General features: G+C 40.9%; 2 protein-coding genes across 2 annotated transcripts; one reads left to right on the top strand and one right to left on the bottom strand.

Moving 5' to 3' along the window:
• The first annotated feature begins 30,363 nt into the window (after positions 1 to 30,363).
• LOC110866570 lies at positions 30,364 to 31,499 on the top strand. The gene is made up of 2 exons (XM_022115714.1): positions 30,364 to 31,127; positions 31,181 to 31,499. The coding sequence occupies exons 1-2, from the start codon at positions 30,364 to 30,366 to the stop codon at positions 31,497 to 31,499; spliced, it is 1,083 nt and encodes a 360-aa protein (XP_021971406.1).
• Positions 31,500 to 37,342: 5,843 nt separating this feature from the next.
• Positions 37,343 to 38,450, bottom strand: LOC110866251 (ethylene-responsive transcription factor ERF086). Its single transcript, XM_022115498.2, has one exon. It carries the CDS (start codon positions 38,390 to 38,392, stop codon positions 37,466 to 37,468), a length of 927 nt encoding a protein of 308 aa, XP_021971190.1. The 5' UTR covers positions 38,393 to 38,450; the 3' UTR covers positions 37,343 to 37,465.
• Positions 38,451 to 72,089: the final 33,639 nt, after the last annotated feature.

Here is a 72,089-nt window from a genome sequence, read left to right as displayed (position 1 = left end):
CCGAGACGACTCACACACTCTACGATGGACAATGGATAATGGTGGTGGATGATGGTGTTATGGTAGTGGTGGGTGGTGGATGAAGTGTGAGAGAGGTGGTGTGCCAAGGGATGAGTTGGAATGAAACCAAGCACTCCTATTTATAGGCTGAACAGAAGGCTGGGCACGGCCCCGTGTCCGCTGTACACGCCCCCGTGCCCGTCTGACACTCTCTCTCTTCATTAATTGTAATTCGCAATTACAATTAATGCGCCTGTTGTACTTTCGCCACGCCCCCGTGCTCACTGGACACGGCCCCGTGGTGGGCAATAGAAGCTTCTACAGGTTTGTCTTTTCTGCTGCTTCTTGGGCACGACCCCGTGCTGGCTGAGCACGGGGCGTGTTCAGGCTTCTGTTTTCTCTTCTTTGCTTGGGAGGATGCCGTTGAGGGTTCGGGTAGTCTACTTTTATTCCTTTTCTTGTATTTATGTTAGAATTAGCTGTCTTTTTGTTTCTTTTGTGAATTTGAGCTCATTTCATCCTGAAAATACAAAAGGAAGACAAAAACACTCTTTTTCCGACATTAGTAAAAAGGGTTAGTTTTATACCTTATTTGATGTAATTTATATGTTGCATTTTACACACATCAAATACCCCCACACTTGAACTTTTGCTTGTCCTCAAGCAAAACTCTTTAAATGTGGCTTACACTCCCAAATGGAATGGGTAGAAGAGAAGGTTTTTGGCTTGTCATAGAGTGTCGGGAATCCAAGATCTTTTTGGGTTTTATTTTTATTTATTTACAATCCTATTCGTTATGATTTATTTAGAACGTTTCATAGGATAAATTACTTATTTGGGCATAACATGCCTTTTTAAAATTTCATTTATATACAAGTTCACATACCTCACGGGAGAAATCACTCAACACTCGGCCGAAAGTGTATTTTTAGTGAATCACTCGAGAGCGGCATGGAACTTGTAGGATCGTATTCTGACCCGAACGATTCGTTCAGAGGCTTTCTCCTTGGTTTCAGGTGCGGAATTACAAGAAACTAAGGTAGAAATAGCACGCAGATCACTTTAACTACTTGTTTTATTGATATGACGCTGATTACACTTCAAATCTCGCACCGGCAAAGCTTCGGCACGATTTCTCTAACTGTTACAACCGTTCTAACTGGAATCGCTAATGAGGTATTTATAATGATTGGGAACCGCTTATTGGACAGGCCCAATAAGCGGTCCAAGTAGTCACTTCGAGCGGTCCTACATGATGTTCGTTCGAGCGACCCACTTGTTTGTTCACTCGAGCGGTTCATACATTACCGTATGAGCGGTCCAACCAATAATACCCTAATGAGCGATCCAACATCTAAACCTATACAATCACCATTTCTCATATTTACAATCAATTACAATCATTCCTATTCTAAGACTCTAAGACTCGAACGAAGATGTAGTCGACAGACAACTGCACCAACAGACTCCCCCTTGAATGTTGACGGAATCTTCAGTGAGAGTCTTCAACAAGACATTCTCGGATATAGTTCGGTCTTCTTCAAGAATTCTGCCTGGATCTAACTTTCTTTGGCTATAACCTTCATCAGACTTCCCCTATCACTCTGCTAGGATAGTCGTCTGGGATTTTGTTACCACCATCGAAATTATCTCCTGGCTTCTCTCTGTTCAGTTCATCATCTCTGGTTCTGATATATCTCCTGGCTATCTGTAGCAACAGGATCAGAAACCTGCAAAACTCAACCACTCTATCACAAAACAGAATAATTGTGATTCAACTTAATGAATCAACTTAATTATGTGATACTGTTTTCAATAAACCACTGCTTCACAAATTTGAAACATTTCAATTACTGATTCAACCTACTGAATCATTTTAAACATTTCAAACGTCTTAACCAACCTGTATGTTCATCAAGTTTAGCCTTTGAGATTTTGAAAATCAGCTCTTCACCATCAGTTGTCGAAAATCTTTTTGGATTTTTGAAAATATGAAACATAAATGCAAAGACAGAAATTTAAATGCAAAACAAACATATTTTTGTGAGTTTGTGCAAGAGGATCATATCAGTTTTTGAGACATAATACAAGCACCGTTAAGCTTTTAATCGTTTTAAGTTCTAAACGATTCACGTTGATTGACGATATTGTTGTCCACTTAAGCTCAATCTAACAACTTTCGAAATGCTTACCGATACGTTTAAGATATATTAATTATGCACTAAATTCTTATGGACCCCACGATCTCAGCATATCCCCTCATCATGCAATACACTAACTCAAGTAATGCCTTTAAACTTTCATCAACTGTGATATGTGCGAAAACAAAGCAGAATGTTTAAACATTAACAATCAGGTCGATACTTCTGTATACGCAGAGAAAGTCCAATGTTTAAACAAAATAAGAAAATAAAACAAGTTGAAGTTGTTTAGGCTTTAACCACCAGGTCGATACTTCCGTATACGCAGAGGAGGTCCAAAGCTTAAACGAAACACCAAAGAAAATAAAGCAGAACGTTTAGGCAACAACATCCAGGTCGATACTCCCGTATACGCAGAGGATGTCCGATGCTTAAACAAAATAAAGAAATCAAACAAGTTTAACTCTTTGCAAAATGAAATGCACAATCACAGCGATTTTTCAGCAAAGTAGTGAAAGTTCACAAACTTAACCAGTTTTATGTCTTTCGACAATCAGCGATTACTGAGCAGGCACACAGTCAAGAAGGACAAAACTAAGTACTATGCTTTCAACCATGTTTCCCACTAGAACTAGGCTTTTACTTTTAAGTTTGTATTGTTATCGCAAATCTACTAGTCTAGCTGAGCCTATCGTCACATCTTTAGTGAGACCGTTTATCATATTTTACATTACATTTCTTTAGCATGCTGTGATAGTCCACTGATTTACAATCATTTCCTCTTTTTCACAACAAAACTCATTTTTAAATTTTTCAATGTTTTTTGACATTTTCAAATTTTCTATTTTTTTTTAATTTTTCTCCCCCTAAAATCAAAATATGTTTCAATTTTGATTTTCTGGGAAAATTTGAAACAAACTGTACAAACTTGACAACCTGATGAGAATCACTTCAATTCTCTATCCACCTGGCATAAACAATCAGAACTCCCCCTCACAACAAACTATTTTCCCATTGTGATTTCAAAACACTTAAGTTTGTTTTAATCAAAATGGCTTTTCCGGAAAACTTAGTTTGTTTACCAAACAGTTTAGGTACGGGGTTACTTCATCATCTTGTTTTCTACACAAAAGTAGGAAAATCCAAGTACAAGTTAATGTCCTTGATTTACCATATGCAGTCCAGAATCCTCTGTACCACTTGTAAAACATTCACAAACACAACCAAACCTCTTTACCGTTTGCATGATTGACGTTACCGAATAAAATTCAAGAAAGATGCCGATTCATGATCCACGATACCATCTTGGGATCTCCGGCAATTCCTGCAAAAACTTCAAACACAGATTTAAAAAGATGCCGATTCATGCTCCACTCTTACAAACCTGGGAGCTCCGGCAAGTCAGGTTTTTTTTTCTATTTGAAAAGTTTCACCCAAGCCTGACCAGCCTTAGGTGATTTTGAATTCTTGTTCAACAATAGTGGAAAATTTTTCTCATCTATTGTTAAACTAGAATTCTCGACCTTTACCTCAACACATGGCTCCTCTGGCTTTACCATTCCAGAATCATTGCCTGAATGTGGCTTGTCTGACTTTGATGAGCCAGATTCATCGCCGACATGTGGCTCCTTTGTTTCCGAAGAAACAGATTCATCGCCAGGAAGTGAAAACTTCACTTTCTTCTTTTTCTCCTCTTTTGTCCCCAGATTTGTATCTGATGAATTCTTTTTGCTTGTCTTTGCAACCGAGGGAGTAGATTCATCAGAACTCTTCTTCGATCTGTCGGGTGAACCCGAGGACAAAATCTTCTCCAGATATTCTCTGGCTTTCTTCCTCTTCTTTCTCAGTCGGTCTTTCTGCCCTTGAGACAGCTTCACTTTTGTTTCTTGAACTTTAGATTCTTTGACCTTCTGTTCTTTGACATTTTGGCCCGAAGCTTTCAATTCTCTGGGCTTGACAACGACTGGTTTCTTTGCCGATTTCTGAGAATTAGCCCTCAATCTTTCATTCGATCTCCTTGGGCAATCTCTGGCAATGTGACCTTTGATATTGCAATTATAGCACCTCCTGGTCTCATAACTCCAGTATTGGCAGTTAACAGCAATATGCCCCTGATATCCGCAGTTGTAGCACATCCTGTTATCATACCAGTTACCATTTTCACACCAAACGCTCAGATCATAACATTGTCTGGCTTGGTGATATTCCTTCCTCAAATGTGCTGGTTTTGACACTTTTGCACTGTGGTTCGTCCTGCACACAACAAATTTTGAATTTTCATTTTCTATTTTTTGTAATTTTTTCTTTTGATTGGATGATCGCACTGATGAGTTTTTTCCTTCATTTTTAAAGTTTTGATTCTGTTTTACAATCTTCTTCACAGGTTTTTGCTTAGAGCATTCACCTTTTTCAGTTGATTGCAGAACAGTTTTCTGAAATTTTTCTTTCAACTTTAAAAACAATTTTTGTTTTTCTTTTTTAACATTTTCATCATCAGACTCTGTCTCAGACTCATCTGCTGAATAAAAATTCTCATTTTCCTCATCAGTTTTATCATCTCAATCTTTGACTTTGACTTTATCAAAGTTTGTAGCCTTTTCACTCATCGGAACAGAATTGATTGGTTTTGGACAAGGAATATTCAACTTGTCAGATTTAGTCGCAAAACTGATCAATTTCTTCTCAAGTTTATCTATCTTGGTCCTGGAATTCTGAGCTTCTTCCTCAAGCTGAGATATTCTCTCAAGATGAGACTTGATGGAATTTTCATTCTCAACCTTCAAATTTTCAAGAACAGACTTTTCATTTATCAAAATTTTGATCTGTTCCTGAAATTTTGATTCATTCGCTTTCAGGTTTTTGTTTTCAAGCTTTATCCAGAAATCCTCATCTTCTGACGATTTCTTTTTGCTTTCAAGCTCTTTTACCAACTCTTTGATTCTCTTTTGAGCGCGTTCACCTTCTTTTTCAAGTTCGACAATCTTCTGAAGATGAGAAGTTATCATCTTTTGTTTTTCAATGTTGTTTTTACTAAACACATTTTTCCCATCTTCAAGAATTTTCACTTGCCCCTCAAATTCTTGATATTTCAAAGTCAAACTGTTAAAATCAATCAACAGTTTGTCATTTTCTGCTTTCAACTTCTCACAATCTTTTCCCAGAGAAAGAATCTGGTTTTCAGCAACGTGCTTCGCGTCTTTCAACTTTTTGACTTCAAATGCCAAACTTTCTATGTCTCTCACAAGTTTGTCATTGTCAGTCTTAAAGTTATCGCATGTTGAGCACATTGTTTCATTCTTCACCGATTCTTCAGCTTTTGAAGTTTCTTCTTCCTTTGCTATCAATGTACCTGCACAAAACAATTTAACGAAATCAAAAGGATTTCCATTATTATCAATATAACAACCTCGTTTGAAATCGTATTTCAGCACATGTTTTGTCCTGATACATTTAGTAACCCTTTTGTGCATCTCTTCAATCACATCTAAACTTAGATCTAGCACATTATACTCCAAAACCTTGATCATTTCTTTCTTTTTCTTTCTGGTTTCAAGTTCATGAGCTTGAAGTTTGCTGATGAATTGATTTAGAGGTAGTTTTGAAAAATTTGAGTTCTCCCTTAAATTCTTCAAACATTCACCCCACTCAATCGGTAATGCATCTGCAAATTTTTCCAATTTTTCAACATTTGACGGGTATATCTCATGATCTTTCATATAATTCAGTAAAACACTATATCGGTCTTTGAGATCCTCCAACATTTCGTCTTTCAGACACACGAAATATTTGAACCTTTTTGCCCAACCATCTTTGCTCACTTTTCTATACCCCTCATCTAGAAATCCGTTATTCCAGTTATTAAATCTTTCGAAATAATAATTCTCCTGTTCATCAAACATCATTGCCATGTTTCGCAAAACAGAACGACAAGTGTTTGTTGACGAATAAGCGATCTAAATGTGACAGAAAAGCGAATCAAACAGCAATTGAGCCAAATAAGCGGTCCAGATAAGCAATCCAGATGACAAATAAGCGGTTCAAAAGTTGTCTGAAAAAGCGATCCAGAAATGATTCAAATAAGCGATCCACAATCAGTCTTATAAGCGGTCCAAAAATTGTTCGAATAAGCGATCCAGAAATGATCCGACCGAATGAGCGATTCACAATGGTCCGGATAAGCGGTTCCTGATCGTTCGGATAAGCGGTTCCAGATCTGTTCGAACGAGCGGTTCAACTTCAATTCCAATTTTGATCCACTAAAACTTTGAGTTTTGAACTGAAACTTTCTAGGGTTTATCTCGATACTATTTAGTACAATCTGTGAAAAATTGAGCAAATTCCGACCATGAAATCTTCTTGAATCAGAAAAAGAAGGTGTAGAAGTAAGAAAAAGTGACGAGATCCGGCTAATTTCTGCAGAGAACCTCTTCCTGAGCTCTGATACCACTTGTAGGATCGTATTCTGACCCGAACGAGTCGTTCAGAGGCTTTCTCCTTGGTTTCAGGTGCGGAATTACAAGAAACTAAGGTAGAAATAGCACGCAGATCACTTTAACTACTTGTTTTATTGATATGACGCTGATTACACTTCAAATCTCGCACCGGCAAAGCTTCGGCACGATTTCTCTAACTGTTACCACCGTTCTAACTGGAATCGCTAATGAGGTATTTTTAATGATTGGGAACCACTTATTGGACAGGCCCAATAAGCGGTCCAAGTAGTCACTTCGAGCGGTCCTACATGATGTTCGTTCGAGCGACCCACTTGTTTGTTCACTCGAGCGGTTCATACATTACCGTATGAGCGGTCCAACCAATAATACCCTAATGAGCGATCCAACATCTAAACCTATACAATCACCATTTCTCATATTTACAATCAATTACAATCATTCCTATTCTAAGACTCTAAGACTCGAACGAAGATGTAGTCGACAGACAACTGCACCAACAGAACTTACGCCTTCCATAGGCTTGCCAAGCGATCAATCCTCCTCCTTTTTAACTTTATACCTTTGTAAATATCAAGAGGACTTTTTGGGTGAAGGGTTAGGCTTGGGCTAAAGGTGGGTGGTTGGGTTAGTGGTTAGTAAAAGGGCGAAAAGCGTAAAAAGCGTCGGTTTTCGTAACACATTTTGTTTTTAGTGACTTTTTATTTTGAAGTATTTCTCTAAACAAGCTTTTGTTTGTATAGCTTTGTTTGTTTTTAACTTCATCATCATTTTTTTTAGTCACATAAAAGAACGAGCTTGCGAAAAACCGAGCTTGTTACTAAAATAAAGGGTGAGAAAAAAAAATAAAAAGGGTTTTTGGTGGGTAAAAAGGGTTTAGGGTAAAGAAACGAAAGGTTTAGGCTCAAAGGGGTTAACTAGGGGGATTTTGGGTAGGTGGTAAAAAAATTGAAAAATAATGGTGTAGAAAGAAAAATGGTTAGTCCTAATGCCTCTATCATTTACTTACTTGGGTTTAAGTTGGTAAGGACCGGGAATGAATCGTCGTGGCAAGTTCTAGAGTTGTAAGAACCAAGCGGCTATTCACACAAGAAACGAAAAATGAGCATTTAGTCTAAAGATGTAAATTTGTATGCTCTATAAAGGCTCAAAACTCACTTTTGTGGGAATGGGTTTTTAATGTGATCAAGTATATATAATCAAATTTTAACTAGAATTGTTATGCCGTTTCATAATTTTCTTATGTTAGTTCTTGTTATCACGACGCTCTCGGTTGTAAATTTTATAAAAATATAACCTTATTAATCTTGGGATTCCTAACTTAAACTTCAGACAAGTAACAAAAAATGAAAAATTTTTTCAAAAAAATTTGGGGTGTTTAGCGGTTCCAATAGAGTTTTGTGTAAGGCTTGTTGTTAGGACTTGCAAAATTTCAAAGTGTTAGCTTCCCCCCCCCCCCACACTTAAATTACACATTGTCCTCAATGTGTCCCAAAAATAAATTTTTAGGTTGATTGGATGTGTAATGTGGTGTTAAAAAGCAAAGATTTATGTTACTGGCAGTCTGGACACGGCCCCGTGGGGACCAGACACGGCCCCGTGTTCAGGTGCCAGTAACAGAAATTAAAGAAATGAAACAGAAGCCTGGACACGGGGGCGTGTCTGGTGAACACGGCCCGTGTCCAGTTACCTGAACTAGGCGTTTTTTCTGCAGGTGGTTCAGCACGGGGCCGTGTTGGTTGAGCACGGCCCGTGTTGAGCCTTCTGTAATGGAGATTTGTGTCGGGTTGCTTCGTTCTTTGTGCATGGGGTCATTTTTCTTGTTCCCTTTTTCATCCATTATCACCACGAGTGTGTTTTATTTATTATAAACCTTAGAAACCATCATTTCATTGCAAACATAGAGAGATATTTCATAAAAACTAAAGATAAAAATACATAGATATTAAACCATGGAGCTCTAGCCCTATGTCTTATTTTAATTAGCAAAATTTCCAAGAAGCTACTAATCTTGGTTACATAAGGCTTTTTGAAACTCCTTCTTCCGGGTGTGTCCCTCCTCACATGTCGGCGAGCCACTCCTCCACCTCCCTTGGAAGGAGAAAGGAGGGCTCATTTGCATTAGTTTGAGGGGTTTCGATTTCCGCTGGAATCTCTTGTGGGTGTTCCATGGGAGGTTCTGCTGGAAAGTCTTCCCACCCGGTAGGGTTGTTAACCCCGAGTGTCAAGTTCCAATCCTGTTGTGGAAGGACTGGTTCCATCGGGGGTGCTACAAGAATATTTAACCTCTGGTGCAAGAGGTTAATTTCTTGGAAACTGCTTTCGAGCCCCACCGTAAGATCGTTAATACGGTCAATTAGGACCTCCTCTACTGACGTCATTTCGTCGAGGGCCTCCTTTAATGCTATCACATAGTGCACAAGTGTAGCTTCAACGGAGGGCCTCATTCCTCTTCGGCTGTTTGATGAATGAACGGATGATGTTTCGCTGTTTTCACTCGACATTCTACGAAAAATAAACCGAAAAATAGTTTATTTGATGAAACAGTATCTGGACATGGCCCCGTGCTCATTGAGCACGGCCCCGTGTTCATCTTTCTGCAGAATTTTGAAGCAAGGAATCTTGAAGTTTTAAGTTATTTTCTGAACTTATGTAGGCTTTTTGGATATTAATAACTTTAAACAATGTTACATAACATGTTTTTACCAAGATTCCTTGAACAAAACTCATTGCTTCCTACCACAAAGGTTGAAGAATTCAAACTTTTAATGGTAGTTCTTGGAGAAAGATGAAAAAGAAGGAAATGGCTAGAAGAGGAAAGGACAAGATGGGTTGTTGGAACCTTCTTTTAGACTTACCTAGGATAGTTTGAGAGAAGATTCCTTCAAATCTCTGTCCCAAGTTGGTCCAAATGTGCAGAATTCTTGGCTGCATTTATAGAAAATGACAACATCCTGGACACGGCCCCGTGCCCGTTGGACACGGCCCCGTGTGCAGGTGAAATTCTGACACAGTTTGTCCGTATTCTGACGTACTGATCAGAAGGGAATCTTTTAGTGAACACGGGGGCGTGTTGGATGGACACGGCCCCGTGTCGGAAGCTCGTTTTATGAAGTTGTCTAGTTTTTTCAAGGAGCTCACCTGTATCGGGTGGCTCTTGATTGGTTGGAACAACCCCAAAGTGCCTAAGATACCTTAATTGTCCTATACTAAGGCGAGAACGCAAGAGGTTGTCGGTGAGGGTAATTCCTATTTTCATTCTAGGTGGACAAGTCCAACCCTTTCCCGGGCTCTCGTTAAAGAAGGTGTATGCCGAATCGCTCAGGTCTATGTATGCACCAAACGAGGTCGATGGAGAGTCCTTTACGGCACAACTGGCACAGGGATGACTATCGTCCAAGTCTTTTCTAGGTATGAAGGTATTTTCGGGAGCAACGAGGTTGTCGGAATGCGGTTCCAACATTTCCTCATGGTCATCGTCTTGGGGCGGATCAATAAAATCCTTCCTAAGTTCTTTTGACCAATTTAGAATTAGTTCTTCTAGTTGAAATAACTCGTCAAGGAGCATTTCCCCTAGAATATCTGGTTGGGCGCATTCGAGGGAGAGATAGTGCTTATTTTTACTTTCGCCCCTCTTAAAGTTATAAGGAATTGGTGGGTCTATATAGTGGGGCCTATAATTTGGAAAATAACATTTTAATTCTTCATGTTCGCCTCCACATAATTGACACCACATACCATAAGAGTGCCGAAAGTAAAAAGAATTACTATCACTCATGTTTGTGTCATAAATTACCAACCGCCGGGATCTAACGGTTCTGTTTTCAGTAAGAGAATCTTGGGCACGGGGGCGTGTTGAGTGAGCACGGCCCCGTGTTCAGCTTACTGTCTGACTTAAAACAGGATTGCCAGTTCCAATGATTGAGCACGGGGGCGTGTTTAGCGGGCACGGCCCGTGCTGAGCTCTGCAGAAGCTGAAAAACTAAGAAAATCCTAAAAAATTAAAAAGAAAAATAAAAGTATGATTAGGCCGTTGATTCCTAACTTTCTTAAAATCCTTGTGTCCCCGGCAACGGCGCCAAAAACTTGATGTGTGTCGGTGTGTATATAATTTAGATATATAATTAAGCACTTTTTACACCTTTAGCCAAGTTTTAAATTTATAAAACACGATATTCACTAACACTAAACACACATATGGGCAAGTGCACCCATCGTGGACGTAGTATAGTGTTGGTAAGATACCGAGGTCGTCCAAGGACACAAGAGCTTTTAGTACCGGTTTATCCTCAACGTCTAATCAAATCAAAAAGTTAGAAAAATGTTTTTAAACTAAGAAAATAAAAACTAACTAAATACTAAAAAATAAAAATAAAATAAAAACAGATAGACAAGATGAATCACTTGGATCCGACTCGTGTATTAGTATAACCTTTGATTATTTTCGCACTTTTGCACTTGTCTAAGAGATTATCTTAGTTATTGTAGTAGGCCCCTCTTTTGAAGGCGACGTTACCCTCAACCCAGTAGTTTGAGTCAGCAAGGATACAATCCTAAAGGGTTGGATTATTGGAAGATAATGAATTAAGTTATTAATGCAAATTATGGTAGGCCCCGCTTTTGGCGGTGACGTTACCCTCGGCTAAGTAGTCTGAGTCAGCAGGGATACAGTCCTAAATAGCCGGATTATAGTATTAATAGTAGTTAACTTATGAGGGGGTCAAAGAGTTTGGATCCCCGCCATCCAATACATATGGGCATTGAAGGAGATCCTACTAAATTTGACCCAGGTCCCTTGCAGGACCTCTAAACGCTGAACAAGGGCAAGACCCTTACCAAACCGTTCCCTTAACCCCCGACCAGGTAGCCAACATACCTCCATATAGACCGTGGAGATATGAATGGTGAAAATCTTTTATTTTATATAGAAAGTAAAATAATGCCAAGACACCACGGACAAACGATAAGGAAAGATCACCTTCAACATAAGCAACTAGTTATTAAAGTCATTAATACAAAACCAAATAAAAAGTGCAAAAGATTAAAAATAAAAAGTATTATACTAAACACTTGTCTTCACCAAGTGATGTAAGAGACTTAGGCAAACATGGCCTTGATTGTCAAGAACTCTTACTATCAATCTTGGATCCCGAGACGACTCACACACTCTACGATGGACAATGGATGATGGTGGTGGATGATGGTGTTATGGTGGTGGTGGGTGGTGGATGAAGTGTGAGAGAGGTGGTGTGCCAAGGGATGAGTTGGAATGAAACCAAGCACTCCTATTTATAGGCTGAACAGAAGGCTGGGCACGGCCCCGTGTCCGCTGGACACGCCCCCGTGCCCGTCTGACACTCTCTCTCTTCATTAATTGTAATTCGCAATTACAATTAATGCGCCTGCTGTACTTTCGCCACGCCCCCGTGCTCACTGGACACGGCCCCGTGGTGGGCAATAGAAGCTTCTACAGGTTTGTCTTTTCTGCTGCTTCTTGGGCACGGCCCCGCGCTGGCTGAGCACGGGGCGTGTTCAGGCTTTTGTTTTCTCTTCTTTGCTTGGGAGGATGCCGTTGAGGGTTCGGGTAGTCTACTTTTATTCCTTTTCTTGTATTTATGTTAGAATTAGCTGTCTTTTTGCTTCTTTTGTGAATTTGAGCTCATTTCATCCTGAAAATACAAAAGGAAGACAAAAACACTCTTTTTCCAACATTAGTACTTAAAAAGGGTTAGTTTTATACCTTATTTGATGTAATTTATATGTTGCATTTTACACACATCAGCGCGCTTTGACTTCTGCTGGGAAAGAGATTATCTATCTTTCCAGTGAGGAGTCTGTGGGATCTTCCAACGGAGAGTTAAGCTCCTGGTCTAACGTCTTTGCAAGTGTGCTGCGTGACTTGGGGATTGACCCGGAAGAGAAGAAGAAGAAGACAACAAAAAAGAAGAAAGTCATCACCATTGATGCTGATGTGACTAGCAAGAAGGGTGGGAGCAGCCGTACAGCGCCTGGTGTTGCTGATAAAGGTACTCTCCGCTTTCACCAGAGTAACTTGGAAGACTATGTGCTTATCAGTGACTCATTTGAAGGTTTGTCGCGCGTAGGCGAGAAGAAGATAGGAGCTGCTGGTTCAAGGAGCTCTGAGAGCGCGGGTTCTCGCAACTCGGATGCTGGAGCTACTCCATCTTCTATCACGCATGATGGGGTTCCCTTGATCGGGAAGCAGAGCAACTTGCGCTCTCTGTATAGATTTTCTCCTGGTTAGTTTCTTTGTTACTCTGCTTTCTTTGCCGTTTTGTCTATTTAACACTCCGTTCTTGTAGAGGCCAAAAAGAAGACCCCTGAAAAGAAGGGTGTTGTTATTACAGACCCTAAGGAACCGGCGCAGAAGAGGCCCAAGGTTACTATTAAACCCTTCAAGACTGCTGGGTTAGAGTCTGAGAAGGAAAAGAAAGCCGCTGAAGAACCTGTTGACAAGGCTGTTGAGAAGGAGAAGGAGAAAAAGAAAACCAAGGAAAAAACCGTTGAAAAGCCTGTCGGAGCTGATCCAAAGGATACCGGGACCACTGCTGCAACTACTAGTGATAAGGCGCAGGGTCCGGAGGTTATTTAATCACGGGGCTTGACCAACCCCATCATGAGAAAAGGAAAGAACCAAAGGTTAAGAAGCTGGCGCAATCTGCGCAGCCTGATGCCCCCCTCCAGATTGTTAAAATAACTTCTACCGCTGAGGGATCGGGCTCTAGTGCTCAAAAAGACAAATCTGCTGTTGCAGGGGGCGCGAGTGTTGGTTTCGCTACTGGCCAGGTTGGCGCGGGAGGACAAAGTGCAATGCCACACTCTCCTATAGGTCCCAGGGATACCTTGGGAGATATTTATTACAAGTCCTATACAGAGGAGGCTCATGGTGATGCTCCGCACCAACCGCCATGGGGTTTGAAACCAAAAGACACTTTCCTGGAGTTCGCTCCTTGCCGTGATTGGTTCATGAACTCCCTTCCTCCCGGTGAGGTTAACCGACAAAGGGCGCGAACCCACAATGGGTTGTATCACGCCTATGTTGTTGGTGAGGCCAACACCCGTGCTGCTAACCATCAAATTGTTCGCGAGTGGCGTACCATGGTTAGGGAGCGGGAGGATTGGGAGAAGTATCGTGAGCAGTTGTTAAAGCATGTCAAAGACTTTGAAAAGTCGAAAGCTGCCTTTGATGAGGAGAAGGCTAAGTTTGAATCCGATAGCAAATCGGAGGAGTGGGGCCGTGAAGACCTTAGGGGCAAACTTCGCGCTGCTGAAGACCTCTTAGCGAAGGAGCGTGCTGAGTGGAAGAAGATTTGCGCTAAGGACAGCGATCGCATGTATGCGGTTCGTGCCAAGATTACTGAGCTTGAGGGTAATGTTGCTGAGCTGGCCGGGAAAGTCGAAGATGCGCAAGCTGCTAAGGAGCAAGCTGAGGTGTGTAAAGCGTTATCCTTTCTTGTTCACATGTTTTTTGCTTGTAGAATTATCTAAGTCTTTTATCCTTTGCAGGCTGAGCTTAAGGCGCAAGTATCTAGTAAGGATAAAGATCTGGCTGCCAAGGACTTTGAAATTGCAGAGTTGAAGCGTCGCCTGCGAGAACAGGTTGACAAAAGTGAGTCCTTGGAGATCGATCTTGAAGCCGAGAAGGGAAAAGCTGCCTCTGCTGAGGAAGCTAGGCAAAAGGCCGAGGAGGCGCGCGCCATAAGTTCATTAATGTGGCGCAAAATAACTATGCTGAGGTCGCTGGTCTTCAAAGCTGAATGGATGCGTGGCAGGGGATTAGTGCTGGTATTGTTCTCTTTTTAACTTAGGTTTTATTTGCTAAACCCGACTTCTCATTTATTTCTTTTTGGTGTAGATGGCCAACTCCATTCTAAATGCTGGAGAACTAGATGGAGCTGTTGCTGCTCTTATAGATGCTTCTCGCGTGGTTGGTCACCGCGGAGGTTATCTGGAATGTGCGCAACATGTTGAAGAGGTATTTGGGCAGGATTTTGACACTAGTCATTGTTCAGTGACTAATGAAGCTGATGCCGAGTTGGCTCGCGCTGAAAATGCATATGACCATCTATCGCTACCCGTGATGGACTTGGTTTCAAAGGCTTTAGAGCATGACGATTGGTGTCAACGTTTAAAAGCCATTCTTGATCCGCCGGTAACTGTTGAATTACCTGATGAGGAGGAACCGGCGGGCAATGACGGTGATGGGGATGGTGATAGTGATGGTGGCAAGCATGATGATGGTGACGACAATGGTGATGGCAATGAGTAGATAGCATTGGTAGGCTTTGTGCCTTGTAATTTTATTTTTGGATGTTAAATGTAACTGTTTGCGCGGTTGCGCTTATTTTGCTTTGAACTGATGATGATGTTACTTTGTCATGTAATCATTGCGCAGTTGCGCTTGTTTAATATAATCTTTATGTTTGCTTTTCCTTTGTCCAGTTACAATTATTGCACTGTTGTTAGAAACTTTGGTTAAGTTAGCGCGAATAAATGTAAGTGTGGCTCTTGTGCGAGTGTGACTGCCCGGTCTCGCGTTATGTTCGCGGAGGACCTTGGAGGCGTACTCAAGAGCTCGTAATTTACTGAAGTGTTTTCGTGCTAATCAAAAGTTTAACATGCATTTGTAACGTAGAAGTCATCATGATAAAAGAAAACCTAAGGCATATGCTTTCATTGACTAGGAAACAGGCGCTTAGGCCAACATACATCGCATGAGAACACAAAGCGCGTTTAGCCAACATAGGAAATTAGAAAAGGCGCGTGGCCAACGTGAGAAAATAAAGGCGCAAGGCCGAGAGTAGTTACATATAGCACTTGCGCAGTTGTTGCGCGTTCCACGTGCGTGGGATGATGTATCCATCCAGAGTGCGCAACTTGTATGCCCCTTTCCCTAGCACCTCGTGAATTAAGTATAGGCCTTCCCATTTGGGTGCTATCTTTCCTGGGAGTTCAACGTTTGAAGCTTCATTGTCTCTGAAGACATACTCTCCTGGAGTGAAGGTACAAATGCGCACTCTTGCATTGTAATACCTTTCGAGTTGTGTCTTGTACTTGGCTTCTTTAATTCGCGCGATTTCGCGTCTCTCTTCTAGCAAATCCAAGTGAAGACGACGCTCTGCCTCGTTATCGATTGTGTTGACTGCTGTCAAGCGCAGTGAGGGAAGGCCAATTTCAGCTGGGATAACCGCCTCTGAGCCATAGACTAGGCTGAAAGGGGTTTCGCCAGTGCTCGTTTTCGGCATGGTTCGATGAGCCCACAGGATGCTTGTAAGCTCATCTACCCAGCCTCTTCTCTTAGTGCCCAGGCGGGCTTTTATCCCTTCGACGATACTCTTGTTCACACTTTCGACTTGTCCGTTGCCCTGAGGGTGCGCAACAGATGAGAAAGTGTGTTCAATATTCATCTCTTTCATCCACTTTTGGAGGTCTTCGGAAGCAAAGTTGGTGCCATTGTCAGTTACAATTTTGAGTGGGAGGCTAAACCTGCAAATGATGTGTTCCCAGATGAATTTGCGCATCATCATTGCAGTTGTTGATGCGAGCACTTTGGCCTCCACCCACTTGGTGAAATAATCCACGGCAACGATTATGAACTTCACAGCTCCCGGGGCATCAGGGAAAGGTCCCACCATATCAATTCCCCACTGCTGGAAAGGCCAAGTAGTTGATACAGGGATGAGATCGTTCTTCGGGCATAGGGTTTTCGGTGAGTGTCTTTGACATGAGTCGCCTTTGCGCAACTCCTTTAGAGCATCGACATGCATCCCTGGCCAGTAGTATCCAGCATTCATAATCTTCGCGACAACCATGCGCGGGCCTGCATGGATGCCACAGATTCCTTCGTGAATCTCCCTGATCAAGTAGTTTGCATCTTGAGGGTCCACGCAGCGCAATAGTGGCCCTAAGAAGGATTTTCGATACAAGATACCGCCATTCATCTCATAATGCAATGCCTTGTTCTGAATCTTCCTCGCTTCTGCTTCATTTTCAGGGAGTATTCCTTCTTGCAAATATTGGATTATAGGAGTCATCCAAGATGGATGTCCTATCTCGATCACATTCACTTGACGCAGCAGACCTGTCGGGTTTTTTAGTACTTCAATCCTCACATCTTTGGCGAGATGTTAGAAAGAGGTTGAAGCGGTTCTTCTTCATTCGATGCGGTCAAGGTAGGGAGCTTTATCAAACATTCTTTCATTTGCTGAAACGCGGTTTCTGCCTCTGGCGTCCACTTGAATTCTTGCTTTTTTACACTGTTGTGCAGAGTGCTGATAAAAGGATATGACTTTGCAGCGTGGTTTGATAGAAAACGGTTAAGCGCGGCTAGATGGCCGGCCAATCACTGCATTTCTTTGATTGTTCGAGTCGACGACATCCGCTCTATGGCTTGAACTTTCTCTGGATTAACCTTAAAGCTGCCATTTGTGACCATGAAGCCCAAGAATTTCCCTTCTTCCATACCAAAAGAACATTTGGCAGGATTCAACTTCATGTTCACACTTCTCAACGAGTTGAACGTTTTCTCAATGTCTTTTAACATTTGGTCTTCCTCGGGACTCTTGATTACCAGATCATCGAGGTAAACCTCGATGTGTTTTCCAATATCTTCAGCGAAGACTTTATCCATCAGGCGCTGGTATGTTTCGCCGACATTCTTGAGGCCGAACGGCATCTTTGTATAACAGAAAATCCCGAGATCGGTTCGAAAAGCTGTCTTGTCTTCATCCTCAAGCTTCATTTGAACCTGATGATACCCCTTGTAACAATCTAAAAAGCATTTCCATCTGTATGGTGTGAGAGAGTCTATCTTTTTGTCGATCTCAGGCAAAGAGTAGCAGTCTTTAGGGCATGCCTTGTTGAGATTAGTATAATCGACGCACATTCTCCATCCTCCATTTGACTTCTCCACCATTACCGGGTTTTCCACCCAACTCTGATAGCGCACCTCTCTTAAGATTCCTGCTTTTAACACCTCACAGACTTGCTCATTCATTGCTTTGGTCTTATCCGCCCCTAAGTTGCGCCTTCTTTGTACTTTTGGTTCAACGGAGGGATAAGTTTTCAGACAGTGTTCGGTAACGTTGCGCGGGACACCGGCATGTCTGCCGGAGTCCAGGCGAAAATGTCCATATTCCTGAATAAAAGTTGTTTGAGGTGCGTTCTGATGTTTAGTGAGATCGCGTGGCCTATCTTCACCGTTTGCTCTGGGTATTTGCGATTTAAAACCCACTTTTCTGGCTCGGTCGTTGAAACCTTTACTTTGGTCGGGCGCACATCATCTGCTGACATCACTTCCTTCTTTGCATATATAATTGCCACCCCCGTCTCGTTTGGGAACCCGATCGCTGAGTGGGGCATGGAAGTTACCATGTTTAGCTCTCCTTGGGTTTCTCTCCCAATCAAAACATCATACCTCGATTTGACAGGCATCACCATGAAGTTGACAGTTGTTGTTCTCGAATGCTTCCGGTCAGACAGCGTGACGGGGAAGCTGATTTGGCCTAGTGGGAAGACCATTTCGTTGCAGAATCCTGACAGAGTGTAGTCGACTGGCTCAAGTCTCGCTTTATCTTTATCGTCGAACTGATTAAAACATTGTTCATAGATGATGTCCGTTGTACTTCCCGGATCAATGAATACGTATTCTGTTTCGTAATGCCCAATAATACCTGTAATAACAATGGGGCGCGTGGCGCGAGGCCCCCCGCGTACTACTGGGAAAATGACCTGTTGCTCTTGCCACGATGGCTCATACGTGTGCTTGCCTTTATCTCTTGCGCTATATCTTGGTCCGTTGACCATGTGCGTTTCCAAACGTCTAACCTTCTTTTCTCTTCCATCATCGTTGCGCAGGATCTGGCGTGTCTCTTTGCGCATGTTCTTTACCAGATGACTTAGCTTTCCACTTTTCAATGCTTTTTCGATTTCTTGCCTTAAGCTGATACAATCATCTGTCAGATGACCTGTATCCTTGTGGAAATCACAGTACAGGTTGGGGTCTTGCCCCTTCTTGTTCATCATAGGCTTGGGAGTTTTAAAATCATGGTTCTCCGTCATGAGCCCCTCTTTTGGTGTCTTTATAAGCGGAGTCCAGTGCTTTTCCCGATTCTCATTTCTCAGTGCCTTTCGATAACCAATGCAATCAACAGTGTCTCGCGCGTCTTCTCTGTATCGAGGTCGTTCGTCATAACCGCTGGAATGGCTGACTTTCTATCCAGGGTTTTTGCCTTTGTTCCGCCTGTTGTTATCGCGCGAGGTTCCTTTTGAAAATCTGTCTTCAGAGTAAGAGTTCTTGTGACCGGCCAATGACTCTTTAGTTTGCGCGACTATCTTCGCGGCTTCCATGAGCTTATCCCATTCCTTGGGCATTCCGTCTTTTCCTGTGATAGTCCTGATGAGGCTATCACAGCGAATGGCTTTCTTAAAGTGAGCGCGCATGAGCTGTTCGCTTACACCACCAATTTCCAAACACTCCTTGTTAAAGCGAATGATGAAATCTTCTAGACCTTCGTTTTCTCTTCGCCAAATGTTTGTTACTTCAGCTGTGTCGCGCTGGTAACGTCTCTGCTGACTGAAGTGGTTCACAAATTGTGTTCTGAAATCAACCCATGACTTGATCTTTCCTGGTGGGAGGCTGTCGAACCATGTGCGAGCAGCTCCGGTGAAGGTTTCGATAAACAGATGGCACCACATGGGCATGTTCCATCCTCCCATGCAACCAACACTTGTGAATACTATGACGTGGTCATCAGGATCAGTCAGCCCATTAAACTTTCCAACTGTAGGAGGCAATTTTTCCTTTGATAGCGGCGCTAGAGTAATCTTTGGGATGAACTTTGAATGTTCTGTAGCTTCAGCTGGTCGGTAGGCGAGGCGGAAATCTCGCTCTGCCTCTTCGCTGTACCTAACGTGCTGCCTCGGTTTGTAATATTCATGGTTCCTTTATAATCGGTTGAAAATTGAAGACCCTTCATCATCTTGCCAAGTTGGGTCGTTTGGGTCTGTGTCATCCCATTCATTTTTCAAGTTGTGTGGCCCGAGCCGGCTCTGAACTGGACCTCTTTGCACGTTTGACGGATAGTCATAATAGCTTTCTGTCTCTCCCCGTGTGTCGCATGTGTCATGCACACTTGGTCTTCTCTGTGGAGGAGGCCTGTTGATTCTTCCTTGGAGGTTTTGCTATGGGGGTATCTGGCGCGTTCCCTAACTTGGACCCAAAGGTGTGACTAAAGATGGTTCTGCTTGCAAAACCGCTTGCTGTGCGCTCAGAGACTGATACGTAACATTGATGGTAGCGATTTGCTTGGCGTACCAAGAGGCTGAGCGCCGAAATGTTCTGAGGTGGGGCTAGATTTGAAGGTCCAGCACCATTGTTTCCTGGGGTTACCGTCTGGGTGATGCGAGTGATGCTCGCGCGGGGTCCCACAGTGTTGGTTACTTCGATTTCACCGATTTTTTCTACATGTTGGACTTGGACGTTTTGATTTTCCTCCCCCAACACTGCATTAGAGTTTGTTCCAAAGCCAAAATCAGGAACGATTCCTTGACCAGCCATGATCGAAGGAAAAAACAATTTAGACAACTCAGAAAAAGAAGATGAGAGTGATGTACAAAAAACCGGTGGGCGCCAATGAAGAAACACAGAACTAATTTTGGGGTTGATTAGTTTGGTTTATGTTTCTACCATAATGGTTAATCTTCTTATCACTTTCTGAGCCTCTTAATGATTTGTTAATCCTGCAAAACAGAACATCGTTAGCTCGTTAAGAGGGGAATGTGGGGGTTTCCCTCTTAACCAGACTCCGGCGTGAGAATAAGTATTTGCTTTGAGGAGAATAAGTGTGTAGAGAGTGAGAGTAGAGGGAATAGAATGATTTAACCTGTGAATGAAGGTCTCTATTTATAGCCGGAGAGATGTAAGAGGATATGGGCTGATGAGCCTTGGGCCGGAAGGCGACAACATAGCGGATATGTTCCTTGTCTCACTGGTGTCGACCGTTAGTGGCTTCTAGAAGTTCTCCGGTGCTGGCGCACCATGATTGGAGCCACGTGTCACTGTTGTCGGCCTTGCTGTCCCTCAGCCATCAGCAGGTAAGTGGAGATCGTGGGGCAGGTGTCTCTGCCCTGTGATTGGTGCCACATAGGCGTCCTTAAGTACCTTTTGTCTCCTGCACATCAGACGATCATGGAGCACGATTGAGCAGAGCCTGGAGGATGCGGATTGGCTCTTTTCTTCTGCCACTTGTACCTTTCGTACCTTCTGAAGCGGGCATGCACTATAGACCTTGCGCGACCCTTGCTGGGCACGCAGCTACCCTGCGCAGGCTTATAGGTCCTGGATGCTCTTTATTAAGGAAGCTAAGTGTCGGATTTGTTGCTCTTTATTGTTTAGGCCTTGCGCGGTGTCAATCCTTGGTGAAGCAACCCGCGCGGGGTTAAGATTGGCTCTATTGCTGATTAAGGAGTATGGTCCTACGCGCGATATGGAGGAAGGTCTGCGCTGCTTTTTGGGACCATACCCCTTCAGGCTGTAAACGAACCGAACGAACACGAACAAGGCCATGTTCGTGTTTGTTAAGGAAATTTACATGTTCGCGAACTGTTCACGAACGCATACAGAACACAAGTTTATGTTCGTGTTCGTTCGTTAAGGAAATTCAGTTGTTCACGAACAGTTCATTAACACTGGTCTCGTACACAAACGAACACAAGCAAATAAAAACGAACGCGAACGAACATTTAACTTGAAAATAAAAAAATAAAAACATTGTTATCCTTAAACATTGTATATAACTAGATAAATACAACCATCAAATGATAAGTCAAAACACAAGAAGTCTACTACACCACCAAACGATGAATCAAGTTTAACTAACTTACACATAATTATCCCAAAAAATGTTTTAGAATGTCCAAATTTTAGCTAACAAAGAAACAAATAGGGTTTCAAGTTTCCAATATGTTTAGATAAATGGTTTATTATTTATTATTTTTTTGATATAATCAAACAAACACGAACGAACGTAACCGAACATATTACCGAACGTTCATGAACGTAGTCGAACGAACGAGACCCGTGTTCGTGTTCGTTCGCTAAGCTAATCGAACGAAATTTTTTGTTCGTGTTCGTTCGTTAAGCTAATCGAACCAACATAAACGAACTTCCCACTGAACAATTTACGAACTGTTCGCTGAACGTTCGGTTCGTTCACAGCATTATTCACAAGCTTCCTTTCATCCCACCAACAACAATTGTGTACTCGATTTGTTTTATAAAAATCTTTACCAACTGTTTCACAATCACTGCTTTACATCCTTCAAATGTTTTTTTTTTGTTTTTTTTTTTATAGAACATGTTAAAACACTGTAAATAAAAAAAATATATTTAGTCTTTATATACCTGAACATTCCGTACAAGGAAAAAAATTCAATTAATATCATTTGAGTCGGTGGCTATTGTTCGGAATTTGTTGTCGTTATGAGTGTATTTTCTTCTGTTTGAATGTTTATGTTTTTTAAGGTAAAAACTCACTTATATCATTTGTGTTAGATATTTTAGTGTAATCGTAATTGACTTGGTGATCAAATTAAATAATAATACACATCAAGCAAGTTAAGGGGGTACGGGAGTGCACGCTTATTTGAGTTATTATAATTCGAAGTGTACGGTTATAGCCCGTATACGGGGGTTCCAAGGGGGCAACGCCCCCATGGCGGGGGTCCGGGGGAAGAGCCCCTATCTAGGGTCGAGCTAAATTCCTGACAAACATACACTTGTTCAATTTCTCGAAAATCAGAGTTATCCGATTAAATTATTTGGGAGAACCACCGAAATAATTTGATCTGAGAGTGATTACACGCCTCTCTGACCGTCCGGTTTTCTGAAAATTCCCCAACAGATTTTTTACAACATTTGCATAGCTAAACTCCAAATGTTTTCAATGACACAAAACTAATCACATAGTAGAAAGGATTTTGAATGTAGATTTTATTGTTTTTGTTGTTTGTTTCAACAAAAGAAGGAACTAGAATTGAATTTAAATGGCCAGGTCACTTCCTACTTTTTGGAAACAAGGTATGTTATTTTACATTCCAATTCCATTAATAATTAATAATTATACCAAACAAACACGCTATAGAATTTCAAAGGAATTCTTAAAAATCCATATCCATTTCATTTCCAATTCCTATTCTATTACATTCCACGAAACGAACACAAAAGTTTTTTTTTTTTTATAATTTGGAAAATATGCCACTTTAAATATAATTCATTTTTGAGAGAAAACCATCGTACTTAAGTTGAGAGAGTAAAGAAGTAGAACCCACGTTTTAGGAAAGAATGAGGTAGTGTTTGGTATGCAGTAATGAGAGTTGGAATGGAATGGATGATTACAAGGGAATGAAGAAAAGGGTGTTTGGTTGATCAATGGAATGGAATCACCCATTCCAAAATGCATTCCATTCCCTCAAAATCATTCCTTCCACCCCCCATGTTTTTTTCCATTCCATCCACTCTTGCACCATTCATCAACAACACCACAACTCACCACCTTCGCCAAAACCCACCACCACCACCCACCATCGACGCCATAGCCGCCACCCGCCACCACCTCACCCCGACAGCCACCGTCGTCGCCGCCACCCAGTCGCCACCGTTATCACCCACAGCCGCGACCAACCGCCAATGCCACTCGCCGCTGCTGCCCACCGCCACCTCTGCTGCTACCCACCACCAACGTGCACCTTGCCGCCACCCACCACCAACGTCCACCTTGCCACCACCACCACTCGTCGTCACCGCCGCACCACCACTCGCCGCCACCACCACCACCCATCGCCGCCGCCGACACCCACCACCGCCACCTATAACCATCCACAATTACCACCACCACCACTCACCACTTATTTTATTACTCCGTTTTTCTTGCCTACCGAACAATACACAATAATAATTTATTTCATTCACACATGGTATCCAAACAAGACATGGAATGGTAATGATCCATTGCATTCCCTCGTCCATTCCATTACCTCGTCTATTCCATTCCTCAGTTCATTCCATTACCCCATACCAAACAGACGCTGAGGACTTTAGCATATAACAAGACATAAACCTAATACCAGTATGTGAAAAGAAATTTGAGCTCTATTTGATGTAGGTTATATACTAGAGCAAATACTATAAAAACTAATTAACATGTTTTTTTTTTCTTAAGAAATCCTTTAAATTTTTATTTCATATAAAAAACCAACATATTTTCTATTTTGTCTCATGAAAGTCTCTCTACTTTTTTTTATATTAAAGTCCCTCAACTTAGTAATATTTTACATAATTGTGAACTTTTTTAAAAGAAAAATTTTAATAACAAATTAGGTTCTTTTTGATTACGGTCACTTTAACTTCAATGTTTTCTCAATAATCTCTGCCCTATTATAAAAATATAAATTATAAAAAGAAAACAAATTCAAGATATAATAAATTAAATTAAAAAGAAAATCCTACATTATTTTGTTGTTCATCCTAGACCTGTCCAAAAAGCTCGAGACTCGAGTCGCTCGGTAAAATGTCAAAAAGAGCTCGCCTAAAGTGGCTCGATTTGAAACTGAGTCATGCCAAGCTTGAGCCAAGGTGGTAGTGGAGCTTTCATTATCTTCCAAATCGATCTTGGTAGTTATCAGCAAATATTTATATTATATGTATACATTAAAAGATTAGACGATATGGAATGAGAGAGCTTGAAAATGGTCATTATGCGACATGTGACTATCACGTCAACACATGTCATAATAGTGACGCGATGCAAAAAAGTTATGAATGAGACGAGGTGTGGCGTTATTCAACACGTGGCACACACTTTTTATTATTATTTTATATTTAAATTTATATAAAATATATTAAATTTAATTAAACAAAAACAATAATACTGATTAAAGAAATAACATTAATACAAAAACATCACATAATTTAAAAAAATATTACATTTGTTTTAAAAACGAAAAAAACTCACGTAATAAATTAATTTTTTTTTTTACATAAAACGAAACATAATATAACAAAATATCTAATTATATGCCACGCCGAAACGTGTTTGAAGTCACGGTTGTACGCGTTCATATAATTGATGAGTGGGACTTGTAGTTGATGAAGTCACAGTTGTAAGCGTGCATGTAGTTGATGAGTGGGACTTTTACATTTTGTGATGTAAAAATGATAGAATTGGTTTGATTATATAGGAGAAATTATTTTTTTTTTAAAGGTGATATTTTTCTTTAATAGGAGAAGTTATTGTTATTTCTTTAAAGTAGATATTTTTGTTTTTTAAATTTAACCGTTGGGGGCAATGACTATAACCCAAACCCAACGAAATGTTATCGTGTCACCACGTAAAACACCTTCACGCCGATGGAATTTGCCCCACCTCCAACCTCACGTTGCCCTCCACATAGTTTGTTGGCTGGTGTATCACAAACCCACACCCACTCCGTATGGTCTTAATGCATAGTTATGATTTAAAAATAAAATTAGAAGAACATCATTAGAGCATTTACATCCTATTTATCAATTTTTACCCTATAATTACAATAAATACAACTACATTAACTTTATCATTAAATATTTTTTTATAAATTTATTATTAATTTTTCTATTTTCTCCAATTACAACCATTTTAAAATATACAATTGAAGAAATAACATTTTCTCTAACATTTTCTCATTTATCAACTAACAACCAATTACAACTACTTTTTATTACAAAATTTAGTTGATAGTATGTGAATACAGACTAGTTGATTCAAAAATCAAGTAAGATTAACTTCATTATCCAAAAAATAAAATAATAATAATAAAAGTTTCAGAAAATACCAGCTAAATTTCTTCCATACGATCACCATCCATAAATCATCATCTAAAAATACAATTAAACGGGGGCAAAAGGTCAAACTAGTGGTTCGAAGATATAAACTAAATAGTGGTTCGTAAATTGAATTTTTGGTAAATATTTATTTTATCAAATCTTACCTATTTTTTTTTTTATGTTTTATAATGAAAGTAGAGATTATTAAGGAAATAACATAATTCGAAATGCATGATAATATAAGTGACTATAAATACAAATGATCTGATTTGTAAATAAAAAATTTCTTTTAGAAAAATTCACAGTGACTATCATTAAAAATTAAAAATGATCTAATTTATACATAAAAAATTTCTTTTAGAAAAATTCACAATTATGTTTAAAATTACCAAGGGGACTTTAATACGTAAAAAAAAAAAAAAAATCATATCTCTACAATGCAATATTCCTAATTTAATAGTCAAGGAAGGTGCTTCGTACACGATCTATCAAAGTATCCAAGTTATCGTTTTGTCATCTTATTTAATTAATCTACCCTAATAGGATTTCCAAAACTAGAAATACATTAAAATTTTTAAAACCCAAGAAAAGGTCTCTGGGAAGAAAATGAACCGTCTCCGGTAAGCTCGACGGCGATAGCCTTATCGGATAGTGGGGCAGGTCCTGGTCTCTAGCTCCTCTTGGCTGTTCTGGTTGCACCTTCCTCCCTATCAGAGTTTGGTGTATCTCCCATTCGCTCTCCGGGTCGGTTGTGTCTCTCTGTTGCTGTGTCCTCGTCCATCTCCGGTTTTTTGTCTGCTTTGTCTGGGTGTTGGATTGTGGGTGCTCGCTTCTTTGCTCTGTTGGGTTTTCATCATGGGAAGGAGAGTTTGGAAGAATCAGAAGGGTGACTAGAATACGATTGTCAATAAACATGAGTTTCGAAAGGAGAGAGCTTTCCAATCCAGGGAAGAAAAACTTAAGAATTCTACGTCGTTCTTTCTTTCTAATCTGTCGGAGTCGTGTGATAAGTTGGCTTTATGGAAAGCGTTTGAGCATTTTGAGAACTTGGAAGATGCTTTTGTGCCTTCAAAGAGGGACAGAGCGGGGAACAAATTCGGTTTTATTAAGTTGTCAAATGTTAAAGATCCTACGTGGTGGATGGAGAAGATTAAAGAGGTCCGTCTTGAAGGTGTCATCCTTGGTGTTAATCTTGCTCGATTCAATAGGGATGGATCTAAGGTGGACTTCAACCAAAAAGGTGCTCGGGTCTCTGTGTTTACTAGACTGCAAGGGTTGGAGCAGAACCCCTCCCATGCTAAATCTAATGGTCATCCACCTTATAAACCGCCTTTGGTTGGACCCAAGTCTTACAGTTCGGCTGTTAGTGGGTCGGGAAGTCGTGACCCAGGCGGGTTTATCGCACTGCCTCTGGTGAATACGGAGGCCAAAAAGTTATTGGAGTTTAAAGCATTAGTAGGTGAAGCAAAAGATATTGATATTCTTAATGATTTGAAAAGTATTCTCTCTGGTTTAACGGAAGATGGCATTCTGTTAAAATACCTTGGTGGGCTTAAGGTTTTACTGTGTTTTAATAGTGCTGAGGGCGCTGAAGAGTTTCGTTGGAACATGGTGGAGAGTTGGGAAAAATGGTTCTCTAGGCTGTACATTTGGGAAGGCATTCCTCCGGTCTTTGAACGGGTGGCGTGGATTAAAATTTTAGGTGTCCCAGTTTGCCTCTAGGACCGTCATATTTTTAACAAGATTGGGGAGAGATGTGGCAGGCTCTTGGTGAAATCAGAGGCGGAAGCGTCGAACGGTAATTTGGCTGAAGAAAGATTGGCGATCTTGGTCCATTCGGGCAAGAGGTTTTCGGCTGAATTTGAGGTGACTTGGAAGGAACATAACATAAGAGTCTGGGTGGAGGAGATCTCTGGTCAGTGGTACCCGGATTTTTTGAAGGACGATGATCCCATACCGCCATCGCCGGAGCTGTCGTCCGAATTCGGAGGGTCCCCGTCGGTGGGTAATCATGGCTTGCATGGGGATGGGAGTGTTTGTGCAGATACGTGCATGGAAAATGAGGATGGAATGTCGTCTCCATTCCCCGAGGCAGTTGGGGAAGAGGAAAAGGTGGATAGGGACCAGCAACAGTCGCCGACTATGTTTAATGATGAGAGAGATTCGGTGGGGCCCAGATTTAATGTGGTAAGTGAACCTGCCGACCCGGGAAGCCCATTAGATGTTAGGCCCAGTCTAATCACCACTAGGCCCAAGCGTATTCCGAAAGTGATTGTCCCAGCCCAAGTTAATTTTATTCCTGATCTGAACGCTGAAGTGGGGGACTCTTTGGGGTCAGATCCATTTAATATTGAAGATATATTCAGGAAAGAACGAGAAGAAAAGGGGGAGAGAGGAAGAACGTTGGAAGAGAATGGGGAAATCTCTGGTGGTGATCCGGTCACCCCCAGGAGTCAAGCGGATGATGGTATCGCTGACCAAGAGGAAGATCTTGTTAGGGCTAATTTCGAATCTGAAGTTGCCGAGACTCTAAAGATAGGTGCGAGCTTAGGAATTGAAGTGCCCGGGTTTGAAAACCATATTAAAAAGATTGTTGCTGGGGAATTGGATGTATCCAGGCCCCAATGAATTATTTCTCAGTGAATATCAATGGAGTTTCCGACGCTCGTAAGGGGCCGTGGGTGAGGAGTTTGAAGGGCAGATTGAAAGCGGATTTTGTTGCTATTCAAGAGTCCCATCTGGGATCTGTTTCGGATGTTTTTCTTCAAAAATTCTGGGACGAATCGAACATGTGTTTCGATTTTGTTGGGGCGGAGGGCCGTTCGGGCGGTCTAATCTCTATGTGGAACCCAGACGTCTTCTCGGTGTCCCAGGTATATAAAAATAATCGTTTTCTATCCTCTCGGGTGTGGAAGGGCTGGTGAATGTTGTTAACTTACATGCTCCTAATGATTCGGGTTCCCGTAGAGCTCTTTGGGGGGAGATTGCGGGTTTCATTAACCAAGAGAATTTTTGGGTTATTCTTGGGGATTTCAATGAGGTTAGGGAAGCCAATGAACGTATCAATTCTAGATTCGATAGTGCCTCTGCGGAAGTCTTTAACAGGTTTATAGAGCATTCTGGTTTGCTGGAATACTCTATGGTGGAGGGCTCCTTCACTTTTATATCGGGCCATGGTGAAGTAAAGATGAGCAAAATAGATCTAGTACTGGTTAACGACCGGTTCATGTCGGCTTGGCCTTTGGCTAAATTGGAGGTTCATAAGCGTAGTCTTTCGGATCACTGCCCCATCTCTCTTTCTTGTAATGCTGCGGATTTTGGGCTGGTGCCTTTTAAGTTCTTTAATTCCTGGCTGGGTGATCAGCAGTTATCTACTTTGGTGGAGAAGGTTTTCGGGGTGAATTTTTTGGGAAATAGGTGGGATTCTGATCTAGCAGGGAAGTTAAAAGAGCTAAAGAAGGCGATTAAAAAATGGAGATCGGAGATGTTTCAAGCTGAGAATTCTGAACTGGATGCGCTATATGATGCAATCGATCGGTTGGAATCAAAGGCCATCCTCGGTCCGCTCTCTAGCGAAGAAACAGCTGCTAGGATTGAGAGTAAGCTGAAAGTCAAGAAGGTGGAGTTGGCCAAGCTTAAAGATCTTCAACAGAAAGCGAGATGTAGATGGGCAAAATTTGGGGATGAAAATAGTAGCTTTTTTCATAAAGTTGTCACGATTAATTTGGCTAAAAACCGGATTAATAGTCTGTTCTTTAATGATGTGGCTATCTCGGATCCTGCGTTGCTGAAAGAAAATATTTGGAGATGGTTCAAGAAACAATTCTCCGAACCCATCAGAAGGAGGCCTGATTTTGCTAATGTGGGCCTCCCAAGTCTTTCGGAGCAATGGAGGCATGGCCTTTGTGAGAGATTCTCGGAAGCGGAGATTTTAATGGCTATAAAGAGCTGTGATGGAAATAAATCCCCAGGCCCTGATGGTTCTCTCTCAAGTTTTTCAAGGTGTTTTGGGCAAATATAAAACCTTGGATTTTGGGGTTAATGAATGATTTCTTTGAATCGGGTTTGATAAGTTCTGGTTGTAACTCCTCGTTTGTGGCCTTTATTCCCAAAATCAGTGATCCCCAACATTTGGCCAACTTCCGTCCTATCTCGTTGGCGGGGTCCACATATAAGATCATAGCTAAAATTCTGGCTAATAGGTTAAAACCGGTCTCAAATGATATTATTTCGCCAAATCAATCCGCTTTCGTGGGGGGAAGGAATATTTTAGATAGTCCGTTGATTGTGGGAGAAACTGTGGCTTGGGTGAAAAAAGTCAAATACAATTACTAATATTTAAAGTGGATTTTGAGAAGGCGTACGATACTATAAATTGGAAATTCTAATGGAAAATAATGGAGAAAATGAAGTTTCCTGGGAAATGGATTGGGTGGATTAAAGGATGCCTTTCCTCGGGAATGGGTTCGATTCTTGTTAATGGTTCCCCTTCAAAAGAATTCAAGTTTAAGAGAGGTTTGAGACAAGGGGATCCGTTGTCTCCTTTCCTTTTTATTATAGCCATGGAAATTGTTTCGATGCTTATGAATCGGTTGTGCAATTTGGGTTTGTTTCATGGTTGTAAACTCCCTAATGATGGCCCTATTATTTCTCATTTATGCTACGCCGATGACGTTTTATTCTTAGGAGAATGGTCGAAAGAAAATCTTTGGTTCTTAACCGATTATTGAGGTGACTCTCCTTGGTGACGGGCCTTAAAGTAAATAGAAGCAAGTGTAAACTTTTCGGGGTGGGTGTGCAAAGGGAGGAGGTTATCTCGTTTGCTCAGGTGGTTAATTGCGATGCCGGTTCGTTCCCTCTATCTCATTTAGGCATCCCGGTGGGGGTGAATATGAAAAGAACTAAATTCTGGAAGCCGGTGATTGATAAACTTTCAGCTAAGCTGTCTAGGTGGAAAGCCAATCACCTATCTTTTGCGGGGCGGATGACTCTAGCCAAATCGGTCCTCGGGAGCCTTCCCTCTTACTTCCTTTCCTTGTTTGCTGCCCCTAAATCTATTATTGAAAGGATAGAAAAAATTAGAAGAAATTTCGTTTGGGGGATCTCGGATTCGGGCCGGAAGATGAGATGGATTCGGAGGGAGTTACTAGTGAAAGCAAGGAAAAAGGGAGGCATGGGTCTCGGTGGAGTAAAATCCTTCAATGTGGCTATGCTCACTAAATGGTGGTGGAGATTCCTCTCTAATCCGAATGATCTGTGGGCCAGAGTTGTTGGTTCTATCCACAAAGGCACTTCTAATTTCTCCCAGACTCTAGTTCCGGTTAAGAAGTCCATTCCTGGAACCTGGAAAGATATCGGCTTAGTGGAAACTTTGTGGCTTAAAGCTGGTATATGTTTAAAAGATAAATTAATCAACAGTGGTGACAGATGGATTTGGAGATCGTTGAAGGATGAAGAATTCTCTGTTAAACAAGCCCGGAGGGATCTGGAACCGGTTGATGATGGTTCGGATGCGGAGCAGATTATATACAGATGGGTAAGTTGGGGTCCTCCTAAAGTGAACTACTTGGTTTGGCGTGCTCTGCTTGGAAAGATTGCTTCGAGAGCCGGTCTAATTCGAAGGGGGGTTCCCATTTTGGATCCTTCTTGCCCGAGGTGCGGTCCGAAGATCCGGATCACATTTTCTTTTCTTGCCTTTGGTCCCGCAGTATCTGGTGGAACATGCTGAATTGGATGCGGATTAGCTTCCCTTTGGACTGCAATAATTTTAAGGAGCTCGTGGATTATCTTCATAACAGGCCGGGATCTTCAGGTTGGAAGAAGGCCATGCTAACGGTTGCTTTGGCTACGTGTTGGGGAATCTGGAAAGCTCGAAACATCAAGACTTTTGAGGGTATCTTTATCCCTATCTCCAAATCTGTCGAATTTATTAAGGAGGAGGCGTTTTTATGGATTTGTAATCGGTCCAAGAATAAGCATTTGAATTGGGAGAATTGGAGGCTGTTTGATCTGTCTGCTCTGATGTAATTTCTTTTTGTTTTCCCGGATCGGTTTTTGTTTTTTTTTTGTTTGTTTTCTGCCTCTTGCTGGCTCTTTATATATATATATATATATATAAAGTGATTTGCCGTTCAAAAAAAATACGTAAAAAAATGGAAGGACTTTTGTGTGAGAAAATAAATGGTATGTTAGGGGGTGTTTGGTTCATGGAATGTGTAGGAATTGGAATCCCTATGGGAATTGGAATTTGATGGATTCCTTTGAAATCCATAGATGTGTTTGGTTGATAAATGTATTAATTGAATTAGAATTTAAAAATACCTAAAAAGACAATATTACCCCTAGTTATAAAAAATTGGCAAAAGTTTTAAAAACAACTATCGTAGATAAAAATTCAAAAAATTTTTAAAAGATCCAAAAAAATTATAAAAAATTCAAAAAAAAAAAAAATCTAAAAAATCATAAAAAATTATAAAAATTAAAAAAATTCTAAAAAATCCAAAAAATACAAAAGTATCTAAAAAAAATTAAAAAATAAAAAAAATCTAAAAAATAATAAAAAGATCAAAAAATTCTAGAAAATCAAAAAATTGCTAAAAAATCAAAGAAATTCTAAAAAATAAAAAAATCCAACAAATCCTAAAAAAATAATAAAAAAATAAAAAAAAATCTAAAAAATCAAAAGAGTTCTAAAAAATCAAAAACAAAATCTAAAAAATAATAAAAAGTTCAAAAAAATTCTAAAAAATAAAAAAAAATTCTAAAAAATCAAAAAAATTTCAAAAGAATCAAAAAAACAATAAAAAACAATTAAAAAAATCCTAAAATTTCAAAAAAAATCTAAAAAATAATAAAAAATCCAAAAAAATCAAAAAAATTCGAAAAAATAATAAAAAAATCCAAAAAATTATAAAAATCGAAAAAATTCTAAAAAATAATAAAAAATCCAAAAAATCCTAAAAATTCAAAAAAAAAATCTAAAAAATGATAAAAAATCCAACAAATTCTAAAAAATCAAAAAAATTCTAAAAAATAATAAAAAAAATCCAAAAAATTCTAAAAAATTAAAAAAATATTTTTTTTTGAAATTTTTTTATTTTTTAGAATTTTTTGGATTTTTTATTATTTTTTCTGGTTTTTTTAGATTTTTTAATTTTTTTCATTTTTTTTTGGTTTTTAGATTTTTTTTGGGATTTTTAGATTTTTTGTTAAATTTTTTTGATTTTCTAGAATTTTTTTTAATTTTTTAGAATTTTTTGGATATTTTTGTTTTTTGGATTTTTTAGAAATTTTTTTTTAATTTTTTTAATTTTTTTAATTTTTTGGATTTTTTTATTATTTTTTTGATTTTTTAGAATTTATTAGATTTTTTATTATTTTTTTGATTTTTAGAATTTTTTAGTTTTTTTATTATTATTTTTTTGATTTTTTAGATTTTTTTAGATTTTTTTGGATTTTTATTATTTTTTTGATTTTTTGAATTTTTTTGATTTTTCAGAATTTTTTGGATTTTCTGTATTTTTTTAGTTTTTTTTATTATTGTTTAGAGTTTTTTGATTTTTTAGAATTTTTTTGATTTTTTATTATTTTTTTGATTTTTTAGAATTTTTTTGATTCTTTAGAATTTTTTGGATTTTTTATTTTTTAGAATTTTATAGAATTTTTATTATTTTTTTTTGATTTTATAGATTTTTTTGAATTTCTATTATTTTTTTGATTTTTAGAATTTTTTATTTTACAGAAATTTTTGGGTTTTTTCGATTTTTTATTACTTTTTTGATTCTTTAGATTTTTTTTGGATTTTTATTTATTTTTTTATTTTTAGAATTTTTTGATTTTTTCAAAATTTTTTGGATTTTTTAGAATTTTTTAGATTTTTTAGATTTTTTATTATTTTTTGATTTTTTAGAGTTGTTTTCATTTTTTAGAATCTTTTGGATTTTTTTATTATTTTTCTGATTTTTAGAATATTTTGGATTTTTTATTATTTTTTTAATTTTTTAGAATTTTTTGGATTTTTTTATTATTTTTTTGGATTTTTTAGAATTTTTTGGATTTTTTATTATTATTTTTTATTTTTTAGATTTTTTTTTATTTTTTAGATTTTTTTTGGAATTTTTATTATTTTTGATTTTTTAGAATTTTTTTGATTTTTTATTATTTTTTGGTTTTTAGACAAAAATGAAAGAGGCAAGGGGTTATTTCCGTAACTTTGGAAATATTCCTGTGGTTTTTTAAACTTTACTTTGAAATTTAGAAGTTATCTGAATTCTATTAAATGGGGGATTTTGTTGGAATTGAAATTCAATTCGTTTCAACTAATTTGTCCAATCAAACAAATGAAGTTATGGAATTGAAGTTCCAATTCCCTTGAAATCCTATGGATTGCTGTCAACCATACAGACTCTTAGAGCATTCACATCCAAATAACTAAATTATGTGTGTGATCTTTTTAAAATATAAAGAGTATAAAAAGTGGTTATGAGTGGAGGAGAGAGAAAATGTTACTGTTCATCTGTATATTTGGGGGGACACTGTTCACCCCCTATAATTTTTTAATATATTTTGAAAGTGGTTGTGAGTGGAGGAGAGAGACAAGATAATGATAAAGGTATAAAAAATATTATTTAATTGAAAAGGAGAAAGAAAATGTAGTGTTTTTTAGTGTAATTTAAGGTGAAAATATAATGGATTGAATGTGAATGCTATTAGTGTCTTATATATAAAAAAAGTGGATGGACTCAACATACACTTTTGTGTGAAAAATTCATGGCTGCTAGAGATGAAGGGGTAAAGTGGTAAACGAAACCCTAGGGTGGGTTTTGGATTTACACATACACTTGATTGTAGTCCTTGGCCCAGCAATCTTGACCCAAACACTTAAGTTTGGTTCATTATGGACTTAACTTTAAGGTCTTTGGGCTTTTTTGTTTCAGTATTAATTTGCAATGTTTAGTTTTTTTTTTTTAGTTTTTAAATTAGTATTTATTTAATGTAATTTTAATTTAAATTAAATTGTTATTGTTAATTTATAAACTAAAAAAAAAAAAAAAAACTATCAATAGTGATGGGTATTTCCACTAAAATACATCACTATTGATGGAATGAAGCTCGATGATGTAGCGAAATTTAACGTAAGCTCCAAGGCTTCACACTAAGTCTTCACTGACATAATATGCATGCTTAAGTAGGGTCAGGCAGAACCGTTGTTGCCTGATGGGAACTTCCCCCATATTGCTATCAACTCGTATTTCCCACGTAGTCCGTCGAAAAACCAACGATTCTCCTCTCAAAGTAATAGAGAGATCCTTTTCTTTTTCGGTTGTGAATAATGGAAAACAATCACTAGTGGAGCCTCCCTATCCTGAATAAATTGGTTTTTATGGGCAACACCTGAATATCTTTTAGAATCAAACAAAAAAAAAAAAAAAATAATACCTTTTAGAAAGTAAGTAACTGGTCAACGGGTGGTGGTCCATTTGACAAATGTAAATCCTTTAAACACCTTGGGAGAGTGAGGTCTTAAGTTCAAGTCCCATAAATGACAGAAATAAAAAGAAATTTGTGGTTCAAAGAAAAAAAAAAGTAACTGGACAATGTTTTTCAAATTTGATATCTCTCCGGTTGTACAAAAATGACCACCATATTGAATGGCTTACTCAATGATCCTTAGGTTCATTGTAAAGACGTCCTTAACTCTGATTTTTAATTATTTCATACTTAGTTGTATATACAGTAGAGTCGGTACGGTGATTAGATAAGTGATGCCTTGGTTTGGGCCAAGAGAAAGGCCTTATTGCTCGATTGGCAAGAGTTTGATAGTTTGGACTTCAACATCAAGATTCAAGACCATATACCACCCTCCTTGAATCGCACAAATATTTTGAAACAAATTTGTTGACATTTATCGATATAGATTTTTCGAAATTTAGCAATTTTTAAAATAAAGACAAGTAGAGAACATGTCATACATATTTTGATCATGATCTAGTAAAGGAAGAAGATAAAAGCAAAAAAAGTTTATTGTAACTTAAGGTAAGGTAGTAGTATATATATATGGTATAATAAAAACTAGGATTCGTACTAGTTTATAGTCGCGTTGGTAACACAAACCCAGATTTTATATGCTTAGAAATTCCTTCCGCTGGTGGCTAGCTTGAGACCATGTTTGGTAGAAGAAACAGATAATGCCCTCACCCTTAGGCGTTTTGCACCATTTATCAGTCCACTTAACAATGGCACGTTATGAGGCGTTTTTCTAAAATAGATTTAGTGGGGATGTGGGTATTGTGGGGCGTTATGTTAAAACGGGTGTAAAAAATTAAATAAAAAAAACCATCAAAAAAGGGTGTTGGCCAACGAAAAAGTAGAATAGATGTCACTGACCAAACAATTCAAGAAAAGACGTGGAAAAAAGGACGCCATATGCTTTTTTTATGAAAAAAACTCCCTGGGGACAGTTGATGGGCGTTAAGGGTTTTTTTTTTTTTTTTTGGGAAAAAAACGTCCAAAAACCCACACTACGAGTGGTCTCAGACCAAGACTTGTGCTGCGTTAACTAATAAAGCCTGGTTATTTTACCTATTAGTTTAGCGGCTAATTTGACATTGAAGCTTGATTATCTTATATATCATTCATTTTATAGTGATGGATGAATAGCGAAATCTTTGCTAAAGTTGTGTGATCATCAGATAACCTACACCGACCATAGTACTAGACTGAATACTACGATAGATAATTTAATATATGAAGGTGAAATAAGTTATGAAACAAACAACTATTGGAAACGATTAAAGAAGCTAATCAAATATTTCCAAAAAGAATACATACCTAACACATGGTTATCATAATTTTGTTACCTATCGACACTAACCACTCCATCAAGCTTTTTTTATGTTTTAACTCAACGTTCAGGGTTAATTGGTGAGGTTAGAGGCCTTTGTTTAACACGTTCCATGTTCAAATTTCATTGACTTATTCAAGACAAAATGCTTTCCCTCAATGTTGATGAACGTTTTAGATGAGACCTCTTCATACACGAGCTGGGCTTGATCTTACTTTTTTTTTTTGAACTATAACTTTCATTCAAAAAAACCGGAACAGTCCTCAAACCGAGGACATCCGAAAAAAACCCCAATTACAACATGTACGAGGGAGACTTAACCCAATCCTTCCAACTAATATCTTTCAGTCTCGACCTATGTTTGAACCACAAAAACGAAAGAGACTTTATAGAGGAAACAAGATCAAAAATTTTTGGCTCCCTGCTTCTAAAAATCTTCTCGTTTCTCGAGCTCAATATAACCCAAATCGAGACTATAAGGATCCCGTACACCAGCCATTTACCCGCCTTGCCTCCCGGAGCTTGTTTATACGGAAAAAGGACCTCACGGACATTACAAAAAGAAACCGGGGCTATATCGCACCATTTACCAATCACATCTAACACTCCGAACGAAAAGCCACACTCGGAAAACAAGTGAGAGGTTGTTTCAAGATCAACATTACATAAACAACTAACCTCGGAATCTACTTGAATCCCTCTCTTACTAACTAATAGTTTATTGAAGATAATTACCAACTTGTACAGAATTCGTGTTTATATATATATACACTATAAAAGTATGCCAATGTATGGCAAATTAATCACTAAATTTGCTGGATCGGTATCTGTTAGAGATATTAGTTAGAGTATATTGTTATTATAAGCTACCACAATTACAAGATATGACTGTATTAGTTTTCCTTCTGTTGTTATCCTCATTGTATCCTTATATTTGCTTACCAGGTTTTCGATATTTATACAATGTACATACAAACGTACATGTGAAGAAAATTAGATGGATCATTCAACCGAAAACACGGATCGAGACTTTCTTAACACGAATCCACGTTAAAGATTTAAAGCTCAAGGTTTACATTGATGGAGGTAGAATTGAACATGCAGAGAAAACAAACTTACTCAACACACAAAACTCAAAAATAAAAACAAATCAAAGAGAGTATCCAATACCAACTATGTCTATCTCACTATAGGAGCAACTAGTACGAGATGAAGTATTGGTCACATTGCTACTAGCACCAACCATGAAGTCGTAGCTCAAATTCGGCTCGTATAAACCATGTCCATCATCGTCAGCCATCGGTGTAGGATAGTTCACGACGGCTGACAAGTCGTATCCGTTCATCGTCTCCCAAGAGCTTTCACTTCCACCCCATATGTTACCATACAACTCCCCTTCATTAGAACCAAAAAGTTGATTGCTTTGATCCCAGTATGAGCATTCAACTGTTGAATGATCATGGTTATCATGACTAGTATTTTCATTGTTATTGCTTCTAGGGTTTAAGTAATCATCAGGTACAATACAGCCCAGGTAACCAGAATTGTCACCTTCACTAATCATGAAGTTATGATGGTCATCATTGGAAGATTGGTAGCACGTGTCATTACCTGATTGGTTAGGGTGTTGAGGGAGAATAGTAGGGTTTTGGGGGAGCACAGGTGATGCATTGAACAGTTGTGTAGGTGGGAATAGGGTTTGTACATCAAGTGGGGAGATTAAAGAGTGAAAGTTGGTGTTATCATGATCAGTAGAGTAGATGAAGTTGGTTCTTGCTTGAGTGCCCTTCATGGAAAGGGCAGCCCTATCATAAGCAAGTGCAGCTTCTTGGGCAGTGTCAAATGTTCCAAGCCAGTGTCTTTCTTTAGTTGTGGGGTCTCTTATCTCCGCTGCGTATCGTCCCCATGGACGTCGCCTGACTCCGAGAAATCGCCCCGGCTCAGCCTCCTTTTTCCGGCCTCTTCTTTCTGTGGGTTGAGGAATGGATGTGTTCCTTTGAAGTATGGTAAATCCCATGTCAATATGAGGGTTGTTTTCAAGGGATTTTAGTTTACTTGAGGATTTAGGGGTAGACATTCTAATACCGGTGTTAGAAAAGACAGAAACTTATATATTTAGAGAGAGGACAGAGAAGTTGAAGAGCGCTGGAGGGAAGACTGAATGAGATTTGCTTCGAAGGGGGCAGCTCTTATAAAGGCTGGAGAGAGAGAGAGAGAGAGAGAGAGAGAGAGAGAGAGAAGGGGGGGGGGATAGATGTATACATACAATAATTTACAATAATTTAGATTTAATTAGAGAGGGAAAAGTTCATTGCATTGATCCACTAATAATTACGCCATTCGTCTCTAATCTGACATTATTTGCAGCAACAAAAATTAAGAATTGCATTAGATTTTTTTGTTCTTCTATTTTATTTGTAACTTTTATTAACACCAAAACCACACAAACAGTAACCACCCAAAGAAAAAAAAAAGTTAATTACAATGTTAATTCCTGTGATTTATAGAAAATAATAAGATTAGATACCAATAGTTTAAAATCAACAAAAATTAAGAATTATATTAGATTTTTTAAAATCAACATGTGTGTGACTGTTTTTCCAGGCTTCCCTTTGTGCACTTATCTGTTTGTTGTCAATTCTTCAAGGATGATGCTTCCCAATTGTTCCTACAAGATGATTAAAAAAGAAAAATATGTATATTTACATTTAAGGTTTGATTGTTTTTCCGATCACGTATCTACCTCTTGAAGAGTCACTTCAACTTCCTCATCCTCAATGAAGCCTCGGTAAAGCTTAAGCCTTTGTCTGTTTACCTTGAAAGGTTCTCCGTTTGGAGGCTTAATTTCTACCGCTCCATCTGGAAAGATTTGGGTGATGGAAAAAGATCCCGACCACCTTGACTTATGTTTTCCCGGAAATAATCGAAGCCTTGAGTTAAACAATAGCACTTGATCCCCCTCCCGGAATTCTTTAGGTTTGCTTATTTTATCGTGTATATTTTTCATGCGTTCCTTATAAAGTTCGGAGTTAGAGTATGCTTGATTTCTCAATTCATCTAATTCATTTAACTGATAGAATCGATTTTTACCTGCAGTTTCTTGGTGTAGGTTTACATTTTTTAACGCCTAGTAGACGTTGTGTGCAATTCTACTGGGAGGTGAAAATTTTCCCATAGACGAGCTTATATGGGGTGGTGCTTATTGGTGTTTTATAGACGGTTCGGAAGGCCCATAAAGCATCGTCTAGTTTACCTGCCCCATCTTTTTTATTTTGACATACGGTTTTTCTAAGATTCTTTTTAGCCCTCGATTTGTTACTTCGGCTTGACCATTGGTTTGAGGATGGTAGGTATTTGAAAGGCGGTGATAGACCCCATATTTTGTTAAAATTTTATTTTATTGATAATTGCAAAAATGGGTACATCTGTCACTAATAAGTGCTTTTGGAGAGCCGAAACGAGAGAATAACCATTTTAGGAATTTTACAACAACCCTCCCATCGTTAGTTGAAGAGCTTCGGCCTTGGCTCAATTGGACATATAATCGACTACAACAAGAATGTATTTGTTCCCTTTTGACGGTGGGAAAGGTCCCATAAAATCCATACATCAAAAATTTCACAAATAAGAATGCCGTTTTGAGGCATTTCGTTTCTTGATGAGATATTACTTGTTCGTTGACATGCGTCACATGTTTTAATTAAACTGAATGCATCCTTATGGATGGTTGACCAATAAATTACTGAATCAAGTACCTTTCGTGCGGTGCTCGTGACTCGATGACGTCCTCTGTACGATCCTTCATAATGGAAAAGAATGTTTCTTGCTTCTTGACCATGGACGCATCTTTGGATGAGTGGATCGGCACATATTTTAAAAAAGATACGGGTCTTCCCAAAAATAGTGTTTTACATCGGCAAAGAATTCTTTTCTTTGTTGATGTGACAAACCTTTGACTAGAATGTCACTAACGAGGTAGTTAGCATAATCGGCGTACCATGGTTCTTCTTGAGATTCGACCATTTCCAAGGATTCGGTGGGGAACTTTTCATTGACGAGTTCTTCCCGAGTTAGCTCCAAAGCGGGATCTTCTAAGAGAGATAGATGATCGACGACGGTGTTTTCGGCTCCTCGTTATCTTTTATTTCAATGTCGAATTCTTGGAGGAGAAGAGTCCACCAAATCAAACGCGGTTTGGCATCTTGTTTTTTGAAAAGGCACCGAATGGCGGCATGGTCCGTATAGACTATTGTTTTAGAAAGAACAAGATAGAAACAAAATTTATAAAAAAACAAATACTACGGCTAGTAACTCTTTTTCGGTTGTTGTATAATTTTCTTGAGTATCGTTAAGAGTTTTACTTGTATAGTATATTGGGTGAAAGTGTTTTTCTTTCGTTGTCCTAAGACGGCTCCAACTACAAGGTGGCTTGCGTCGCACATGATTTCAAAAGGTAGTTTCCAATCGAGTGCTATCATGGTTGGTGCATTGAGTAGCATTTCTTTTAGGGTAAGAAAAGCTTTATTGCATTCCTTGTCGAAGATGAATGGTGCATCTTTTTCAAGTAATTTTGTTAGAGGTCTAGAGATTTTTTAAAATTGATAAATCGCCTATAAAATCTGACCTGTCCTAGGAAACTTCAAATAGCTCGAACGGAGGATGGTGGAGGTAATCGGGAAATAGTATCTATTTTTACCCGATCAACTTCCATTCCTTCCCATGAGATTTTGTGACTGAGTACTATTCCTTCAGTTACCATGAAATGGCATTTTCCCAATTAAGGGCGAGGTTGGTTTCCTCACATCGGGATAGCATTCGTTCAAGGTTATTGAGGCATTGGTTAAATGTATCTCCAAAGATATAAAAGTCATCCATGAAAACTTCCATGGTTTTTTCTATCATGTCGTGGAAGATAGCCACCATGCAACGTTGAAACGTAGCTGAGGCATTGCATAGACCAAAAGGCATGTGTCGATAAGCGAAAGTTCTGTAGGGACATGTAAAAGTTATTTTTTCTTGGTCCTCCTGTGCTATGGGAATTTGAAAACACCCGGAGAAACCATCTAGAAAACAATAGAATTTATGACCGGATAGTCTTTCTAACATTTGGTCGATGAATGATAAAGGAAAGTGGCCTTTCCTTGTTGCTTCGTTTAATTTGCGATAGTCGATACAAACTCTCCATCCAGTGATGGTTCTCGTTGGTATAAGTTCATTTTTATCATTAGTTATTACCGTCATACCTCCTTTTTTGGCACTACTTGGATGGGACTTACCCATGGGCTATCAGAGATAGGGTAGATAAGTCCGACGTCTAGTAGCTTGATGACTTAATTTTTACCACTTCTTGCATGTTTAGATTTACTCTTCTTTGTGGTTGTATTACCGTCTATAGTCATCTTCCATTAAAATTTTGTGTGCACATGGAAGGATTGATGCCTTTGATATCTATGAGTTTCCCTGTAATTGCGTTTCTATGTTTTTTCAAAAGTTTTATTTTTCAAAAAGTGTTAGTTTAGAAGAAATGATGACGGGGAGGTTACCATGTTCTTCCAAGAATACGTATTCTAGACCTTTTGGTAGTTCCTTGAGTTCGACTGGCGGTGGGTCTTCGAGAGACAGCTTATTTTCTTCTTTATTTCAATCGATGGCCGAAAAGGTTTGTTCGATGGCGTCTTCCTCTTCGACGAATTGTTCCTTTATTTCTTTCATATCGGGTGGCTCTTCTTCATCTTCAGTTAGGGGGTTGTCATTGCCAATTGGGTATTTCATTGTTTGGTTGAGATTGACGTACCTTTTGTCGACCCCTAATTGAAGTGATAGGTTGTTTTGCTTCCATTTGACTAAGGTTTGATGGGATTTTATGAACGGTTGTCCCAACACGAGGGGGGTTTCATCTAGGATGATAAAGTCGGTTGGTACTACCGCTTGGTTTGTTTGAATTAAGACATCCTCAACCATTCCCGTGGCGTTAGTCGTTTTTCAGTTAGAGAGAAAAATAGGAATCTTAAGATGAGAAAAATCACTAGTACTTAATTTTTCGAAAATATAGTTTGACAGTATGTTGACACAAAGATCTTTATCAATTAGCGTGTTACTAACAAAGATGTTTTGAAAAAAATATGGTACTGGTTTTATGTTTAGTTCATGGTATTCATCTTTTATTAGTGAAGTTTGTTCATTTGTTAATGTAATGCTAACTAATTTTTCTATTTTAGTAGTAGTGTTTAACTCTTTTAAAAACTTGGCATGAGAAGATACCAAACAATGATTTTTCAAAAGAAGGTTGTAAAACGTGAATTTCTTGAAAGTTTTGTTCTATTTTAAAATCGTTAGTTTTAGACTTACCTTCTCATGCGTGAGTTTTTCGTTTTGTTTCTCTTCTATTTTCACCTCTTCGATTATTACATCTTTAGTACAAATGGTCTCTTCCTTTTCACGAGATCTCTTAATTAAGAGTTCTAGATTTTTGAGACTTTGTATAAGGATTTCGGCTTCGGGATTAATTGCTAGCGGCGTGTTGCATGTTTCTATTGGCTCATGTGAAACCTTTCTTGAAGAATAGATGATACAAATCCAAAACAGACTTTAGAACTACTGATCCTGAATAAACAGTGTTTTGAATTCTATTCCCTCCAATGATATAGAGGGAAGGAGGAATAGTATATATGATTTTCGTAATCGTTAATACTAAAGGAAAAGAATTAAAAGATATTCCCGTAGTATCTAAATTCTTAGACGTTTTTCCAGAAGAGTTACCGCCTGATAGAGAAGTTGAATTTAGGATTCACCTAATGTCACACCCCCAAAATCCACCCGCGGAGTATCACCGCTTGGGAGCGTGACTGACCAGGATCAAGCCACCAATCATACAGAACAATACATATAATAAAAGTAGTTGTCATTTAAACCAAACCAAACCAAATCCATATGAAAGGTGTTTCAAATCATAAGAAAGTTATCTTTGTTTAGCGGAAGCGTATAAATAAAACCCATCGTAAACAAGTATCAAATATCAAAAGTGTTTAACAGGATAATCACGATCCAAGCCCACAACGACCTGCTCCTCCCTGTGTAAGCTCCATATACCTAACGACCTGCAAGGCATGTAACAGAGGATCAACAACTAGTTGAGCGAGTTCACAGAAAGTAAATGCGTAATAGTAAGTTCGTTTGTAACAGGTGGCTCTACTGGGCCGTTAGTACGTTCTATTGGTGGGGGCTTCCCATGTTGTATAACCACTAGACTATTCGTAACCATATGTGTTCTTCACAATCCGAGAACAGTAGTAAGTATAAGTTCACGTAGGTCTTACGTGGGTATCCTTCACATCCGAGGATAGTAATTAAGTATAAGTATCCTTCACAACCGAGGATAGTAATATGTATAGGTATCCTTCACAACCGAGGATAGTAATATGTATAGGTATCCTTCACAACCGAGGATAGTAGTAAGTATATGTGTGCGTAGATTGCACGTATGTGTCCTGCACAACCGAGGACGATGGTATGGTAGTCTAGTAATAGTGTAAGTACAGTTCTATTCAATCTCAATCCTTCAATCCCAATTCCCGTGCCCTGGGAATCCCATGCCTTAGTAAGGGTGTGAACTCACCTTGGTTTGCTCGGTATGCTATGCTCTAGAGTTTATCAAATGTCTAAGTCCGTTACCCACGACCTAGGATACGATGCCCATGATTCATTCAATTAGGGTTTACCAGTCATTGATGTCCAAACAGATGTGATTTGTGTGATAGTTGTGTGCGGAATGACATTAGATAAGATATACAGTAGCATATATACTAATCATGCAATGTGTTCTTCATTCAGGGTTTTGAATTCAGCATCATTCGTAAACTCAGATCACACAATATAAAACTCAGACATTAACATCCAAGGGAAATTCAGACTACACAGCAACACATAACTCGGAGTAGATTACTAAGGTTATTAAGCATGAGATTTGAACTAGCATATTAAGCAAATTGAATCGTGCACATGCATGGCCAAAAAGTCGGACCTTGGGCTTTCATACAAAAGAACTCGGACAAGAGAGGTTGTCCTTAACAACCTCGGACTAGGGGGGGGGGGGTTAACAAGGTCGGACAAGGAGTTTTTACACTAAACTCGGACCACCCATATTAACACAAAGTCGGACATCAACTTATTTTTATAATAAAACTCGGACAAGGGTGTCCAAGTTAAACTCGGACCCCAAGTCCCTTGAATGCTCGGACTAGGTGTTGGGGGGGGGGCTAAACTCGGACCTCATACGGTCATGCTTAACCTCGGACCTTTTGACTACATGAAGGTCGGACATACTCCAAGAAATCACAAACTTCGGACCCCTTTAACAAACCTCGGACCATATGCATGTGTTTAAACTCGGACATACTTGATTAATTTAAACTCGGACTTCATGAGTTCTTGATAAAACTCGGATACATATCATGCTTAAAGGTCGGGCCATAGTTTTTAATAAAAGCTCGGACTTATGTGTATCATGAAACCTCGGGCTAAGTATCCTATGAAACTCAGACTATTTTATTCAATCCTCGGACTAACATATCGAATCAAACTCAGACAAACAATCAAAACTCAGACTGTTAACTCCGAACATTAACATACGTGATTTCCAAAGCTAATTCACACAATCATTGGAACAGTTACATTCTTGCACTAACACGATCAGGAAACCCTAACTTCATACATTTGCATTGCACTGATCAAATCAACAATCAATATTTCTAGCATATCATGCATCTAAATCATCAGGCAATTAATTATACAACTAATCAACATCATTATCTCAATACTCAGAATCAAATCAATAGCACAAAACATCATATGAAGAACTAGGGTTTATAAGGATTACAAGGATCAAGAATTGATAACAATCAAATAATCAACAAACAATAATCATTTACCTTGTGATGATTCTAGAGAAATGTGAAATCAAAAGTGATGATTAGCTTGTCAATGATGATGGTGATGATTGCTAGAGAGCCAAAGAAATGAAAGTACGTGCTTGGATTCTTGTGTGTGTGGTTTAGTGAAGAATTAGGGTTAAGTATAATTAAGTTTTCACTAATAACTCTTCACACCCTCAATTATTCTATTTTACAAAGGTACACCATCTCAATCAATTTCACAGTTTCACCACCAAGTTCACATACTTGACAAGTCTATCACAATTAACAAACAACCATGCACAATCACACAACACAATTCATTGTATCAAAACGTTATATTGAATTAAACAACTGGACAACACATAAACATGCAATAAATGTGAAATAAGAATCTTGGAAATTCAAGTTGTCACATTATCCCCAACTTAAAAGAAATTTCGTCCCGAAATTTGGTACGCACTCACTGAGGAAGCTAGGTAAGCTGTATTGTTCACTGGTTTTCCTGGGGTGTCACATCATCCCCCCGTTGATTTGGAATTTCGTCCCGAAATTCCGCAGTAGTAGCTTCAGTCTCAGTAGTGGATGCGTTGGTTTCGAATAACTGAGGGTACTTTTCTTTCATTTGGTCTTCGCGTTCCCAGGTGTACTCTGGGCCACGTCGGGAGTTCCAACGAACTCGAACAAGAGGGATTCTCCTGTGTTTGAGGACCTTAACATCCCGGTCCGTGATTTCAACTGGCTCCTCGACGAACTGCAACCGCTCGTCGATAGTGAGTTCCTTAAAAGGAACTATGAGGGTCTCATCTGACAGGCACTTCTTCAGATTCGACACATGAAATACATTGTGAACTGCACCGAGTTCAGCTGGTAGGTTCAGTCTGTAGGCTACTGGGCCTATTCTTTCAGTGATTTCGAACGGTCCCACATACCGTGGATTGAGTTTGCCTTGTTTACCAAATCGAACCACACCCTTCTAGGGTGAGACTTTGAGTAACACCCGGTCCCCGACCTGAAATTCCAATGGCCTCTTACGCTTATCCGCGTAGGCTTTCTGACGGTCGCGTGCTGCCGCCATGCGTTGTCGTATCTGTGCAATCTTTTCTGTGGCGTCCACTACAATCTCTGGACCCGTAATCTGACTATCCCCCACCTCTGCCCAACAGAGAGGTGACCGGCATTTACGTCCGTACAATGCCTCGAATGGAGCGGCTTGAATGCTGGTGTGGTAGCTGTTATTGTATGAAAACTCCATTAAAGGGAGGTGCTTTTCCCAGCCGTTGCCGAAATCGATAACACACGCTCGAAGCATGTCTTCTAGAGCTTGAATCGTTCGCTCAGACTGCCCATCCGTCTGAGGATGATACGCTGTGCTCATGTCTAATCGTGAGCCGAAAGATTTGTGCATCGCTTGCCATAGCTCTGACGTGAATCGTGCATCCCGATCCGAAATGATGGAGGTGGGCACCCCGTGCCTCGAAACAACTTCTTTAAGATAAATGTCTGCGAGAGTGGAGAACTTATCCGTTTCCTTTATAGCTAGGAAGTGTGCAGACTTGGTGAGTCGATCCACGATTACCCATATTGTATCGTTCCCACGCTGAGATCTAGGTAGGCCTGTAACGAAATCCATGGAAATTTCTTCCCATTTCCATTGAGGTATCTTAGGCTGTTGAAGTAGGCCTGCGGGTTTCTGATATTCAACCTTGACTCTTGCACAGGTCAAGCACTTGCCAACATAGGTGGCGATGTGGGCTTTCATACTTGGCCACCAGTATGTTGTTTTAATATCGTGGTACATTTTATCCGACCCTGGGTGTACCGAGTAGCGAGACTTGTGCGCTTCGTCCATCACAAGCTCCCGTAAACCGCCATAAAGTGGGACCCAAATACGCCCCGTTACATAGTAGGCGCCGTCTTCCTTCTGTTCCATTCGTTGCCTTGAACTGCGTAAGGCTTCAGCCATGACATTCTCGGGTTTTAAAGCTTCTATCTGAGCAGCTCGTATCTGTGCAGGAAGACTGGACTGAATAGTAAGCTGTAGCGCTCGCACACGCTTAGGTAGGGTGTCTTTCCGACTGAGAGCGTCAGCCACAACATTGGCCTTGCCTGGATGATACTTGATAGCGCATTCGTAATCATTAAGCAGTTCGACCCATCGTCGTTGACGCATATTCAATTCCTTCTACTTGAAGATATGCTCGAGACTCCTGTGATCGGTGTAAATAGTGCACTTGGTACCGTACAGGTAGTGTCGCCATATCTTGAGTGCAAAAACAACAGCTCCCAGCTCTAAATCGTGCGTCGTGTAGTTCCGTTCATGAACCTTGAGTTGACGAGAGGCGTAGGCAATAACTTTATCCCGCTGCATCAATACACAACCAAGCCCCTGTATCGATGCGTCACAGTAAACCACGAAGTCATCCGTGCCCTCGGGCAGTGAGAGGATAGGTGCGCTGCATAGTCTATCCTTCAGGTACTGAAAAGCAGTTTCCTGCGCATTACCCCATCTGTAAACGACACCTTTCTGTGTCAGCATAGTAAGCGGCTGCGCGATCTTGGAGAAGTCTTTGATAAACCGCCTGTAGTATCCCGCCAAACCCAAGAATTGGCGTATTTCTGTTGGTGTACGCGGTGCAGGCCAGTTCCTGATCGAATCTACCTTGGATGGATCGACATGAATCCCATCCCTGTTCACCACATGGCCTAAGAAGTGGACTTCACGAAGCCAGAAGTCGCATTTTGAAAACTTTGCATACAGTTGCTCCTTTCGAAGGAGTTCCAAGATAAGACGTAAGTGCTGCTCATGTTCCTCCTGACTCTTGGAGTAGATCAGAATGTCGTCGATGAAGACAATGACGAACTTGTCAAGATAGGGTTTGCACACCCTGTTCATAAGATCCATGAAGACTGCAGGCGCGTTCGTAAGCCCGAATGGCATGACAAGAAACTCGTAGTGGCCGTAGCGAGTTCTGAATGTGGTTTTGGAGACGTCCTCATCCCGGACTCTCAGCTGATGGTATCCTGACCTCAAGTCTATCTTGGAGTAGAAACACGACCCTTGCAACTGGTCGAATAAGTCGTCAATGCGTGGAAGAGGATAACGGTTCTTCACCGTCACCTTGTTGAGTTCACGGTAGTCGATGCACATTCTGAACGTACCGTCTTTCTTCTTCACAAATAATACTGGAGCTCCCCAAGGAGAGGAGCTTGGACGAATAAAGCCCTTTTCCAAGAGCTCTTGTAGCTGCTTAGACAGTTCTTCCAGTTCGGTTGGAGCTAAACGATACGGTGCACGAGCTATAGGTGCTGCTCCTGGAGCTAGTTCAACTTGAAACTCGACCTGGCGATGAGGCGGTAGACCAGGTAAATCCTCAGGAAACACTTGAGGGAATTCGCGTACAACTGGAATATCCTCTACTCTTTTCTCTTTCGAAGCTGCATCAGTAACCAGTGCCAAGATAGCAGTATGACCCTTTTGTAAACATTTCTGAGCCTTCAGGAAAGAGATGATGCCAACCACTGCACCACTCTTGTCGCCTTGAACTTTGAGAGGTTCCTTTCCCGAACGAGGAATACGAATGATCTTCTCCTTACATAGAATCTCTGCTTGCTGCTTAGACAACCAATCCATACCCACGACGATGTCGAAACTACCCAGAACTATAGGAATGAGATCGATGGAGAAAGTATGACCCGCTAGAACGATGTTACAACCCTTGACTACATGTGTGGCTTCTACACTTTTACCATTTGCTAGTTCTACGACATGTTTGGTGTTTAGGGGTGTTGGTGTACGTTTTAACAATTTACTCATTTTCAAAGACATATAACTCGTATCCGCACCCGAATCAAACAAAACGGTAACATAAATATCGTCGAGAAGAAACTTACCCATAACGACGTTGGGATCATTTCTGGCATCACCCTGCCCCAACACAAACGCACGACCCCTCGCCTCATTGCCGTTGTTGTTTCCACCGTTGTTGTTGTTGCCATTGCCCTGATTGTTGTTATGGTTGTTGTTATTCTGGTTCCTGTTCAGCTGAGGACAGTGCCTTTTGAAGTGACCCTCTGCACCGCAATGAAAACACCCTTTGTTGCCCTGCTGCTGATTCTGCTGTGCTTGTGGCTGCTGCTGATTCTGGTTCGCAGGTCGAGGGCTTCTACAATCCTTGGCCTCATGGCCCATCTTAAGGCATCTTTGACAGCGACCCTTATTACACTGGCCACTGTGGTGTTTGTTGCAGGTGTTACACTTCGGGAGATTTCCTCGATATCCTCCCTGTCTGTGGCTGCCTGAGGAGTGCTGACTGGGACTCTGATAACTGTCAGTCTTTCGTTGTTGAGCTTGTGACTGCACCGAAGCTGATCCCTTGCTAGAATCCCCATCCCATTTTCTCTTGCTATCACTGGGAGTGGCAAGTGTAGTAGAAGCAGTAGTGGTAGCAGTAGCGCTGATACGCTTTGGCAGTCTGTTCTGATCTACTGCTTGATCTGTGATGCGGTGGGCAAGGCGCTGAATAGCCTGATTGTTGTCAAGATTAGCCGATGTTACGTGGCTCTGGATTTCTGGCGCCAAACCCTTGAGATACAACTCAATACGCTTGTATGGAGGGTCCACCATAGTTGGACACAGCACAGCCAACTCGTTCGACCTCTTGGTATAAGCCTCGATTTCTGACCCAGTCATCTTCAAATGATAAAACTCATCCTCCAGCTTGTGGATGTCTTCCCGAGTACAGTACTTACGTTTAATCAGTTCCTTGAAGTCATTCCAAGGGGTGGCGTTAGCAGCTGCCAACCTTTGGATCTGCACCTGCGCGTTCCACCAAGTCAATGCGATCCCTTCCAAAGTACCAGTGGCATACTTGACCCTGCGAGCCTCAGGGCATTCACACATCTCGAACACAGACTCGAGCTTTTCAAACCAGTGGAGGAGTCCAACCGCTCCTTCAGTGCCACTGAACGTGCTAGGGCGACAATCCATGAAATTCTTGAAAGTGCAGACAGGCTGCTGCGCGTGTTGACCTATTGTGTACGAAGAGGACAAAGTTAAATACGAGAATTAATGTAGGATCTAAAGATCCTAGTGTGTGTCTATACTGCAGGTTATACTACCTGCTTGAGCAGCTGCAAGTGCCGCAGCAACTTGAGCTTGAACAAGGGCCTCTAGCTGGGCTTGAGTCATGTTGATTCGTCCGGCCATTGATCTTCACATCAAAGGCAACATAAGTGAGAAAGGTTCGCGAATAGTGCGATGACAGAAGAGTGTAAGCACGTAAATGTTCTCAAGCAATAACAAGTAGTGAGCAAAGTAATGTAAACATACTACGAGCAAAGTTCTATGCAGTTCTAGCAAGCAGGTAATAAACATAAACCTTATTACCTAGGATGTCGAGTCTTGCACGTGGAGCGAAGCGTCGTTGTGGATCGTTGAGAGCACTGTTCTGGTTATAGTCTGGTTTTAATAAAAAAACGTTTTCCCATATTAAAACCAAGTTCTCTATAACCAATGGCTCTGATACCAATCTGTCACACCCCCAAAATCCACCCGCGGAGTATCACCGCTTGGGAGCGTGACTGACCAGGATCAAGCCACCAATCATACAGAACAATACATATAATAAAAGTAGTTGTCATTTAAACCAAACCAAATCCATATGAAAGGTGTTTCAAATCATAAGAAAGTTATCTTTGTTTAGCGGAAGCGTATAAATAAAACCCACCGTAAACAAGTATCAAATATCAAAAGTGTTTAACAGGATAATCACGATCCAAGCCCACAACGACCTGCTCCTCCCTGTGCAAGCTCCATATACCTAACGACCTGCAAGGCATGTAACAGAGGATCAACAACTAGTTGAGCGACTTCACAGAAAGTAAATGCGTAATAGTAAGTTCGTTTGTAACAGGTGGCTCTACTGGGCCGTTAGTACGTTCTATTGGTGGGGGCTTCCCATGTTGTATAACCACTAGACTATTCGTAACCATATGTGTTCTTCACAATCCGAGAACAGTAGTAAGTATAAGTTCACGTAGGTCTTACGTGGGTATCCTTCACATCCGAGGATAGTAATTAAGTATAAGTATCCTTCACAACCGAGGATAGTAATATGTATAGGTATCCTTCACAACCGAGGATAGTAATATGTATAGGTATCCTTCACAACCGAGGATAGTAGTAAGTATATGTGTACGTAGATTGCACGTATGTGTCCTGCATAACCGAGGACGATGGTATGGTAGTCTAGTAATAGTGTAAGTACAGTTCTATTCAATCTCAATCCTTCAATCCCAATTCCCGTGCCCTGGGAATCCCATGCCTTAGTAAGGGTGTGAACTCACCTTGGTTTGCTCGGTATGCTATGCTCTAGAGTTTATCAAATGTCTAAGTCCGTTACCCACGACCTAGGATATGATGCACATGATTCATTCAATTAGGGTTTACCAGTCATTGATGTCCAAACAGATGTGATTTGTGTGATAGTTGTGTGCGGAATGACATTAGATAAGATATACAGTAGCATATATACTAATCATGCAATGTGTTCTTCATTCAGGGTTTTGAATTCAGCATCATTCGTAAACTCAGATCACACAATATAAAACTCAGACATTAACATCCAAGGGAAATTCAGACTACACAGCAACACATAAATCGGAGTAGATTACTAAGGTTATTAAGCATGAGATTTGAACTAGCATATTAAGCAAATTGAATCGTGCACATGCATGGCCAAAAAGTCGGACCTTGGGCTTTCATACAAAAGAACTCGGACAAGAGAGGTTGTCCTTAACAACCTCGGACTAGGGGGGGGGGTTAACAAGGTCGGACAAGGAGTTTTTACACTAAACTCGGACCACCCATATTAACACAAAGTCGGACATCAACTTATTTTTATAATAAAACTCGGACAAGGGTGTCCAAGTTAAACTCGGACCCCAAGTCCCTTGAATGCTCGGACTAGGTGTTGGGGGGGGCTAAACTCGGACCTCATAAGGTCATGCTTAACCTCGGACCTTTTGACTACATGAAGGTCGGACATACTCCAAGAAATCACAAACTTCGGACCCCTTTAACAAACCTCGGACCATATGCATGTGTTTAAACTCGGACATACTTGATTAATTTAAACTCGGACTTCATGAGTTCTTGATAAAACTCGGATACATATCATGCTTAAAGGTCGGGCCATAGTTTTTAATAAAAGCTCGGACTTATGTGTATCATGAAACCTCGGGCTAAGTATCCTATGAAACTCAGACTATTTTATTCAATCCTCGGACTAACATATCGAATCAAACTCAGACAAACAATCAAAACTCAGACTGTTAACTCCGAACATTAACATACGTGATTTCCAAAGCTAATTCACACAATCATTGGAACAGTTACATTCTTGCACTAACACGATCAGGAAACCCTAACTTCATACGTTTGCATTGCACTGATCAAATCAACAATCAATATTTCTAGCATATCATGCATCTAAATCATCAGGCAATTGATTATACAACTAATCAACATCATTATCTCAATACTCAGAATCAAATCAATAGCACAAAACATCATATGAAGAACTAGGGTTTATAAGGATTACAAGGATCAAGAATTGATAACAATCAAATAATCAACAAACAATAATCATTTACCTTGTGATGATTCTAGAGAAATGTGAAATCAAAAGTGATGATTAGCTTGTCAATGATGATGGTGATGATTGCTAGAGAGCCAAAGAAATGAAAGTACGTGCTTGGATTCTTGTGTGTGTGGTTTAGTGAAGAATTAGGGTTAAGTATAATTAAGTTTTCACTAATAACTCTTCACACCCTCAATTATTCTATTTTACAAAGGTACACCATCTTAATCAATTTCACAGTTTCACCACCAAGTTCACATACTTGACAAGTCTATCACAATTAACAAACAACCATGCACAATCACACAACACAATTCATTGTATCAAAACGTTATATTGAATTAAACAACTGGACAACACATAAACGTGCAATAAATGTGAAATAAGAATCTTGGAAATTCAAGTTGTCACACCTAATACCAGGGACGGTACCGATTGCCAAAGCACCATATCGATTAACATAACAGAGATGCAGGAACTGAAGAAACAATTAGACGAACTTCTTGACAAAGGTTTTATACAACCAAGTTCATCACCGTGGGGAGCACCGGTGTTGTTTGTTAAGAAGAAAGGCGGATCGATGCGTATATGCATTGATTACCGAGAATTGAACAAGGTCATGATTAAGAATCGGTACCCACAACCGAGAATCGATGATCTGTTCGATCAACTTCAGGGAGCTCAATTCTTTTCAAAGATCGATTTACGCTCTGGATACCATCAACTGAAAGTACAGGAAGATGACATTCCTAAAACTGCTTTCAGAACAAGGTACGGTCAATATGAATTTACCGTCATGCCATTTGGTTTAACCAATGCCCTAGCCGCATTTGTGGACATGATGAACAGGGTATGTAAACCATACCTGGATAAATTCATAATTATTTTTATAGATGATATTCTAATTTATTCTAAGAATAAAGAGGAACATGCAGCGCATCTGCATACCCTTCTGACATTATTGAGAAAAGAAAAGCTTTGTTAGGAAACTTTATTTGTAAGTATTGAAGAAAATAAGATTCAACTTGATCTATGAAGAAGATAACTGTCCTGAAGATTGCAACAAGAAGAAGAAGATCAGATAGGACAACAGAAAGAAACAACATCTACTTCAAAGTATCATAAGTTGATCAAGAGCTGAAGAAGATTATCAGAGAAGGTCTTTCTGATGGATCTGATCATCAGTTTCGGATGATTCTGATCATTAGATTTTCTGATGATTTGTTCACCAGAATTTCTGATGAAGTGGTTTATCAGAAATTCTGATAAAAACCCCACTTGTCTAAAAATCAGTTCTACCCTGCCACAATAACCGAAGCAAGTTGACATTATTGGATATCATGATGACAAAGGCCACTTGATAATTGGATTCAATGAATATGTCAAGAAGCTACTTTTTGCAGGGAATAATACATGAATAAACAAATGTTTATTCATGTATTCAGCCGTCTATAAATAAAAGGCTCATCAAGCAGAGAACAATGAGTTAAGCTTAGCATTCAATACATACTACAAACTCCATTATCGTTTCACCCTCAGGATTCAAGTATTCTTTTATAATAGATAATAATCTTACAATCACCTTGTAAACCATTTTGTTTCAAAGTGATATAAACTTGATAATTATGTAGGTGTGGTTTCTTGAAAGTCTGATTTCTATTTCTACACACTATTTTCACATCTATTGAAATTGTCACACCCCCAAAATCCACACGCGGAGTACCACCGCTTGGAGGCGTGACATGACCAGGATCAAGCCACCAATCATATTGAACATGTAAATATATAGTAAAAGTTATCCATCAATACGAAGGTGTTTATCAAAACCAACATAGTTAAGTATAGCGGAAGCATTAATGTAAAAACCCAATCATAAGTGTTAATGTATGAAATGACATAAGTAATCACGACCCATTTGTCCACAACGACCTGCTCCTCCTTGTGCAAGCTCCATAATGTACCTAAGGTCCTGCAAGGCATGCAGCAGATAATCAACAATTAGTTGAGCGAGTTCACAGAAAGTAAGTTCATAATAGTAATGCGTAAGTTCATCTAGTGGGGGCTTCCCATGCAAGTATATACTACTGGTGGGGGATTCCCACATTTATCCTTAATAATGGGGGCTTCCCATTATGGTACTTACTAGACTATTTGCAACCATGTGTTCTTCTTAATCCGAGAACAGGAATACGTACAAGGTCACGCAGGATTTACGTGAGTGCCCTTCCCCGAGGACAGTGGTACGCGTGGGGTTTACGCAGGATTTACGTAAGTGTCCTTCCGACCCGGAAGACAGTAGTGGGTATTAGGTTACGCAGGATTTACGTAAGTGTCCTCCCGACCCGGGAGACAATGCTAGATACTAGTTTACGTAGGTTTTACGTAAGTGTCCTGACTATCCTGAGGACGATGGTCTATAGTCTAGTGATTGCGTAAGTACGAGTAATCTTTCCATATCAATCATTCCAACCCAATTCCCTACCCGGGAATCCCATGCCTTGGCTGTGTGAAGTCACCTTGGTTTGCTCGGCAGATACACAAAAGAGAGGGTTCTTGAACTAACAGTGGTCAACCACGTCCTAACAGGGTTACCATACAAGTCAGGTTTTGACTCAAGTAATGCACGTATAAGTCATGGCAATCACGTATTTATCATGGCAACACAAAGTCAGTCAAATACACTTTAACAGTTAATAACGTATGCAAGATTTGGACTCGCACAAGCCCAACATCCTTGTGCGGTCCACCCGATGAAGTTCGGTAGTACCTGGCCCATAAATATGAGTAGCCCAAAACATATCGGTCCAAAATAATAACATGTAAAGGTCTTGTGCGACCCGACTGATCTTGTACGATCAGGTTGGGTTGTGCGAGATGATTTGGGCTGTCCGGCCCAACAGCTTAACAACTCGTGTGATTCAAAACACCTTGTGCGACTAGGTTTGCCTTGTGCGATCAAGTCCAGCCCAATAACCATCCGGCCCAGACGACATAACCGGCCTTGTGCGAGTGGGCCTTGGGCTTGCTCGGTCAAATAATCAAAACAGTAATTACCTAACATAGTTACGGCCCAACAACATGTGCGATCCAACACTACACTTGTGCGATCGGAGTCCCCTTGTGCGGTCAGGGCCTCTTGTGCGATCCAGAGGGATCTTGTGCGACCGGATAAGCTTGTGCGAATGGACCCCTTGTGCGACCAAGAGGTCTCGTGTGCGATCAGTTTACTTATCCGAGATTCATGCTATTCAGTTACAACATTAATGTAGCCAAATGAATTTCAAAGTTTCCATACTTGCACACAATCAATTAACAACTAATAGTTTTGCATATTATCGATCAAACATGGGATTTCATCATCAATTCTTATGAACCCTAAACAACAAGACATGAACACCAATTAATTCCTCACTATTTAGTTGGATCAAACCCTAAAACTTACACATATCATTCGAGTTCAAACATATCTCAGCCGATTGCCTATCTATTCGGTACTTATAACAAGGCCATCAATATGTGAAATCATATTTAGCATACATGAGAGCCGATTAACAAAACTTCAATCAATTATCATCATAATCATCAATCCGAAAACAAAGCATAGCAACATAGTAACATCAAATCGGTTCTAACTTATTATCATGCAACTCTAATCGGTTTAATGGAATCATAACATCAACCAACATGAAATCATAAACCAAAACACTAACCGAAAATAGAGGGTGATCCGATTACAAGAGTCTTCGGTGAGGAGGGTATGCTTGCCGTCAAGTGAGGGGAGAGAAGGAGAGCACTAGGGTTTTGTATATTTTCTTGTGTTTACTAGTTGTGAGAAAACAAACCCCACCATTTGGGTGTTTGTACGCATAAGGGGAATGGGCCGGCCCTTGCTTGGGCTGCCCTTGAACCGTGTGGCCCAACTTGGGCTTGTGCGATTGTTGTGTGTGTTGTGCGATTTGGTTTGTTTATATATTCATACATACACATAACGTATCATGTACACAATCATTAAAACATTTATCACATAACATTCAATAATCATTCGCTTAGTCAATCAAGTTCACATATGTTACACAACGATAGGTTCTAAATACGAGTTGTCACATTATCCCCAACTAAAAGAAATTTCGTCCCGAAATTTGGTACGCACTCACTGAGGAAGCTAGGTAAGCTGTATCGTTCACTGGTTTTCCTGGGGTGTCACATCCTCCCCCCGTTGATCTGGAATTTTGTCCCGAAATTCCACAGTTGTAGCTTCAGCCTCAGTAGTGGTTGCATTGGTTCCGAATAACTGGGGGTACTTTTCTGTCATCCTGTCTTCGCGTTCCCAGGTGTACTCTGGGCCACGTTTGGAGTTCCAACGTACTCGAACAAGAGGGATTCTCTTGTTTTTGAGGACCTTCACATCCCGGTCCGTGATTTCAACTGGTTCCTCGACGAACTGCAACCGCTCGTCGATAGTGAGTTCTTTGAAAGGAATGATAAGGGTCTCATCTGAGAGGCACTTCTTCAGATTTGACACGTGAAAGACATTGTGAACTGCCCCAAGTTCAGCTGGTAGGTTTAGCTTGTATGCTACTTTGCCAATCTTTTCTATGATTTCGAATGGTCCGACGTACCGCTGATTCAGTTTGCCCCGTTTGCCAAAACGTACCACACCCTTCCAGGGTGAAACTTTGAGTAAAACCCGGTCCCTGACCTGAAATTCCAAAGGCTTTCTACGCTTGTCCGCGTAGGCTTTCTGACGGTCGCGTGCTGCCGCCATGCGTTGTCTTATCTGTGCAATCTTTTCTGTGGCGTCCACTACAATCTCTATACCCGTAATCTGACTATCCCCCACCTCTGCCCAACAGAGAGGTGACCGGCATTTACGTCCGTACAATGCCTCGAATGGTGCGGCTTGTATGCTGGTGTGATAACTGTTATTGTATGAGAACTCCACCAAAGGGAGGTGCTTTTCCCAGCCGTTGCCGAAATCGATAACGCATGCCCGAAGCATGTCTTCAAGAGTTTGAATCGTTCGCTCAGACTGCCCATCCGTCTGAGGGTGATATGCTGTGCTCATGTCTAACCGTGAGCCGAAAGATTTGTGCATCGCTTGCCATAGTTCTGACGTGAATCGTGCATCGCGATCCGAAATGATGGATGTGGGCACCCCGTGCCTCGAAACAACTTCTTTAAGATAGACGTTTGCGAGAGTGGAGAACTTATCCGTTTCCTTTATAGCCAGAAAGTGTGCAGACTTGGTGAGTCGATCCACGATCACCCATATGGTATCATTCCCACGCTGGGATCTGGGTAAGCCCGTAACGAAATCCATGGAAATTTCTTCCCATTTCCATTGCGGTATCTTGGGTTGCTGAAGTAGACCCGCTGGTTTCTGGTATTCAACCTTGACTCTCGCACAGGTCAAGCACTTGCCGACATAAGTAGCGATGTGGGCCTTCATGCTAGGCCACCAATAAGTAGTTCTGATGTCGTGGTACATCTTGTCCGACCCTGGATGTACTGAGTAGCGAGACTTGTGTGCTTCGTCCATCACAAGTTCTCGTAGACCGCCATAAAGTGGGACCCAAATACGCCCTGTTACATAGTAGGCACCGTCTGCCTTCTGTTCTAATCGTTGCCTTGAGCCGCGTAGGGCTTCAGCTTTGACATTTTCGGGTTTCAATGCTTCTACCTGAGCATCTCGTATCTGTGCAGGAAGACTAGACTGAATCGTAAGCTGTAGCGCTCGCATGCGCCATGGTAAAGTGTCTTTCCGACTGAGGGCGTCAGCCACAACATTGGCCTTGCCTGGATGGTACTTGATAGCGCATTCGTAATCGTTTAGTAACTCGACCCATCGCCGTTGACGCATGTTCAAATCCTTCTGCTTAAGGATATGCTCGAGACTCCTGTGATCGGTGTAAATCGTGCACTTGGTACCGTACAGGTAGTGTCGCCATATCTTGAGCGCGAAAACAACAGCTCCCAGCTCTAAATCGTGCGTCGTGTAATTCCGTTCATGTATCTTAAGTTGACGCGAAGCGTAAGCGATAACCTTGTCGCGCTGCATTAACACACATCCAAGACCCTGAATGGATGCATCACAATATACTACAAAATCGTCCGTGCCCTCTGGCAATGAGAGGATAGGTGCACTGCAAAGTCTATCCTTTAAGTGCTGAAAAGCAGTTTCCTGAGTGTTGCCCCAATGGTAGGTGACACCTTTCTGTGTTAGTAGTGTAAGCGGTTGAGCAATCTTTGAAAAGTCTTTAATAAACCGTCTGTAGTAACCCGCCAAACCCAAGAATTGGCGTATTTCCGTTGGCGTACGTGGTGCAGGCCAGTTCCTGATTGAGTCTACCTTGGATGGATCGACATGAATCCCATCCTTGTTTACTACGTGGCCTAGAAAGTGGACTTCACGAAGCCAGAAGTCAAATTTCGAAAATTTAGCGTACAGCTGTTCCTTCCGTAGGAGTTCCAAAATAAGGCGTAGGTGTTGCTCGTGCTCCTCCTGACTCTTGGAGTAGATTAGGATGTCGTCGATGAAAACAATGACGAACTTGTCAAGATAGGGTTTACACACCCTGTTCATAAGGTCCATAAATACGGCAGGCGCGTTCGTTAACCCGAACGGCATGACAAGAAACTCGTAGTGACCGTAGCGAGTTCTGAATGCGGTTTTGGAGACGTCCTCATCCCGGACTCTCAGTTGATGATAACCAGACCTCAAGTCTATCTTGGAGTAGTAACACGACCCTTGCAACTGGTCGAATAAGTCGTCTATGCGTGGAAGAGGATAACGGTTCTTCACCGTTACCTTGTTCAGTTCCCTGTAGTCTATGCACATCCTGAATGTACCGTCCTTCTTTCTCACGAACAACACTGGAGCTCCCCAAGGCGAAGAGCTTGGACGAATGAAGCCCTTTTCCAAGAGCTCTTGCAGCTGCTTTGACAGTTCCTCCAATTCTGATGGAGCTAAACGATATGGTGCGCGAGCTATGGGTGCTGCTCCCGGAGCGAGCTCGATTTGAAATTCGACCTGACGATGAGGCGGTAAGCCAGGTAAGTCTTCAGGAAACACCTGAGGGTAGTCGCGTACAACTGGAATATCCTCCAGTCTCTTTTCTTTCGTCGATGCATCCGAAACAAGAGCCAAAATGGCTGTGTGCCCTTTACGTAAACATTTATGAGCCTTCAAGAAGGAGATGGTGCCAACCACTGCACCACTCTTGTCACCCTGAACTTCGAGGGGTTCTTGACCAGTACGTGGAATGCGAATAATCTTCTCGCTGCACAAGATCTCTGCCTGATGTTGGGATAACCAATCCATCCCTATAACGATATCGAAACTTCCCAAGACTATGGGAATAAGGTCGATGGAGAAAGCTTAACCGGCTAAGACAATACTACAACCCCTGACTATTTGCGTGGCTTCTAAACTCTTACCATTTGCTAGTTCTACGACGTGTTTGGTGTTTAGGGGTGTTGATGTACGTTTTAACAATTTACTGGCTTTCACAGAAATATAACTTGTATCCGCACCCGAATCAAATAAAACAGTAACATAAATATCGTCGAGGAGAAACTTACCCATAACCACATTGGGATCGTTCATTGCGTCTCCTCGCCCCAGCACGAAAGCTCGACCCCTTGCCTCGTTGCCATTGTTGTTGTTTCCCCCGTTGTTGTTCCCGTTGCCCTGGTTATTGTTGTTGCGATTTTGGTTCTGGTTCAACTGAGGACAATCGCGTTTGAAATGACCTTCAGCCCCACACTGGAAACATCCCCGGTTTCCACGCTGTGGCTGCTGCTGCTGTGGGTTCTGTGGAGCTGGTTGTTGCGGTTGCTGGTTCTGATTTGCAGGCCGTGGGCTCCTACAGTCTTTGGCCTCGTGACCCATCTTGAGACATCTTTGACAACGACCCTTGTTGCACTGGCCGCTGTGATGCCTGTTGTAGTTGTGACACTTGGGGTGAAACCCTTGATACCTTCTCTGTCTATAGCCACCAGAGGATTGCTGGCTGGGACTCTGGTAGTGATCAGTCTTCTGCTGCTGAGCTTGGGATTGAACTGTTGCTGAACCTTTGCTAGAATCCCCATCCCACTTTCTTTTGTTGTCACTGGGTGTAGTGGGAGTAGCGGCCGAAGTGGTAGCACTGATGCGTTTGGGCAACTTGTTCTGATCCACCGCCTGATCCATGAGGCGATGAGCAAGACGCTGGATATCCTGAATGTTGTCGAGGTTAGCCAATGTAACATGGCTCTGAATTTTTGAGGCTAGACCCTTGAGGTACAACTCGATGCGTTTGATGGGAGGGTCTACCATGGTAGGACACAAAATAGCCAATTCGTTCGATCGCTTCGTGTAAGCTTCTATCTCTGACCCCGTCATCTTCAAGTGATAAAACTCATTCTCCAACTTGTGGATATCATCCCTTGTGCAGTACTCACGCTTGATAAGTTCTGAATTTCTGAGGCTAGACCCTTGAGGTACAATGTAACATGGCTCTGAATTTCTGAGGCTAGACCCTTGAGGTACAACTCGATGCGTTTGATGGGAGGGTCTACCATGGTAGGACACAAAATAGCCAATTCGTTCGATCGCTTCGTGTAAGCTTCTATCTCTGACCCCGTCATCTTCAAGTGATAAAACTCATTCTCCAACTTGTGGATATCATCCCTTGTGCAGTACTCACGCTTGATAAGTTCCTTGAATTCGTTCCAGGGTGTGGCGTTAGCAGCTGCCAACCCTAAGATCTGAACTTGGGCGTTCCACCAAGTTAGTGCTATTCCTTCTAGCGTGCCAGTGGCGTATTTCACCCTGCGAGCGTCAGGGCATTCACACATCTCGAATACTGACTCCAGCTTCTCAAACCAGTGGAGGAGTCCCACTGCCCCCTCTGTGCCGCTGAAAGTACTTGGACGACAGTCCATGAAGTTCTTAAATGTGCAAACTTGCTGCTGCGCTGGTTGACCTATTGTGTATGAATAGGGCAAAGTTTAAATACAAGGGCTAGTTTAGGAGTGTAGGATCTAAAGATCCTAGTGTAAGTTATGACTACAGGATATACTACCTGCTTGAGCAGCTGCAAGTGCCGCAGCAACTTGAGCTTGAACGAGAGCCTCTAGCTGGGCTTGAGTCATGTTAATTCGTCCAGACATGATCTTCATAGTAAAAGTAACGTAAGTGAGAGTGGTTCGCGAATAGGGCGATGACAGAAAAGCGTAAGCACGTAGGTATTCTCATGTAATAAAGTCATGTGTATCTAAGCGTAATGCGAACAAAGTTCTAAGCAGTTCTAGCAAACAGGCAATAAACATAAACCTTATTACCTAGGATGTCGAGTCTTGCACTTGGAGCGAAGCGTCATTGTGGATCGTTGAGAGCACTGTTCTGGTTATAGTCTGGTTCTAATAAAACGTTTTTCCCATATTAAAACCAAGTTCTCTATAACCAATGGCTCTGATACCAATCTATCACACCCCCAAAATCCACACGCGGAGTACCACCGCTTGGAGGCGTGACATGACCAGGATCAAGCCACCAATCATATAGAACATGTAAATATATAGTAAAAGTTATCCATCAATACGAAGGTGTTTATCAAAACCAACATAGTTAAGTATAGCGGAAGCATTAATGTAAAAACCCAATCATAAGTGTTAATGTATGAAATGACATAAGTAATCACAATCCATTTGCCCACAACGACCTGCTCCTCCTTGTGCAAGCTCCATAATGTACCTAAGGTCCTGCAAGGCATGCAGCAGATAATCAACAACTAGTTGAGCGAGTTCACAGAAAGTAAGTTCATAACAGTAATGCGTAAGTTCATCTAGTGGGGGCTTCCCATGCAAGTATATACTACTGGTGGGGGATTCCCACATTTATCCTTAATAATGGGGGCTTCCCATTATGGTACTTACTAGACTATTTGCAACCATGTGTTCTTCTTAATCCGAGAAAAGGAATACGTACAAGGTCACGCAGGATTTACGTGATTGCCCTTCCCCGAGGACAGTGGTACGCGTGGGGTTTACGCAGGATTTACGTAAGTGTCCTTCCGACCCGGAAGACAGTAGTGGGTATTAGGTTACGCAGGATTTACGTAAGTGTCCTCCCGACCCGGGAGACAATGGTAGATACTAGTTTACGTAGGTTTTACGTAAGTGTCCTGACTATCCTGAGGACGATGGTCTATAGTCTTGTGATTGCTAAGTACGAGTAATCTTTCCATATCAATCATTCCAACCCAATTCCCTACCCGGGAATCCCATGCCTTGGCTGTGTGAACTCACCTTGGTTTGCTCGGCAGATACACAAAAGAGAGGGTTCTTGAACTAACAGTGGTCAACCACGTCCTAACAGGGTTACCATACAAGTCAGGTTTTGACTCAAGTAATGCACGTATAAGTCATGGCAATCACGTATTTATCATGGCAACACAAAGTCAGTCAAATACACTTTAACAGTTAATAACGTATGCAAGATTTGGACTCGCACAAGCCCAACATCCTTGTGCGGTCCACCCGATGAAGTTCGGTAGTACCCGGCCCATAAATATGAGTAGCCCAAAACATATCGGCCCAAAATAATAACATGTAAAGGTCTTGTGCGACCCGACTGATCTTGTACGATCAGGTTGGGTTGTGCGAGATGATTTGGGCTGTCCGGCCCAACAGCTTAACAACTCGTGTGATTCAAAACACCTTGTGCGACTAGGTTTGCCTTGTGCGATCAAGTCCAGCCCAATAACCATCCGGCCCAGACGACATAAAACGGCCTTGTGCGAGTGGGCCTTGGGCTTGCTCGGTCAAATAATCAAAACAGTAATTACCTAACATAGTTACGGCCCAACAACATGTGCGATCCAACACTACACTTGTGCGATCGGAGTCCCCTTGTGCGGTCAGGGCCTCTTGTGCGATCCAGAGGGATCTTGTGCGACCGGATAAGCTTGTGCGAATGGACCCCTTGTGCGACCAAGAGGTCTCGTGTGCGATCAGTTTACTTATCCGATATTCATGCTATTCGGTTACAACATTAATCTAGCCAAATCAATTTCAAAGTTTCCATACTTGCACACAATCAATTAACAACTAATAGTTTTGCATATTATCGATCAAACATGGGATTTCATCATCAATTCTTATGAACCCTAAACAACAAGACATGAACACCAATTAATTCCTCACTATTTAGTTGGATCAAACCCTAAAACTTACACATATCATTCGAGTTCAAACATATCTCAGCCGATTGCCTATCTATTCGGTACTTATAACAAGGCCATCAATATGTGAAATCATATTTAGCATACATGAGAGCCGATTAACAAAACTTCAATCAATTATCATCATAATCATCAATCCGAAAACAAAGCATAGCAACATAGTAACATCAAATCGGTTCTAACTTATTATCATGCAACTCTAATCGGTTTAATGGAATCATAACATCAACCAACATGAAATCATAAACCAAAACACTAACCGAAAATAGAGGGTGATCCGATTACAAGAGTCTTCGGTGAGGAGGGTATGCTTGCCGTCAAGTGAGGGGAGAGAAGGAGAGCACTAGGGTTTTGTATATTTTCTTGTGTTTACTAGTTGTGAGAAAACAAACCCCACCATTTGGGTGTTTGTACGCATAAGGGGAATGGGCCGGCCCTTGCTTGGGCTGCCCTTGAACCGTGTGGCCCAACTTGGGCTTGTGCGATTGTTGTGTGTGTTGTGCGATTTGGTTTGTTTATATATTCATACATACACATAATGTATCATGTACACAATCATTAAAACACTTATCACATAACATTCAATAATCATTCGCTTAGTCAATCAAGTTCACATATGTTACACAACGATAGGTTCTAAATACGAGTTGTCACAGAAATCACTTGCCATATTACGTGAAAAGAAGTTTTTAAGTCCAAACTGGGACCAACAAGCCTTATGCTAAATTCTCAAAATGTGAATTATGGTTACAAGAAGTGCAATTTCTTAGACATCTGGTTAATCATGAAGGAATTCATGTGGATCCCACAAAGATCGAGGCGATTACCAAGTGGAAAGTCCCTGAGTCGCCAACAGAAGTACGAAGTTTTCTTGGACTTGCAGGATATTATAGACGGTTTATCCAAGATTTCTCTAGGATAGCCATTCCATTAACCAAACTGACCTGCAAATCAGTTAAGTTTGAATGAGGACCAGAATAGGAAGAAGCCTTTAAGATTCTTAAGCAAAAGTTAACCAACGTACCTATACTCGCATTACTAGAAGGGACTGAAGACTTTATAGTCTATTGTGATGCGTCTAAATTAGGATATGGATGTGTGTTAATGCAACGTCAAAAGGTTATAGCTTATGCCTCTAGACAACTTAAGAAACATGAAGGGAATTACACAACCCATGAACTAGAATTAGGAGCCATAGTTTTTACGCTTAAGATTTGGAGACACTATCTTTATAGAAGTAAATTTGTTATCTTCACAGATCATAAGAGTTTAAGGTATATTTTTGGCCAAAAAGAATTAAATATGAGATAGAGTTGATGGATGAAAATTCTTAGTGATTACGATTGTGATATCTAGTATCATGCTGGAAGAGCTAACGTAGTAGCTGATGCTTTAAGTCGAAAGTATCATGAAAAGCCAAAACGAGTACGCTCTCTTAAATTAAATCTGCAAGTAGATTTAAATGAGCAAATTAGAGAGGTACAGGAAACAACATTCAAGGACGATGCTGAAGGTTTAAAAGGAATGATTAAGGAATGAGAACAATGATCAGATGGAATTTGGAAGTTCCATAAGAAAAGAATGTGGATATCTAAACAAGGAAACCTACGCCACAGAATTCTAGAAGAAGCCCATAAATCTAAGTATACGATGCATCCTGGAAGTGACAAGATGTATCAAGATCTAAGAAAGAATTTCTGGTGGATAGGAATGAAAAAGGATACAGCCAACTACATTGCTAAATGTCTGACCTCTTCACAGGTTAAAGCTGAACATCAGAAACCTTTAGGGTTATTACAGCAACTAGAAATGCTAGTATGGAAATGGGAATTGATAAGAATGGACTTTGTTGTCACACCCCCAAAAATCCACACGCGGAGTATCACCGCTTGGGAGCGTGACTGACCAGGATCAAGCCACCAATCATATAGAACAATGTATAAAGTAGAAGTAATTGCAATATAATTCAAAACAAATCCATATGAAAGGTGTTTCCAAAACATAAGTCAGTTATCAATGTTTAGCGGAAGCGTATATATAAAAATATCCAATGTAAATGTGTATCAAGTATCATATGGGTTTCATATGACGTTCACGATCCAAGTCCACAACGTCCGCGCCTCCAGTGCAAGCTCCCAGTACCTAACGATCTGCAAGGCATGTAAAAGAAAGGATCAACAAAATAGTTGAGCGAGTTCACAGTAAATAAGTACGTAACAGTAAGTACAGGTTGGCTCTACTGGGCCGATAGTAAGTTATATAGGTGGGGGCTTCCCATGTTATGTGACCACTAGACTATTCGTATTATCCCTGTTCTTCGTCCGAGAACAGTAGCGCGTATGAGGTGTGCGTAGCACGTATCCTTTGCATCGAGGATAGTAATTAGTATATGACCACGTAGGTGTTATCCCAACCTACGGAAGAAGTAAGTAATGCGTACACGTAGGTTTTACGTGCGTGCCTGACATCCGAGGCAGTAATGGCATATGACCACGTAGGTGTTATCCAACCTACGGAACCACGTAGGTGTTATCCCAACCTACGGAATTAGTATATGACCACGTAGGTGTTATCCCAACCTACGGAACCGTCCTGACATCCGAGGACTATGATAGGTGATAGTCTAGGAAAAGCGTTTGTACGTTTATGTCAATTGAAACCTTTAACCCATTCCCACGACCCGGGAATCCCATGCCTTAGTAGGAGTGTGAACTCACCTTGGTTTGCTCGGTATGCTAGGTTATGCACTCACAAGTAATTAATCACGTCCTATTGTATGCACGTATAACAAATCAGTTCATGTTCACAACGATACGCATGCAAGTTAAATGTTCACAGAACAGTCAGTTTGCATAACGGCACAACACGTAGTATTTCACATTAAATCATAAGCTATCATTCGATTCACACCACCCATCCTTCGATTCATTGCTCATCCTTCGGTCTAACAGTTATCACAATTGTCGCAATTATGTTTCGACACGTCTTTCGATACACAGTTATCTTTCGGACCAAAGTTATGTTTCGAACCAATGTTATCCTTCAGTCAACCTATCTTTCGGTTGTCACTATGTTTCGACTAACTACTATCTTTCGGTCAATGTTATCCTTCGGTCCAAGCTATGTTTCGAACAACTAGCATCTTTCGGTTACAACTATGTTTCGAGTAACTGATATCTTTCGATAGATATCAGTTACGTTACAAGTTTCCAAGTTTTATCCAATTATCAATTAACACAAATTCAGCATTCAATTACTTCAGAATCGATCAAACAGGGAGTTTCATATTAAGCCTAATGAACCCTAATCTAACCACATGAACAATACTAGCACTTAATCATATTATCCGGTTCCATGAACAATAATAACCCCGAATCGCATATAATCACAGCCGATCCATCAAACATTATCATTAAACATCATCACACAGATCCGATTAACATACACATCCGATCAACAACCATATTGATTAGCATACATATTCGATTAGCATTCATGTCCGATTAACATACATATTCGGTTAATATACAAACAATATATTGCAAGACAATCGATAAATCATGAAGTTATGTATACTCAAAGCATCATCTATTAACATAATAACATCACATACTAACCGGAAATCTGGATTACGGAACGGAAATCCTTCGAACAGAGAATAGGTTTGCTATGCCGTCACGCACACACGCAAGGGAACTAGGGTTTTTCAGAAAATAACCCCCTGTTTACATGTATTCACGTATTTAAATCATATCACCGAAGTGGGCCAAGCCCACTAGAAGGACTGGGCCGAAAGATATCGAAGGATAAAATCCTTGGTCGAAGGATACGTTTCGAGCTCGAAGGATATGTTTCGAGAACCTTTAAACCGAAGGTTGATCCTTCGAATCGAAAGTTATCTTTCGTGTTCCTTCGAATCCTTCGAACTGTATGTCACGTTTCGTGATCTAGACTAAGTGTTTCTAATAATATTTATAATATTATTTTCTATTACAGCAAGTAATCACATACAGGCAACATGACAATACGTTTCATTAAGATACAACGCGTACAATTTCAAGTCCAACAAGTCAACTACTAAACAGTCAAAGTCAACGCGCATTTAATGCGAAAGTGAAAGTCAGAAACTCGAGTTGTCACATTATCCCCAACTTGAAAGAAATTTCGTCCCGAAATTTGGTACGCACTCACTGAGGAAGCTAGGTGAGTTACATCGTTCACTGGTTTTCCTGGGGTGTCACATCATCCCCCCGTTGATTTGGAATTTCGTCCCGAAATTCAGTAGTAGTAGCTTCAGCCTCAGAAGTGGATGCATTGGTTTCGAATAACTGGGGATACTTTTCTGTCATCTGGTCTTCGCGTTCCCAGGTGTACTCTGGGCCACGTTTGGAGTTCCAACGAACTCGGACAAGAGGGATTCTCTTGTGTTTGAGGACCTTAACATCCCGGTCCGTGATTTCAACTGGTTCCTCGACGAACTGCAACCGCTCGTCGATAGTGAGCTCCTTAAAAGGAATGATGAGGGTCTCATCTGATAGGCATTTCTTCAGATTCGACACGTGAAATACATTGTGAACTGCACCGAGTTCAGCTGGTAGGTTCAGTCTGTAGGCTACTTTGCCAATCTTTTCTAAGATTTCGAATGGTCCGACGTACCGCGGATTTAGTTTGCCCCGTTTCCCAAAACGTACCACACCCTTCCAGGGTGAAACTTTCAACAATACTCGGTCCCCGACCTGAAATTCCAAAGGCTTTCTACGCTTGTCCGCGTAGGCTTACTGACGGTCGCGTGCTGCCGCCATGCGTTGTCGTATTTGTGCAATCTTTTCTGTGGCGTCCACTACAAACTCTGGACCCGTAATCTGACTATCCCCCACCTCTGCCCAACAGAGAGGTGACCGGCATTTACGCCCGTACAATGCCTCGAATGGAGTGGCTTGAATGCTGGTGTGATAACTATCATTATACGAGAACCCCACCAAAGGGAGATGCTTTTCCCAGCCGTTGCCGAAATCGATAACGCATGCTCTAAGCATGTCTTCAAGTGTTTGAATCGTACGCTTAGACTGTCCATCCGTCTGAGGATGATATGCTGTGCTCATGTCTAACCTTGAGCCGAAAGATTTATGCATCGCTTGCCATAGTTCTGACGTGAATCGTGCGTCGCGATCCAAAATAATGGATGTGGGCACTCCGTGCCTCGAAACAATTTCCTTGAGGTAAACGTCTGCGAGAGTGGAGAACTTATCCGTTTCCTTAATCGGTAGGAAGTGTGCAGACTTGGTGAGTCGATCAACTATGACCCATATGGTGTCGTTTCCCCGCTGGGATCTAGGTAAGCCTGTAACGAAGTCCATGGAAATTTCTTCCCATTTCCACTGTGGTATCCTGGGCTGCTGAAGTAGGCCAGCTGGTTTCTGATTTTTCAACCTTGACTCTCACACAGGTTAAGCATTTTCCAACGTGCGTAGCGATGTGGGCCTTCATACTAGGCCACCAAGAAGTAGTGCTGATGTCGTGGTACCTTCTATCCGACCCTGGATGTACCGAGTAGCGAGACTTGTGAGCTTCATCCCTCACAAGTTCGCGTAGACCGTCGTAAAGTGGGACCCAAATACGCCCCATCACATAGTAGGCGCCGTCTGCCTTCTGTCCTAATCGTTGTCGTGAGCCGCGTAGGGCTTCAGCCTTGACGTTTTCGGGTTTCAGTGCTTCTAACTGAGCAGCTCGTATCTGTGCAGGAAGTCTGAACTGAATAGTAAGCTGTAGCGCTCGCACGCGCTTAGGTAGAGTGTCTTTCCGACTGAGGGCATCAGCCACAACATTGGCCTTGCCTGGATGATACTTGATGGCGCATTCATAGTTGTTTAGAAGTTCAACCCATCTCCGTTGACGCATGTTCAAATCCTTTTGCTTAAGAATATGCTCGAGACTCCTGTGATCGGTGTAAATCGTGCACCTGGTACCGTACAGGTAGTGTCGCCATATCTTAAGCCCGAAAACAATAGCTCCCAGCTCTAAATCGTGCGTCGCGTAGTTCCGTTCATGAATCCTTTAGTTGTCGAGAGCGTAAGCAATAATCTTATCCCGTTGTGTTAATACACCATCGAGACCCTGTATGGATGCATCACCATAAGCCACGAAGTCATCTGTGCCCTCCGGCAGTGAGAGAATAGGTGTGCTGCAAAGCCTATCCTTAAGGTACTGAAAGGCGGTCTCTTGGGAATCTCCCTAACGGTAGGTGACACCTTCCTGTGTCAGCATAGCCAGTGGCTGCGCGATCTTGGGGAAGTCCTTGATAAATCACCTGTAGTAACCTGCCAAACCCAAGAATTGGCGTATCTCTGTTGGTGTACGCGGTGCTGGTCTGTTCCTGATCGAATCTATCTTGGATGGATCGACATGAATCGCATCCCTGTTCACTACATGGCCTAAGGAGTGGACTTCACGTATCCAGAAGTCGCATTTGGAAAACTTGGCGTACGTTTGCTCCTTCCGAAAAGTTCCAAGATAAGACGTAAGTGCTGCTCGTGTTCTTCCTGACTCTTGGAGTAGATCAGAATGTCGTCGATGGAGACAAGGACAATTCGTCCAGGTAGAGTTTGCACACCCTGTTCATAAGGTCCATAAATACGGCAGGTGCGCCCAATAATATCAAACCATTCATCATATCAAACATAAAGTATAGTAGTTAAAATAATTCATAAAACCCAACATGATTAATGTTCAAACCAAACTTTGTTTGAGTAGCGTAAACATAATAATGAAAACCCAAAACAAGTTATAAGTTCAATTAGCGTTCATTGCGTCTCCTCCTCCTAACACGAAAACTCGACCTCTTGCCTCGTTGCCATTGTTGTTGTTGTTTCCCCCGTTGTTGTTGTTGTTGTTCCCGTTGCCCTGATTGTTGTTGTTGTTGTTCTGGTTCCTGTTTAGCTGTGGGCAGTGTCTCTTGATGTGACCTTCAGCACCACAATTATAGCACCCCTTGTTGCCCTGTTGTTGATTCTGCTGAGCGTGTGGCTGCTGCTGATTCTGGTTCTGGTTCGCAGGACGAGGGCTCCTGCAGTCTTTGGCCTCGTGACCCATCTTGAGGCATCTTTGACAACGACCTCTGTTACACTGGCCGTTGTGGTGCTTGTTGCAGTTGTTACATTTCGGAAGATTTCCCCGATATCCTCCCTGTTTGTGACTGCCCGAGAAGTGCTGACTGGGGCTTTGATAACCTTCCGTCTTTCGTTGCTGAGCCTGGGACTGGACTGATGCTGATGCTTTGCTTGAATCCCCCTCCCACTTTCGCTTATTGTCACTGGGAGTAGCAGTAGTAGCAGACGTAGTAGCAGTAGTAGCAGCGCTGATGCGTTTAGGCAGGCGATTCTGATCCACTGCCTGATCGGTGATGCGATGAGCGAGGCGTTGGATTTCTTGGATGTTTTCGAGGTTAGCCGACGTAACGTGGCTCTGAATCTCTGGCGCCAATCCCTTGAGATACAACTCAATGCGCTTGTATGGAGGGTCCACCATAGTAGGACACAGAACGGCCAGCTCGTTCGACCGTTTAGTATAAGCTTCGATCTCTGACCCAACCATTTTCAGATTATATAGCTCGTCTTCCAGCTTGTGAATATCTTCACGCGTACAATACTCACGCTTGATGAGTTCCTTAAAATCGTTCCATGGGGTGGCGTTAGCAGCTGCCAACCCAAGAATCTGCACCTGCGCGTTCCACCAGGTTAGCGCGATTCCTTCCAAGGTGCCAGTAGCAAACTTGACCTTGCGAGCCTCAGGGCACTCGCACATCTCGAATACTGATTCTAGCTTCTCGAACCAGTGGAGGAGTCCAACCGCTCCTTCTGTGCCGCTGAAAGAGTTAGGACGACAATCCATGAAGTTCTTGAAGGTGCACCCAGGCTGCTGCTGAGCGGGTTGACCTATTGTGTACGAATAGGGCAAAGTTAAGTACGAGAATTAATGTAGGATCTAAAGATCCTAGTGTC

This window comes from Helianthus annuus, chromosome 7, assembly GCF_002127325.2.
Source record: "Helianthus annuus cultivar XRQ/B chromosome 7, HanXRQr2.0-SUNRISE, whole genome shotgun sequence".
NCBI lineage: Eukaryota > Viridiplantae > Streptophyta > Magnoliopsida > Asterales > Asteraceae > Helianthus > Helianthus annuus.
The sequence above is the reverse complement of the archived record's forward strand: the minus strand, read 5'-3'. Positions and strand labels throughout refer to the sequence as shown.

What these genes read in the sequence shown, in the direction of transcription:
- LOC110866570 (XM_022115714.1), top strand. Translation starts at nt 30,364, where the DNA reads ATGAAAAGAACTAAATTCTGGAAGCCGGTGATTGATAAACTTTCAGCT. An exon ending in TTGGATCCTTCTTGCCCGAG is followed by an intron (nt 31,128 to 31,180) that starts GTGCGGTCCGAA and finishes TTGGTCCCGCAG; the next exon opens with TATCTGGTGGAACATGCTGA.
- LOC110866251 (XM_022115498.2), bottom strand. Translation starts at nt 38,392, where the DNA reads ATGTCTACCCCTAAATCCTCAAGTAAACTAAAATCCCTTGAAAACAAC.